Genomic DNA, 68343 nt, shown 5'->3' with positions numbered 1-68343 from the left:
CGGGCAAAACTAACCTAATATTTTTCCAATTTACCCTTGTCACCTCAAATATCAAAAGAAGCGACCGTTTTAGATTAATACCGCTTTAAGTTGCCCAGACCACATTAAGTGACAAAAATTTGTGTCCATGTGTGTTGGTTTTTTTTAAACTTTTTTTCTTTGCAAAATCAGGTACCGCTTGCTCGTCATCCGGGTAAAGTGATATATCAGATTAATCAATCAGCTTTGAAACTTTTGGATTTTCGACAAACTTAGAAGGTGGAAAGCTTGAGAGTATGGAAAAGCCTTAAATTATGGAAGGCTATTAAAAACCAAGATTCAACTAGCGCTCCCGGAAGCAAAATAAAAAAAAATGTTTCACTTTTTTTTTATCCCATTTTGCGAAGATTCTCTAGTCAACTATAGTTGGATCTCATCGTCTAATATTTTCGTCATTAAATTTTTCACTGCACTTGTTTTGTTTCAAAAGAACTTTGTTTTATACTTATCTTCTTTTTGATTTTGAAGGCTGAAAAGGCCAAGGAAGTTAGCCATTAGACTTTTTTGATTTTCGAAAAACTGGTGAAATTTTGTTCTATGATCCATTTTTGTCGGTTTTTTTTAAATTTTTTAAATCTGATGCTACAGCGTGTTATGAAATTTTAGGTTACATAGTTCGTTTGGCTGGATTCTGGATAGCGGGAAGTTTTTTTCGCTTTACTAATTTTCTCGAGATTTTTCTAGATTTTTGCTGTTTTCTATTTTTTTTCTGTTGAAAATTTTTGCTATTTTGGCTTACTTTGCTTCCAATCACACCAGTTCCTGATATAATTAGTTTTTAGTGTTCGTAAGTGAAGCGAAGTTCCGCTTCAACTCTGTCTGAAATAGGCGTGCTGAACATATGAGCTATTCTGGACTCATTTGTTCGTCATGCTTTACATCGTAATTTCACGCATTTAGCCATGCAATAGCTGGCAAAAATTTGTGATAAAATGAAAAATTCGCAATATGAGGAAAATGAGAATAGACTCAAGTTTGCATGGTTTTTTTTTTGTGACAGTACAACCATTTGCTGTGTGTCTGTCTTGTCTTATGCAAATTGTAGCGTCCTTAAAAATCCTGTTGCATACTTGAAGATTCTCTTATTGAAGTTAAACGTTATCAAGATTATACTCTAAGCATAACAGTCTAAGAGCAGAACGTATCATTTAGTTTCACCCAAAGAACGGAAGCCCTAGTTGAAGAAAAAAGTCTTTGGATTTCATCGGTAAGTTTTTATTCAAAATATTTCAGTGGATAATCTGTTTCAGAAATGCAATACCAAAAGGTTAATGGATATCAAGGTTTTACAATAATTTTTTGGCTAACAACGTTAAAATTTTTAGATAAAAGCTCAGAAGTCATTTCAACCAAAAAAAAAGCAGGTTTGCAAATGAACATTTTTGTTTTGAAAATATTAACGGGTTAAACATTATCGAAAATAGTTGCGATGAAAATAAGGAGACCTGAGCTTTCAACTCAGTCTAATGAATCGATCTCTTTTCCGTTTACTTAGCTGAAAAGACTCAGCTCACTGCCAGTTGCTTAGAGGTGGAAAAGTTTTGGTCTAGTGCAACATTGACTATTTTTTTGCTACATTGACTAAAAAACGCTTTTATGTTCATAGTTTCATTCAAGTGCAACAAAAATTTGGATGGTAATCGAATGTTTTGAAGGTTTTGTTGACTTTTTCAAGACATTTTATTTTCACAATTGATTTTGTAGCGTATATGACCATCCTGTAAGCATCTCTTGTTTCTTATGACCTGTTCAGCAGTGTAACAGATCAGTTTTATTGTTTCTCTTGATAGAAATCGAGTTCAACCTTTCGAAATCCATCCCTGGTAAGTTAATCTTAAAGTGCATGATTCCTTTTTGATCGCTTTTTTAAAAGAAAATTAAGCCTTTTGTTTTTCTAACGACTCGTATCTGTACTGTAATTTTATGAGTGATTTTTTTTAGTTTTGGGATTGAATTAAGAAGAAAAATATCCATCTATCCGTCCAACCTGTATCGTTTTGCCTCCACTCCTTTTTTTCCGGTATCTGCGTTCCCTATTTTTTTTATCACGGTTTGTGACCGGAGAATAGAAATCGAAAACAAAAGTATTTATTTTCAAATACCTTTTCTGAGCATTGTCATTGTTTGAATTTATACCGCTATTGAATTTCCAAGCTGTATTTGTTAAATTTGGTCTACGCACAAAAACTCTTCTGCTTTTTTTAAAAAAAAAACAATTTTTGGTTCTTTCTTCTCTAATCCAATATTGATTCGGCTGCTTGCCTCTATAAGAAAGAACTAAATATGCGTGTTTTCCAACCGGAATGTTTGGTTAATATTTTTAGACCACGTGCTTATGCAAAGTGTTCCTGATTTACCTCGTTTCGCTTTAGCACCGTTTTGACTTGTACTCTTTTTATCTTTGGTATACCTGCCGCCTGTTTTTACTCACACCGGTGGTAAGTTTGCATTTATTCTCCTCTATTTCAAACTAAGTTCAATGTCTGTTATTGCCAGCAAGTTTGCCGATTAAAAATACTAACTGCGAACTGCAGTTATTGCATATGTTATCAAATTCTTACGTTTTTTTTTTCATTCCTGCGTCATAGTGGTATTTTTTGAATATAACTGGAAGGGATCATCGAATTCGCAGTGTGATAAAAGGTAATGATGTGTGACTTCATTGTCCTGAAAATGCTTCAATCACATTCCTACGTTAAACTCAATTCATCCTGCTGGCTTTTCTCAGCCTTCGTAATGATTTGTTGTGCGGCTGAAAACTGAAAAAAGTCAATTGACGACAAATGAACCTTTAGATCTGTTTAATTTGCTCAATCGGCGAGACAAATACGTATGAAGGGCAATTAGACTAGCCCCAAAAGGCGGTACATTGCCGTCCTTATTTCACAATAGCGTCTACTTAGTGTTTTCAAGTTGTCACTGAGCACAGTCACTGCGCAGACAGGAAGGTAAGTTGACTTGGTGTTTTTTTATAATTAAAATATTGAGTTGCGTTTTTGTTTCCGACCACTCACAGAGTGGCAAGAAGCATTTTGTTGGGCTGGCTTTGCGCGGCATTAGGTATATCCAACAAAGATTTTAAGAATCTCATATTCAAGCACTTTAATTTTGATTCAGCTCTCAAAAAAATCTTTCTATTGCAAAATGTTTTCTCTCCGAAACCCGACTGTTGTTCTCAGTAATTTACGAGGAGATTGGTGAGTAAATGAGAAACCTTGTCGATCAAAAAGAAATTACTAATAATTTTACATCACTACACCATTTATGACCTAATTCTTAACATTTAATTTCAATTCCCTACCGAAGATAAGTTAAGATAAAAATGTTTTGTTCTGGGTATTATGTTCTTGTTTCTCAGTAAACGAATATCCTTGCTTAAAATTTTTGCGGTTATTTTTGCAAAATAAGTTAGTGTGCAAAATATGTTAGTTGATGCTGCTTGTTGTTCCTGTCACTCTCTAAGAGTGGAAGGGAACTATGGCCAAGGGAAGGAGTAGTTTTGAAATGTAATAATTCAGGTACCCCAAACCAAGATCGTATATTATTGTAAATAGTAATACAGCGTAATCAGCCGCCGCAATCAGATTCGAAAAAGGTTGGAAAAATCCGCGGTGTCGAGAAAAATTGAATTAAATTCTGGTTTTCAGAATAATTCACTGCAGTGAGTCGGATATACGTCACTGTATTTCACGCCAAAGCTTATCCTATAGCTGCTTTTAGCTATTATTTCTTATTTTTGAAGCCAAAATTCGTTTTTTTTCTGCAACTAAAAAAAGGCCGGTATTTGTCAAAAAAAGGTTTTCTTTCTTGACTCATTTTAATCAGCTCCGCTCAAGTTTTTTTTATCTGTCGGGCCATCGTTTGTCAGCTTGTTTTTTGTTTCTGCTTATTTTCCAAAGCAACGATTTTTTGTTTTAAACAGCTTCTTAATTGAGATTGGTTAAGTGACTTTTCAAATTTACAAACTCTGATTTTGAATAAGTAACTTTTGATTTATTTTGCTTAAATGGCTTAGGGTCATTTTTAGCTGCTTAGTCATAATATATGGCGTCTTTTGAGATCAGAAATAGGTTTTCATGCTTTTGAACGATCCAGGGAGGAGAATGGGCGTCTACACTTACTCCGAGTTTCACTTATTTGTTCAAAATTTTTAATGACTATAAATAAAGTTTTTTTTATTTATTTTCTTTTCGCCTCAGCAATGGCGTCTACGCAAGAATTGTCGGCTAGTTACCGCTTGGCAAATGATACTGAGTACCTATTTAACTCCGTTGATTGTTTTTTTTTTATTATTTGTCGAGACCAACGTAAGACATTTTTGTAGATGGGTTTTCTTTTTTTTTCAATTTTTTTTTTGAGTGGGTTCTATCTCATTTTCTACTAGCTTGTGTGCAATGCTAGCGTGCAATGCTATGCTTAGGTTGTATCGCAAGTTTTGCGCATCTCCGCTTCGTCTTTGTGTTAATTTTGAATTTCATTTATCAATTTTGTCTTATCTTCGTGCGGGCAAAGCTTGCTAAACCACATCACATCTCGCCTTAATCAACTGAAAAATTAGATCAAATAGCAAGTGTTTTTTTTGCTTTTCAAACTCAACACGAGAAATCGGCTACGTCAAATTAAAAACATTTGAGGATTTGTAGCGATTTTAGTGTTCAATGCTCCGCTGGTATTTGAAAGCGTTGATGTATGTATCTTTATGCTCTAATCACACCATCGTTTCTATAGATAATCTCCACTTGTGCTCATACAACTGTTGCATGCACCATCAAATTTGTTCTGGTAGAGAGATTTTCCCCCTCTCCGAGTGAGCACTAATATGCTGACTAGTGTGTATAAATGTATAGCCATTATTTCAGATTATAGTCTAATTTTCCCTCCTGTGCGATTACGCAATTTGAACTGTGAAAGCGAGAAAAGGGCGCTTAAAAAATGCTTTGCGTTTGTTTTTTTCACAAACGGCAATTTAGTTTATTATTTCATTATGGTTGCTCGGATTTATTTTAGTTCTTCTAACTTTAGCTCCTCTAAGCGCGGCGATATGTAGCTTGAAATAAATTGCGCAGTTTAACTATTTCATTTTGAAAGCTTCATTAATAAATCATTATTCGTTTCACCTTTAAAAAAAACTAATTTTTTTTCATAATTTTGGGTACCAACAAAAAGATCACTGGTATAAGCAGACAAAAAGAATAAATTTCAAACTGAATATTTAAAACTAAAAATGAATCATGAAAATAATAATTGCGCAATACTTGGATTCGTCCATTATTTTGCCGATTTTTTCCCTAAGGGATAAATTGTTTAAAATTAACTTGTTCCCTGGCAAGGAAGTTAGTGAAGTATTAGGACTGGTTGGTAAAATCAGTCAGCCGGACATAAGTCAATTTTCTAATTATTCCTCCAAGTCACAGGGGATAAAGGAAGACGGAAATATGGAAGTTAAAGTTAATGCCATTGTAGATGTTGCGTAAGGTAGATAGAAGTTCAAATCGGTTTTGGTCTGTGGCGATGGGCATTAACAAGAATACTCACGTCTCAGACGTCCCGACTTAATTTGCTCTGTGCTTTATGGACTGTCAATTTTGAAAATTTATTCCTGTCGCAATAATAATTTGATTGGAGGGTTCTGAACTTCCTCGAAAAATCAATTATCAAGTGCTGGGAATCAGACGTCGCCATTTTTCTTAAGGTTTTTCTGAATGCCGAGAAAAAAAAATTTCTTTAAAATTTAAGAAATCGGATCGAAACAATTGTAATATGATCAATCACCAACTCTATCGTACGTTTGTTTGTGGTACCTGATTTAGCGTGTAAAAACACCGTAGGCCAAATTTCTTGGCGAACCTCGGTCGGATAAAAGTGAAACTTGCACAATTGTTTGTTTCGAGGCGAGTTTTGAAAACACTGTTTTAAAGTGCTACATTAAATTTAAGTTAATTAATTTTGGCATAAATTTCTTAAAATTTAAGTAAAAACGTGCCAAAATTCCGTTTTGGTTTTTAAATGGCTTGCTAAAAAATTGCAGTGTTTCGGCACGAGTTAAGCCTCAAAATAGAATATTTTAATGTCTAAAGAGCTTTTACGAAATTTTTACGGTTGGTCGCTCAAAAATGAATGTTTTCAAGTCGAAAATGGTATCAAAGATGGGGGGGGGTCTTTTGGTGTCGTGTTGGTCAAATCCCCGAGGTGAGAGCGTTTCTCGAATCTCAATCTTCTGCAACTGGAAAACACGACGCGATGAATTATCCTGCTATTTAGATATATAATACCCTGAAGCAGTGTATTCAATTTTAACTAATAATCTGTTGTACTGCGCGGCGTGACAGATAGTGATGCACCTCCCTCAGTTCCGGGTCAAGTTTTCCAAAGAGCTCCTCCCTTTACGACAAAATACTGGCGCCCAGATATGTTTGTAAGATTACTCATTCTGAAAAGGTGCAACACTTGTTTTGAATTTTCTCAAAAATTTTACTAAAGAATAGAAATAGAGCTTTTCTAGGGTTCCGAGAGAGTTCAGAAAGTCAATATGAATTGCTCAAAAAAGTGGCACATTTTGTTCGAAACGCTTAGGGTTTCGAGATTTGTTTTGTCAAATCAATATTACCAAAAGTGATTGTTTCAAGATAATGCTTTCTCTCCGCTTGTCTCCTTAATCGGTCTATCTATCCATTAAATACTATCTCGACGCACGAAGCGGGTGTGGCTAAATCAACTTTTATTTAAGGGGAGGAGACTTTTTTGTTATTTTTGGACTAATCTTATGATTGAAGCCCTATTTGTTTGCAAACCTTGTGATAGTCCCTCCTTTTTACTACTGCTTCATCTGGTAAGAGTTTTTGCGTCAAATTGGAATCTAGCCGTTTGTTATTTCGCGGCTTTATAAATTTGAATAGATGATCAAATCTAATATCCATTGCATGTTAATTGTGGGCTCCTATGTAGCCCAACAAAGTTTAAAAAGGGTGTAGTCTCCCAAATTTTGAATAATGCACCATTTGTTTAAACCAAATTTGAAAAGCGTGCAGTCTACCAGATTTTGAATAGACATACAATTTTCTTAGAAGACAAATGTCCCGCGTTATGAAATTTCAACAGAAATTTGAATCCCAGACAAAATTTTCCGCAATTATTCTTGTTTCTTCAATCTTGTGATCTTTGAAGCTCCGATAGTTTGCGTTTGTTTGATCGTTCTGTTATTAATTTCTGTGTATCAAATAACCATAGTAATGTCTAAGCGAGACACAAGTTCCAAGAAACAATTTGAGTTTTAACATTTGGCTGAGCGGTGAAATCCTTCCTGCTTGACTCTGTTAACGCGTCTGATTGGCTGAATAGATTGTGATCTTTGCTACAGATTCTGCTTTTATGTCTCTTGGGTGGAAAGAATTATTTGACGTGGAAGCTCATCTGCATCAACTCCTCTAATCTTGAGTGCTGTTCTGAGTTTTCGTTTCTCAATGTTAGCTGGATCGGTAAATTACCTTTGATCAGTTATAATAGTGACCAGTTATAATAGTGATTCATGATTTTGAGGTCTCAGTCAAATTTTTCTGTTTGAGTTATGCACCCATCTTGAACTAGGATTTCTTTGTTTTTAATTGTCCAGAAGGTTTCCAGTTTTGTTACGAGCTCGAGAGCAATAATATTTACGATAGAATTACTCATGGATACCTTTGGCATAACCATCAATCGTGCAATCATTGTTTAGGCACGAGTAAATGGTTTGAGTCCTCTTTTAGTTTTATCCCTAAAATGTTACTCAAAGAAAATCATCCTGATCTAATTGCAAAGTTGCGTGCCCTTGTCGAACTAACCTCTCTTATTGAAAATTTTATCCAAAAAAAATGCGGTTGTTATCTAGTGTTACAATTATCTGGACAATTTTGTCTGGGAACCAAATGTCTCGTCGGGGAAATAAATGTTACACGTGCATTTAAGACACATTTTTCCAGACTCGGTCTCAGCGAGGGCTTGGAAATTTGAAACAGTTTCCCGGATACTAAATTTAGTGTTTTTTTTTGGAACAGGTTGATGTGGAACGGATTTTCAGACAATCTCAGCTGAAAAACAAATGTACAGTAAAAAAGTGTTTATACTATTTTCCATTCATTTGAATTTTAACATCGCATCGCAAGGATAGTTTTGATTTCAAGCTTTTTCGGATTAAAAGAAATGAGGCAGAAAAAAATGTTGTATAGATTGGAAATACTTGCTTCGGTTTGAAAGAAGAACATAACTAACTTGTCATTGGCACAACGGCACGAGGATAGAATGAGGCTGGCTTTGACATCCCTAACGATCCGTTCCCTTTCTCTTTCTACTGGGGTTCCCTACTCTCCTGATTATCTGGTTAAAATTCCAGTCCCGTCTTGACCGCCCGCTTGTCACACTTACCAAGCGCTATCGCCAACTCAACTCAAGACCAACTGACCATTTCAGCCCACCAACCGACCGACTGCCGGCGGCGAAATTTAAATATATCAAGACTTAACACGCTATATCCTATTTGGTGAGATATGCAGGGCACAACTGAAATTAAAATTATCTGTTCGAATCCGGAGAATTAGAAAATGTTCGCTGGTGCGTGCTTTGTTACTGTTCTCCCGTTTACGCTTCCCTTATTTTCCCACCGCCTTTTTTGTGACACTTTTTAGGCTCGTGTGATGAAAACATTATTGTTCATGTCTCATTTTCCCACTTTTCTAAAATTGAGCTGCTATTTTACTTTGCACTCCAACTTTGAGGGCATTTCTTTTTTTCTATTGTATTTGCATCTGAAGTTTTTTTTGTCTCTAAGGGCTGTTGAAAGGCTTAACTAATCTAAACGTGTTGCTTTTTTCTTCAGTTGTTTTTGGCTATTATTTGATTTTCAGAGACTCAAGTAACTGTATTTAATAATGTGCCCTGCTCGAGCTTTTTGTGAAATTAATCCTGAATAAATAAAAAGTTTGCTTTATTTTTTTTGCAATGAGCATTTAACCCTTACGATTCGATATCTTCTTCCAAATTTTGCACGTTTATAAATTACAAATAAATTACCCTTATAATTTTTGTTGCGTCCATTAGCTTTTCCTTCGAACGTTTTCCTAGTAATAGTATAATTACAAATTTTTCTGTCATTGTATATTATTTACTACTGTTTCATGTAATGATTCAATTAATTGAAAACTAGACAGTCTGAAAACAGTTTTGTATTCAATAATGGTTTCGTTGACTGAACCTCTTTCAAATTGGTTAGTATTTTTTGCTTGTCAATTTTCAAATTTTTCAGTACCATAAATTCCAAATCAGTTGCGACATTTACCCCAATTTTTTAATTGGTTGGCAGCTAGCCAATCGATTGATATTAATTATAATTTGGCGATGCCGTGAGTTTGGCATGTGTTGCTTTATAAACAGTTAAAAATCTGGGGATTAACATAATTTTCTCTCTGCAAAATTTTTGCAAACTTTTTCCCTTATTTTTCGTTAATCAAATATAAATTCGATTGTTAAGTAATTTAGTTGTAAATGTTTTTGAACTAAAATCATCTAATTTTATATAGAGCCGGATAATTTGGCAGTAATCAGGTGATGATCTAAGATTTTCTCGAGGAGCGGATTTTCAAAAAAGTTCGGATTTTTTAGAAAAATTTTTTGAAAAGATTGCCACAGATGCATTTTGACTAGGCTTTTTCAAATGCTTCTTATGAAGGTTTTGATAGAAAAACTCCGTTTTTTGGCTCGATATCTCATTCAATTTGGTTATGCTAAGACGCAGAGGATCCCCTAGAAAATTTTCATGAACGGTTAACCAAAAATGGGTGTCGTAAAATAATTTCGAAAGTTTTACATCAGTAAAATAAATAAATAAATGAGTGGTCGAGCACGAATTATTTTTGGACGCCCAGAAAAAGCAAGTATGAAAACTGGGTCCGCAATTTTTGTGAACTATTTTTTGAAGGCTTAAGGCATAGATTTTTTTTCTGCAGAGACCCATCTAAAATTAAAGGACGCAACTAGTTTACTTTACCTAACAACTTACTTCTTAACTCTTTTTTCATTTTTCTTTTTTATTATCAAGTCTTTTTTCTTTTTTGTTATTTAGTCTCAAAGTTGCATCACAAAAGAAAAAGAAACTGCTTATAAGTGACATAAGTGTTTAAAAGCACAATTTTTGTTTAAATATGAAAATTGCTCCAATTATATAGCAAAAAAATTAAATTGTTATTGTCCAAATGTTAAGTACCTTAAATATCAAATGAAATTCGGAATGCGCAATGAAGCATTGTTTAACTGAACGCGACGTTTTCATTTTGTCGAGCGTAATGTTAACGAAAGATTCTAAGCCAGCGTTTAAGAGAAGGCCAAGATAGATCTATATTTCGAAGTTTCATCGCTTCAATAACTCGCTTGAATCCAAGCTATGAAAACAGTTTCTAAATAAATCAAAAGTTTCATCCTTTTGATAGCTTGCTCAGAAAAACTTGAAATTTTTGCAAACTAATTCATACTATGAAAAAACTGAAATTTTTCGAAATCTCATCGCTTGAACATCTTGCTTCGAACAAGTTAAACTTTTCGCTAACTGATTCACTTGATGAATTTACAGGAAATGCAAAATTACTTGTAAAGTTTTTTGATTTGAATAATTTGCGTATAAAATTTTACTTGCTTGTCTGGTTTGCCTGCAAAAATTGAAAAAGCCTGCCTAGAAAAAACTCTTGCCGATTTGTTCTATGATTTCATCCGAATTATTTCAAGGTTTCATTGTTTGAATAGAGTGCTGAGATTAAATAATTTATAAATGACCGGAGATCATCGTTTCACTTGCTCCGAAAAACAAATTGTCTATATGAGCGAATCGATTGCAATACGATTTTCAAATCTCCAAGTTTCATTGATTGAGTAATTTTCCATGTTTCATAGCTTGCTGAGGGTAGCTTCAACTTATTGCGAATCGGTTCACAAAGAGTCAACTTGAGTTATTTGACCCAGATTTTCATCAGTTGAATGGCTTTCTGAGAAAATCAACTTCCTGCGAATCGATCCAGCGTATCAAATGGGTATCAAAACATAAAAATTTTAAAACCTTAGTCAGTTGAACGGTTTGCTCAGAAAAAAATTGATATTTGGATCAAGCTGAAGTACCATGAAAATTTTTAATATTGCATAGCTTGAATTGTAAGCCGACATGGGAAACTTAAAAAATCGCAAACTGTTTTACGATGTAGGTTGAATCAAATTGTTCAAGTGTCACTTTCTGAAGAATTTGCCGCTTGCCCAATACAGTCTGCTTTTTGCGCACCGAACGTTTCTTGGAGACAGGCTTGCCAGCATTTTTTCAAACTGCTCGGTTTATTAAGTGCGTGAAAATTTCAGCTTAGTCTAATCTTTCGTTAAAAGCACGTCACCAGAAATTACTCATTTGATTGAACTAATTGTGAAAAGTTTTGATCGACTCATGCGAAAAAGAATCATGTTGGAAAAATCTGAAATGATTGAAGGTTAATTTGAATTACTTTTTTTCAGCAAGATTTTTTTTAGCAGACCGAGTTTTTGAACGAATTGTGAAAAGTTTTGATCGACTCATGCGAAAAAGAATCATGGTAGAAAAATCTGAAATTATTGAAGGTTAATTTGAATGACTTTTTTTCAGCAAGATTTTTTTAGCAGACCGAGTTTTTAGCCGGATCAAAGCAATTCACAAGTCAGAACGCTAACTTCAACTGCAGCATTGGCAACTAGCTAGCCCTGGTTACTTTTTGGTTACATTTCGAACGAGTTGTTGCAGCTTACTCAGATTTCATTTAAAAAAAATAATGAAAAATCCTCGGCGCACGCCAAATCCTCTATGAGCGCAATAAAAAAGCCCTTTTATCTGGGAAATTGGCTTAAAAAAGCCAGGGTTAAGCTTATCTAAGTTAGCTTCAATAGTTTGCAAACCTTAAGTTCGCGAAATAATAAAATTATTAGGCTATCCAAAAAATTTCGGTAACTGCGAATTTTTTTCTGGCGTAATATTTACCGCAAAGTAAAATGTAAGTTTCACGAGCCTACTAGTTGGCCTATTTAGAGAAATTCAATCTCACTCTAATTGCCCTTTTATGTCTATCAATGAGTTATGCGTCAGTTGTATCCTGTTGATCGATAAAAGACCCAGTTTCCTTTTTCGCAGCTTAAGACCAGTTGATTTTCTTTACATTTCGAGCTTTAGCGACCGTTATGTAATAGTACGACTATTCTTTTCAACCTTTGTCGCAAATATTGGTACAACTTTTGTTGACACCTTTACGGCTTTTCAATTATTTTTTTTGTTTTTTTTCGACTCTATTTTTTTGAGACGCTTTGGATTTTTTTTCACTTTTTGTAAAAATGTTAGCCCAATGTCTGCAGCCTTCGAAATAGTCTGTGTGACGAAAAGGGGTGAAATTTGACCCATATTTTTGGATTTTTCTTCTATAACTAACTTCTCAAATCTGAGATTTTGGTCTCAATAGATACAACTGGCTGTGAAAGTTCCCCTCTACTTATTTTATTTGGGAAACGTCTTAAGTTTTGGGCAAAGTCAAATTTTTTAAATTACGCATTGCATAACGCATGAGTATACGAAATTTTAAAAAAGTTAAATCTTTTGAATCCAAGTTTTCGGATTTTGGAGGATCATTTTTGAGTAAAGTGTGACGGGTCTTCATAACCAATTTTTTTGACACAAAAAGGTATGGTTCTCGAAAACGTCAGTTCTTTTGTTACTGTTCTTTGAAAGTTTGACTTTTCGAAAATTACCCTGCCAATTTTCAGGTTAAGTTTTCTATCGATAACGGCAGTTTCGGAATTTTCTCTGCTTAAGCGGTCCTGGCATACTTTTTGCAGAAAAAAGTGATGGATTTCGGAAAGTCTTTTTTTTGAACTTTGACCGTTCTTTAGAAATTTTTTGACTTTTCTTCAAAACTACCGTATCAAATCTGAGATGAAGGTTTAATAGAAAGAACCGCCGGTTGCTAAATTTTATCCTGGAGAAGCGGCCGGCGAGTTCTTAATTTTTTGTATTAAAAATATTATGCCCCTTGGAAAATTCCAATATCTCACTCAGTATCTCCAAATTTTCACTCTTCTCACTTATTTTAAAGAGTAAAAAACTAAAGTTTTGGGCAATGTCCAATTTTTGATATTACACATTTCCTCCCGCATCAGTATAAGAAGAAAATATCAATTTTCTATCAGCTTTTGCTGGACCCTAAATATCTCTTATCGAGACATACGAAATTTTTAGGTCACCTAGTTTTTTTTCAACAATTTTTTTTTCGTTTTTTTTTCATGTCTGTTGTATCGCAAGTGGTGCAAATCTCCGCTTCGTCTCTGTGTACTCAATTAGGAGTGTTGAGTGCATCGAAACTAGAGTGAGCTCCAAGCGATTGCTGCATTATATGTAAGTTTAAGAAAATTGGTCATTTACACTAGCGATCAGCTTACTGTATTATTACCAACCATCTTTTTTTCTAACCTAACTCGCAAATAAAAGTGTTTACTTTGTAAATTTCTCTGTAACATTAGAAATTGCATAGCATCTGTTCTGTGCTTTATTTGTGGCTAGTGTTTGGTACCTATTAAGCGTCCGTGGCTGAGTGGTTAGTGGACCCTTAATCTTTAGGTTTCAGGTCCGAAATTCAGACCTAGTAGACCTAGCCGATTTTTTTTTACTAATTCGAGGCTTATTTATACTTTTTTCTTTTGCACTTTATAGAGCTGCTTTTTGTCGTGTTCTCGCTAGTGTTTGCGAAGCAAAGCTTCGCATCTGTGTTAAATTGATATGATACACTTGGTCTCATTAGGTTGACACTTATAATAAACAGCCCTTTTGTCCCCACCAAGCTGTGTAAAATGAAATGGACGCATTTAACCTTCATTTGACGTAATTTAATGAGAAAGAATTTAGTTCAAAAATATTTAGACACATTTTTTTGAATTTCTGTCAAAACGAAGGGTAGTTTAAATGAAGGCTGTCAAATTTGGCCTAGTGTAACCAGATTTGTCTCACATTTACCACATTATCATCGCGACTTATTGGGCCAATTAGCTTAGAGACCGCTTTTAGGTCAAATTTCTGCATCTTCTTTCTAATCTTCATCTCATCTAGCCTTTTCCCTAGTCTTTTTTCTGCTCCGATGGTGCCCTATTCATCTATTTGTTGAGCACACCGCCAGCATATTTCACAACTCTTGAGTTTTCCACCTTTTCTCGCCTATACTCACTAAGATAATAAATCTATTCCTCAACACGGTCCTTAACTATTTGAGATAATACCACTGAAGAGATGTGGTTATACTTTTTAAGTGGCTCAGTTCAGAGTTGTTAAAATCGTTTACCTCCGAATATGTTAGCAATTCAAATTGCGTTTCAAATCTTCTTTTTTATTTTAGGCTACTATCTGCAAACCATAGTGCCCAAACCGGCGCCCAATACTAATGTAACAGCTTGATAAGGACTTGGGAAGCATTGCACAACTTACAGGTGAAGACTGACTGTAGTAATGGCTTTATCCATGCAATCTGGGAATTGACGCGGTTGCGAGAAAGGCAGTGGCTCTTTCTAGTCTAGTGTAATAATACTAGTAGCTGAATTTGAGCGTGAACGGAGGCGGAGCAAGGACAAGACATCGTACAAAAACAGCAGCAGCAGCAATAGCAGCGTAGATGTTAAATTTGTAGCCTGATTACTTTGAAATTCGATTAGGCCGTAAAAAGTTTACGGATTTAATTAAATTTACAACGAGCCACCAAGTTGATTTTGGCCCAAAATTGTGAGCGCCGACTTAGCGTTTATCCTTTTTTGCCATTATTTGTTCCATTTTAGATTGATTTCTTTTCTTATTCGAACATCAAAGGCACAAAACAACCGCTCCTACACCGCTTATCCCCCTTGAAAAGCTCAACAACCACCGCCTTACGTAACTTCAACTATAACACAATAGTACCATATAAGCACAAACACTCATCGGGTAAAGCTGGTGTTGTTTCTAGATAAAGCACAATTTTCAATTCTGCTGCAGAATTATTTGTAACGTACTCTATTGTTTCCTATGCGTCACATATTGAGAAAAAAAATCAATGAAAAAGCTAATTATACTTCGTTTTGCCTTTTGTCAGTCAAACCTTTTATCAGTTTTGTGCTGATTTCAATGGATAAGCGTTCAAATAATTTTGTTTCTTAGCTTTGTACATCATTTTATTCGATCAGAAGAGTAATTCATTTCTATCCCCTGCTTCAAAAGCTGATTCATCTATTTCTTCTTCTGCTTAAGTTATTTTTAATGAAAATGGGCGAAAAGTCTTTGAGCCAACTGGGTTTAGTTTTATTCGCTTTCCTTATTGCGTGCACATCGTGTGTAAGTGCCGCTTCAAATGAATCTGCAGCTTCCGAAGAAAAGTGCGTAGCGAAAGGGGATGGGTGCAGCGAGGCTAAAGACGGCCTCATTTTATCCTGCTGGCGTCCGTTTAAGACATCGACAGCAGATTACGTAGCGAGGGGATTTGTCTACTTTTTCGCGCTCTGTTACATGTTCCTGGGAGTATCAATCGTGTCTGATCGATTCATGTCCGCTATTGAAATGATCACGAGTCAGGAGAAACAGGTCACAGTCACTCGGCCCAATGGCGAGAAAGCAGTCGTCACTGTCCAAATCTGGAACGAGACTGTTTCTAATTTGACTCTAATGGCGTTGGGGTCGAGTGCTCCTGAAATCATGTTGTCAGTCATCGAAATCATCAGTCGTAAATTCGAGTCAGGTGACCTTGGTCCAGGTACAATCGTAGGCTCGGCCGCTTTCAATCTGTTTTGCATCATTGCCATCTGCGTGTATGTGATTCCCGATGGCGAAGGACGAAGAATTGAACATTTGCGCGTGTTTGTTTGCACTGCTAGTTGGAGTGTGTTCGCTTATATCTGGATGTACATTATCATCGCAGTGATCAGTCCCAACGAAGTGGAAGTCTGGGAGGGCCTGGTGACATTTGCTTTCTTCCCTTTGCTAGTCCTAATAGCTTACATTACAGATAGGAAGATATTTTTCATGCGGTTCCTGGACAAAAAATACACTGCACATTATACGGGAGCTCAGGACATAAATATGAGTGAGCAAAATGGAGACGTTGAGATGCAAAAGCACAATGCGAACAACAACCACGACGGCAATCTATTGTCCAACCACGATGCTCATGTAGGCTTCAAAGGTTCCAAGATGAACCTGCAAGACTTGAGTTCGAGCGACCAGCACAAAAGAGAGTTCATGATGAAATTGGTCGAACTGAAAGAACAACACCCTGATCTAGACATGGATAAACTAGAACAGATGGCAGCCTACGAGGTTGTGCAGAATCAGCATAAAAGCAGAGCCTACTATCGAATCGCGGCAACGCGAAAAATGACAGGTGGTGGAAACGTGATCAAGAAGAATTTGGAAAAGAAAGCACATGAAAAGGACCTTACGGAGGTAATAGAAGAAGAGGAAAGTTTTGCCAAGGTCGTATTTGACCCCGAACACTACACAGTAATGGAAAACGTGGGATCATTTGAAGTTGGGGTGTACAGAATTGGAGAAGATTTAGACTTTTACACTTACGTTGATTTCGAAACCATCGACGGATCAGCCAACCAAGGTTCGGATTTCCACTACGCGGCCGGCACCCTTGTATTCAAACCGGACGAAACCCACAAAGAAGTAACCCTGCACATTGTAGACGACGACGTGTTTGAAGAAGACGAGCACTTCAGTGTGAAGTTGTCGAATGTCCGCAACGCCAAGTCCCCTCTAGCCGATAAAGTCCAAAATGACCCCTCAATCGATTGCCGACTAGGAGCAGTTGATGAATGCATGATCACAATTCTAGACGATGACCATTGCGGTGTGTTCTGTTTTGAAGAAGAAGAAATCTCCTGTCCCGAGAACTGTGGGGAGGTGAAAATTAAAATTGCCAGACACTCAGGTGCCAGAGGCAACATCCACGTGCCTTTTCTCACCATCGACGGAACCGCGAAGGGCGGCGGAGTTGATTTTGAAGACTCCTTTGGTGAGCTAGAGTTCACTAATGACCAAGCATCCGGATTCATTACCGTCAAAGTTATCGACGACGAAGAGTACGAGAAGCATGAACACTTCTTTGTCGAAATCGGAAATCCACGCCAAATAGCCAGACGAAGTTCGACGGGAACTGTCATTTACGAAGACGACTTTGAAAAAGACGAGTCCAAAATGACAGAAGAAGAGCTGATCGCGACTCAAGGGCGTGCAAAACTGGGTGCTATTACTAGACTCAAGGTCAACATTACTGAGAGTAAAGAGTTCACTGGAGCTGTTGATCGGCTACTGAAAAATACTAATATGGGCGAACTTCTAAGCACGTCTTCATGGACTGAACAATTCGTAGAAGCGATCTCAGTAAGTGCGGGAGGAGACGATGATGATGAAGGCGACGACGAGGAGGGAGGCGAAAACAGCCTTCCATCGTGCATGGATTACGTCATGCATTTCCTAACTGTCTTCTGGAAGATTCTGTTTGCATTTATTCCCCCTACCAATATCGCCGGTGGATGGGCATGCTTTGTTGTTTCTATTGGCGGCATCGGAGCTTTGACAGCTGTTATTGGTGACTTAGCGTCACATTTTGGCTGCACGGTTGGGCTTAAAGATGCTGTAACAGCTATTTCTTTTGTGGCTCTGGGAACCAGTGTCCCCGATACCTTCGCCAGTAAAACAGCCGCAGTCGGTGATAAAACTGCCGACGCTTCTATTGGTAATGTGACAGGAAGCAATGCAGTGAATGTTTTCCTGGGAATCGGAATCGCCTGGTCTGTGGCAGCTATATACCACGCCATCAAGGGAACCCCCGGAGGCTTCGCAGTAGAACCCGGAGCTCTTGGATTCTCGGTCACTCTATTTTGCATCTTAGCCTCTATTTGTATTGCCGCTTTGTTCTTCAGGAGGTTCAACTCCTCAATTGGCTTCGAGTTGGGAGGACCTAGGAAATCCAAAATCATTACCTCAATTTTATTTGTGGGCCTTTGGATAACTTATGTCGCAATGTCAGCAATGGTCGCCTATTGTGTTTTCGACCCTGGATTTTAGTCAGTGAGAATTGGAACCGCAGGTCAACTCGGATAACAAGAAAGCAACAGATTGTATCTGAGATGCAAATTTCCAAAAACAACTCATTTTATCATAATGCCTCACCGCCTCTGAGTTTTTGATACAGTTTTTGTAACTGATTTAATTGTCATTCGCTCCGAGATTTGATTGCGAATAGAGAAGTTTTGCGGTTGTAGTTTGTTCACTTGAAAATGTTGGTCGAATCGACTTTTATAAGCACAAAAAAAGACTCACCGATTAATCCTGGTTAACAAATGCAAAAAGCTGCTAGTCTTTAAATTATAATTTTTAAATTTATTTGTAAAATTTAAAAGAGCCTGGGGCTCCTGAAGTTACCATTTTAATGGTTTAAGTTTCGTAAATCGTTTAATATTTTCTCTATTTTGAATTTTTCAATGAATTTCTCTAAATTACGAATTCTAATTAATCTGGTCAGTATTTGCAAACTAGTTTATAATTTTTATTTTCTGTATATGACTTATATTTTTTCATTTGCCCTCTTCAGCGTAATTTATAATGACACCATTAATTTCATTAATTATTACTATAATTTAGGGCACACAAACTCAAGCTCTTTTTTATTTTTATGTTAATTAAATTAAATTAACCTTGCTCTCAATAGAAAAGAGAAAAATCTTTTTTACTGTGCCCCGAATTCTTCAAACTAAATTTTGGTTTCAACTTAAGCAGTTAACCACAGTCTAAGCTTGGCTCTTTTCCAGTCCCCGCATAGATATGGCATACTCCTACTACATCAATTCGTGGGCATGAAACAAGTACGATCAAAAAATCATATATTTTTCTTATCGCAATGATGTTTTTTGGAGGAAAGCCACCAATTACGGGGACTGGAATGATAGAAGGTAATGCTCCACGTAGCTGTAAGTAATATGATGCACTTAAATCTGAGTTCTGTGCAATGTAATCAGTGCAATAATGTAGTTTTGTGGTCCGTTTCTTGCAATGCTCCATTTATAATCTGCTCAATTCTAGATGCACTCACTTGTGTTTTATTGAAAGATACTGAAAAAAAGGATACTCGTTATTTAGTAGAATTATACAAATACAGAGATGTGAAATATGGCATTTATAGCGAAAGTCGCCAGCGAAATACTATGCAAAAAAGTATGCGTTCACTTCATTCAGGCAGGAACCCGAAAAATCTAAGAGATAAGTTGCGAGATGATTTCAGACGTGATCCAGCCGACTCAAAAAAGTTACAGTATACGTTAGTCGTTTCTGTTTTGTTCCAACCTCCAAACCTGAAATTTGGCTGTCTTCTACATGAAATCAAGCGCCACAAATAAAATTCAGATAATATCGAGTGAGGAATCAAATTAAAGACCCTTCAGACTCAAATCAAATCGCGATGAAAAATTCCAAAAATTGCTGTCTCTCAAAATTGCAGTTTGAAATAATTTATGGTTGTCATTTAAGGTTTTTTTTGTTAATACAGCATATTTTCAAGATACCAGAGTTTTGCAAAACTTGAAATATATCGCAGCGTTTTAGTCGTTCAAATGTGAGAAAATATATGAACACAGTTCAACCTAAAACAATTTATGATATCAGAAGACAAATTGTTTCGACACACTTAAACAAAAAAAACTATTTTATCAAAAAAAACAATTATATTATTTTCAAACTGGCTGTCAGACTATTCGTATTGCCACGACCCAAGTAATCTGCTCTTTTTCATCGTGAGGCGTCAATTCTTAATTGCCGCCTGTTACAAATTGTTGCCCTACCCTTTTCCATGCAGTGCAACTTGAATTTGAAATTTCGGATATACGTGAAATGGTTACAGTCGAATTAATTGCTTTGAATTTAAATAGGGACATCTGAAATGACAGGGAGTTTGTTTGAGTATAACTCTAAGCGATATGATTTTACAAGTATCACAGACTAAAAAAAAGAAGTGAAAGATGGCTACAATCTTCAAATTACCATCAAGAAGAATGTTTTCAAACAAGAAATTCAATCGTATCTGATTAAAATCATTTTGAGCTTGAAAAAAGAAAATCAATCGTATCTGATAAAAAATCATTTTTTTGTGATTTTCGTCATTATTTTTTTTTCTGGTGGCGCGCACTCTCTTTTCTCTATCTGAATCTTTAACTAAAAATAGTTTTCTAAGTCCTTTATTTGTTTTTTTTTTTGTTTATAATGGGTGAATATTTTTCAGATGGCTAGATAGAATTGGTCTGACGAAATTTAAGTCAGCATGCCCCCTTTAAATCAAAATCAGCCGACTCTAGCCAACCCAAATTTGACTGCAAACACTGTTTTCGATTCCAACTTTGAAACCGGATCCTCCAGTATCGAGGTCCGGACCATCATAATCCAAAGCCACGACGCCATCCGAGGACCCACTGTCTGCGGAGACATGGCAGCAGACTCTACCTTGATGCAGCTCCTGGGGGCGAAGATTCCCAAGCAAGGAGAAAAAGAGTACACGCCTATCAAAGATCAGAGAGTCTTTGTTAGTCAACATCCGCCCAGAGTTGTGCTGGACTTACTGCGAACTGTCGGGTTTAGAATTGTTGGGTTTTCAGGAGCCGACAGAGGCTATGCGTGGACTCTTGAAGGTTGAAAGTGGTGTCTCGCTTATAGGGAAGCTACCGAGTAGCATGCAACTAATGTTACAAATATCAGCAGTTACTTCAAATCGATTCAGTGGACGCTTTATTATAAATCGTTTTTTTAAATAATAAAAATAATAATAAAAGAATTTACAGATTTCAAAAATCTGAGGGGCTTCAAAAGCCCGTATAAGGTATACGTGTAACGAGAATGGTTCTTCTCGAGTAACGGCCAAGACTTAACAAAAAGCAATGTTTTTGTATGTGAGGCTAATGTCTGGAAATTTTATTATTCAATATGTCTTTTTGCTAGAAGCTTGAATTTTTTGTTCTGTCTACTCGTACTCGTACAGTCGAAACGATCTATTGCGTACGATGGAGTTTTTTTCTTGCGGATTTTGACTGCCGTAAAGAAAACTTGCCGGTGGTCAAATTAGGTATCATTTTACTTCCTGTCAGTATTGTTTCAGATTTTGAAGAGAAATTTAGAACAAATTCTGTATCGAGAAAAACTGGTCTGATATTTTTTGCTGTTCGGAGCCAAATTTAGCTAAGAGTGTAGACACTCTGCATCCGTTGGTTTTACAACATGAATAGTTAATTAATGTGCTTTAAAAACTTTTTATAATCTGCGGTCCCATCGGCTGCAGAATAATTTCCTCAAAAATATCTTCCTCAGTTTTTCGAAAATTTGATTTTTTAATTAGGGTTTTTCAAATTTTCATCTAATTTTGTGAAACATAACCTTAGTCGGAACAGTTTCTGCTACTTGCAAAGCAAGCGTCTACTCTTGTTGCTTTGAGCTTTTCTTTCTTTCATCCCATTTGTCATATTGCTAAATTGTGAAGAAATTGGTCACCAATTTCATATTCATATTTTACTCAATTTAATTGTCGGACCCCCCCCCCCGACAAAATAAGACAAATCTTTGACGGGTGTCTAAAAAGACTCCAACTAAACTTTTATACACAGACGAAGCTCCGCTTCGCATCACTTGCGATAGAAAAATATGTTCTTCTTGCACATAACCAGAATACATTGAAAGGATAGTAAAAAATGCTTAAATTATAGGCAAATTACTTGCTGTAGCCACCAAGCCGAAAAAGTAAGCAGAGAAACAAAAGTCAGTAAAGATTTTTTTGTTAAATCGAAATTTTTTTGTGTACAAAAAAAGTTAAAACCACGGACTTTTGTCTTAACAGGCATGTGCTTTTTCTCTTCGCCATAAGTTCGGGTTAACGCCTCAATCTTGATCTCACATAAACCAAGTGGTTAATGAAATGGTTCAAGATATTTTGTTAATTTAGTTATTCACCCGAAAAAAAAATTAACATCTCGATTTGATAACGCTTGCTAATTGCAAGTGTAACCATTCAGTTTTTTTTTTCCAAGTAAGTTGAAAATATCCCGGCATTTTTAACAGTTCTAAATAAAAAAAACTTAAGAGCCAACAAAAGGCAACCTGCATTACATTACTAAAACGCCAATTGTAATGTTTAAGACCAGGGGCGGATTTAGGGGGGGGGGGGGGGTTGGCGGACGCCTCCCCTCAGGTATTCGACCCCCTAACCGACCCAAAGGGTCCCCCTTTGTACCATTTTGAGATATCCATTTTTGGTGACGGAGCCTAAAAATTTTTTGAAGGCGCCTTCGGTGCCAATATATACTAATTTTGACCGGGGAGAGCGCGCCAAAAAAAACGCAATTTTTTGGTCAAAATTTTCCAAAAATTGCCTAAAAACGCTTTTTTTGGCCTGTCTTTCAACATTTTGCCTACGGCGCCGAAAATTTGACCGAAACAGGGTCTTTTTAGTGATTTGGAAGAGCTTGGAAAATCAATTTAGTCAACCTAAAAAAAGGTCGTCGACAAAATTTTTTGAAAATCCCCCCCCCCCCCCCCCCCCCCGAGAAAATCCTAGATCCGCCCCTGTTTAAGGCAGTTTTATGCTCGATTTTGACATGATATTAATTTTGAACACCCCGCAATAAAAAGCGACTTTTTGTTCAAAAATTCTTGGGTAATTTTTGACCCCCATCAAATTAAGTACTGCAGAGAACAGAGAACTTTAAAACTTTGTAACTTTGAGTACTGCAGAGAACTCTAAAAGTCTTTCAAAACTGGTACTTACTGTCGCTGGCTGGCAGCTAAAATTGCTCTCAAAAATTGATTGAACTTCCGGCTCCTAAGGAAAAGCAAGGGTGTAAATTTAGTTTATAGAATTAGGAAGTAGTATTTTAGAAATTCACCGCCGTAAGTAAAGCTGAAAAAATATTCAGAACCGTTTTCCTAAAAAAAGAGAGAGAAGTTGGAATAAGTTATAGGAACCCCAAGAATGACTCAAAGGAAATGTCTTCCTAGCATGAATATACCTTGCGTCACTAGCGTTCTAAGCGGACCTGAAATAAACCATATGTGGAATAAAACCATAGGCCATAGGTCAACTTCTTACTTGGAACTTCCTACGTGAATTAATTGGAACAACTGGAACTTAACTTTGTGAAACAACTTAACCCTGCAATCGCTATTTTCATCCTCGAATGGGAATTGGAGGCGAAGCACTCATCTTAGCGACCACTGTCAATGCTACTGTAAAACGACCAAAAGGGCTTGATTGAGGGTCTATTTTGAGGAACATTTCACGTCGATCCCTGAGTCATAGCAGTTTGTTTGTTAAGGCTGAGGTGTAATATGCAGAAGCACGATATGTATGGATCTAGGGGTGCAACCGAATGTTCGAACGTTCGTTCGAGGAAAAGCCTTCGAGTGCTTTCGTGATAGTTCGGTCCTATTTGAACTATCCAAGACTCACTACTTAGGCGAGGAACATTTTCTGCTTACCATTGTCGAGTACGCCGTCTGAGCGTGTTTTCAGCACTGCTGGAAATGTTGTTACCAAGAAAAGAGTAAGATTTACTGGAGATTTTGTGAACATGCAAACTTTTCTGCATGAGAATTGGAAACTTTCTCAGTTTTATATTGATCTTCAATTTTTTTTCTCAAGAGTACTGAAATTCTCAATGAAATACCGATTGTTTTTCGTTTCTCTTTATATGAAATGGTAATGTAGTACATTTGCGAGCCAAGTGTTTGGATATTAAATGGAGAGTATTCTTAGTTTGTCACATGAGCCCTTCATATTTTTCTCTCCCAAGTGATTCTTTTTGCAATAGGCAGCAAAAATTTGCCGATTTTTGATGAATTACTTCATTGAGTTCGATTGTTTTTGTTCACACATGTTTTCGTGATTTAATGAAATTTCACTGCATTTTGAACTGAACAAGTTACTATAGTGCTGAATTACAACAACCGGGTAGAATGAACTAAAACAGAATTTTGAAACTATTTTTTCTCAAATTCGGTTGTGGCCAAAAAATGATGAGGGCAGAAATTTTTTTGGAATTTCACTAGCTTTCTTAATGTGCATTTTTTTTCGCCAGATTTAAACCAAAATTAGACCCTTAAAACGGGACAATTAATTTGGTTCAAAATTAAAGAGGTAAACAGGGTCGATTGTAGTTGTTCTTACATCAATCGCCCATGTTTACCTCCTAAATTTGAACCAAATAATTGACCCTTTTAAGTGTGTAAATTTGGTTAAAATTTGGCAAAAAGTGCACTATGAGAAAGCTGGTAAAATTCCAAACAATTTTTGTCTACGTCATTTTTTTGGCCGAATTTAACAGAACTTGAGGAAAAACAGTTTCAAAATTCTGTTTTAGTTCATTTTAGCCGGTCGTTTTCATTCGGCACTATAGTAGCTTGTTCACTAGAAAATGCAGTGAAATTTCATTGAATCATGAAAAGATGCGATTAAAAAAACATGACCAGGCCAAACTGTGCACTGGATAGGCGCACAATTTTGTGTCTGTATGTTTGTGGATTCCAGAGACAAGTCTTTAAACATGTTCCAAAATGTAAGTGAAATATACTTACAAAATTTCCGCGGATTCCGCGTACAAATACTTAAAACGTAAATTTTGTAGGCACTTTAGTTTTGTTGAAAATTCCGCTTACAATTTGCAGATTCTGCTTGTAATTTGCGGATTCTACTTACAGTTGCGGATTCCGCTTACAATTTGCGGATTCCACTTAGAGTTGCGGACTCCACTACATCTTAAGTGTACTAAACCCATTTAATATTATTTGCTTATAGATTCCGCAAACTGTTCCGGATTCCGCAAATTTTGTTGCAGATTCCACAATCTTTGTTGCGGATTCAGCAAATTTGCCTGTTTTTGGAGCAATTTTGAGCAATACAGTGTTTTAGCTATTTGTCGGTGGAATCCAAAACAGCAAAGAAGAATAAAATGCAATGTTGCGGATTCCGCAACAATTCTGTTTTTGGCCTGTTTCGGCATCTGCTTAAAATTTACAAAATGCACTGTTTGGCCGCGTAATGAAACAATCGAACTCAATGAACTATATCATCAGACTTCGGTGAATTTTTGCTACCTACTGCAAAAAGAATACCTTCAATAACCCAAATTGTTGTGAAATGAGAGACGATTCATAAAAAACACGTTTTAAAAAGACCCTGTAGAAGTGTGAAAGTGATTTCATTTTAGGTCAATTTTCTTTTTCCAAGTCTTAATGAATACTGCGTACGTAATTCGGTTCTTTCTCCAAAAAATTCTGAAGTTTGGAAAGCTTCAAAAAAGTCAATTCCAGCTGTCTGTTGGCAATGTTGTTTACTACCAAACTCATGAATTGCCTTTTGAAATAGCTTTTTATTGTCATTTAAGATAAAGTTATTTGAAATGTTTTGTATTGCTTCAGAGAAAGAATGACTACTTGCTAACTACTCTCTATTGCACGCTAAATGCCAACAATCAAGCTCTGAATAACTGAGAAGTTTCTGCTGGCTATTTTATTAGAAGAGACACAATTTTCTTATGCTGGCATCAGTTTCAAACCTATCATACAAATGCAAGCTCTAAAGAGAATCGCGAGGACTCTCGGGTCCAGACCCTCGATGGGGGGACTGGCGATGAGTAGAATGACAGAGGAGGAACTGACGTCCCACCTGGCTCAGTGTCACTTCAACATAGTGTTGCCAGGACGCGTGAGGAAGCTGTACGATGTGCCTTCTACCGTCCCCAAACCTTATTACGTGGCCGGACGTCTAGATCACCGGAGGGGTTCGTTAGATTTTAGGCTCAAGTTAAATTCCTACCCCCCACGCTCTCTGTCATAAAGGGAATTCTTGCTCTAAGAGTACCTTCAGAAATTGAATCGTTGTCCGTACGGAGCTGATCTCCGACGCACTTGACTAGGAATAAGAGAAGACGGATGATGTCTATTGCGACTGTTTGCTAGTTGCGACTGTTTCCTTGTAGAAAACGCTTGCCATCGTTTAGCTCTTTAGCCTTTCATTTTTTTTAGCCTTTCACTGGTGCCGTGAAAATCACCTGATTACTTTGACCTTCAAGGCCCATAAAATTTTCGTCAATAATTTATGCTTGCTAGCTGCGACTGTTTGCTGGTAGAAAACGCTTGCCATCTTTAGCTCTTTAGCCTTTCATTTTTTTAGCCTTTCACTGGTGCCGTGAAAGTCACCTGATTAATTTGACCTTCAAGGCCCATAAAATTTTCGTCAATAATTTATGCTTGCTAGCTGCGACTGTTTGCTGGTAGAAAACGCTTGCCATCGTTTAGCTCTTTAGCCTTTCATTTTTTAGTCTTTCACTGGTGCCGTGAAAGTCACCTGATTACTTTGACCTTCAAGGCCCATAAAATTTTCGTCAATAATTTATGCTTGCTAGCTGCGACTGTTTGCTGGTAGAAAACGCTTGCCATCGTTTAGCTCTTTAGCCTTTCATTTTTTTAGCCTTTCACTGGTGCCGTGAAAGTCACCTGATTACTTTGACTTTCAAGGCCCATAAAATTTTCGTCAATAATTTATGCTTGCTAGCTGCGACTGTTTGCTGGTAGAAAACGCTTGCCATCGTTTAGCTCTTTAGCCTTTCATTTTTTAGTCTTTCACTGGTGCCGTGAAAGTCACCTGATTACTTTGACCTTCAAGGCCCATAAAATTTTCGTCAATAATTTATGCTTGCTAGTTGCAACTATTTGCTGGTAGAAAACGCTTGCCATCGTTAAGCTCTTTAGCCTTTCATTTTTTTAGCCTTTCACTGGTGCCGTGAAAGTCACCTGATTACTTTGACCTTCAAGGCCCATAAAATTTTCGTCAATTATTTATGCTTGCTAGCTGCGACTGTTTGCTGGTAGAAAACGCTTGCCATCGTTAAGCCCTTTAGCCTTTCATTTTTTTAGCCTTTCAATGGTGCCGTGAAAGTCACCTGATTACTTTGACCTTCAAGGCCCATAAAATTTTCGTCAATAATTCATGCTTGCTAGCTGCAACTGTTTGCTGGTAGAAAACGCTTGCCATCGTTTAGCTCTTTAGCCTTTCGTTTTTTTAGCCTTTCACTGGTGCCGTGAAAGTCACCTGATTACTTTGACCTTCAAGGCCCATAAAATTTTCGTCAATAATTTATGCTTGCTAGCTGCGACTGTTTGCTGGTAGAAAACGCTTGCCATCTTTAGCTCTTTAGCCTTTCATTTTTTTAGCCTTTCACTGGTGCCGTGAAAGTCACCTGATTAATTTGACCTTCAAGGCCCATAAAATTTTCGTCAATAATTTATGCTTGCTAGCTGCGACTGTTTGCTGGTAGAAAACGCTTGCCATCGTTTAGCTCTTTAGCCTTTCATTTTTTAGTCTTTCACTGGTGCCGTGAAAGTCACCTGATTACTTTGACCTTCAAGGCCCATAAAATTTTCGTCAATAATTTATGCTTGCTAGCTGCGACTGTTTGCTGGTAGAAAACGCTTGCCATCGTTTAGCTCTTTAGCCTTTCATTTTTTTAGCCTTTCACTGGTGCCGTGAAAGTCACCTGATTACTTTGACTTTCAAGGCCCATAAAATTTTCGTCAATAATTTATGCTTGCTAGCTGCGACTGTTTGCTGGTAGAAAACGCTTGCCATCGTTTAGCTCTTTAGCCTTTCATTTTTTAGTCTTTCACTGGTGCCGTGAAAGTCACCTGATTACTTTGACCTTCAAGGCCCATAAAATTTTCGTCAATAATTTATGCTTGCTAGTTGCAACTGTTTGCTGGTAGAAAACGCTTGCCATCGTTAAGCTCTTTAGCCTTTCATTTTTTTAGCCTTTCACTGGTGCCGTGAAAGTCACCTGATTACTTTGACCTTCAAGGCCCATAAAATTTTCGTCAATTATTTATGCTTGCTAGCTGCGACTGTTTGCTGGTAGAAAACGCTTGCCATCGTTAAGCCCTTTAGCCTTTCATTTTTTTAGCCTTTCAATGGTGCCGTGAAAGTCACCTGATTACTTTGACCTTCAAGGCCCATAAAATTTTCGTCAATAATTCATGCTTGCTAGCTGCAACTGTTTGCTGGTAGAAAACGCTTGCCATCGTTTAGCTCTTTAGCCTTTCGTTTTTTTAGCCTTTCACTGGTGCCGTGAAAGTCACCTGATTACTTTGACCTTCAAGGCCCATAAAATTTTCGTCAATAATTTATGCTTGCTAGCTGCGACTGTTTGCTGGTAGAAAACGCTTGCCATCGTTTAGCTCTTTAGCCTTTCATTTTTTAGTCTTTCACTGGTGCCGTGAAAGTCACCTGATTACTTTGACCTTCAAGGCCCATAAAATTTTCGTCAAAAATTTATGCTTGCTAGCTGCGACTATTTGCTGGTAGAAAACGCTTGCCATCGTTAAGCTCTTTAGCCTTTCATTTTTTTAGTCTTTCACTGGTGCCGTGAAAGTCACCTGATTACTTTGACCTTCAAGGCCCATAAAATTTTCGTCAATAATTTATGCTTGCTAGCTGCAACTGTTTGCTGGTAGAAAACGCTTGCCATCGTTAAGCTCTTTAGCCTTTCATTTTTTAAGTCTTTCACTGGTGCCGTGAAAGTCACCTGATTACTTTGACCTTCAAGGCCCATAAAATTTTTGTCAATAATTTATGCTTGCTAGCTGCGACTTTTTGCTGGCATAAAACGCTTGCCATTGTTTAGCTCTTTAGCTTTTCATGTTGCCGTGAAAGTCACCTGATTACTTTGAAGGCTCGAAAGTGTTGATCTCTTTGAGCTTTTGGGCTATCCCTGCCGTTTTTCTGGTTACCTGTCTTTATGCGCTGGCTTGATTTTGTGTCTTGTGTTTGTCTTTGCCCCTAAATCTTTGCTGTATTTCAAGTTTTAGTTTTGTAGATCTCGAACTTTGGTAGTTGACTATCAGTCTCATAGTTGACTATCTCAAAGTGTTTAGCCCTCGATGCTGGCGCGGGATCAGGAATTTGTCCTCCGACCAACATTCTGTATTGCGTATTTGCTGATTGGCGGTCTCCCTCGGTTCTTCTTGTCTGAAAATGCAGTTTGTTTTACGTAATCCTAAATCATGTTGTTTTATTCAATAGTAGTTGCCAAATTTGACAAAATTGTGTTCGACCGCCGTCCCAAGTAAATATCGAAAGTGGATACTTTTGTACAGCATGAGTGGTGGTTCCCAGTGTTGTTTTTAGTTCGGCATTATCCTGGGCTAACTATAAGGTTTGTTCTTGTGATCTGTTTTCATAACCCCCTACCTTAATTTTAGTGTCTGGATTAACCGTTCTACTTAACCGATGGTCATCCATTGTTTCGAAAAATCAATTTTGTTACCATCTTCGCAGTGCAGTTGAAATTTTCCGCTTGTACGTCTGCGCCTGATCGCTCCTAATATTACCCGCTACCCGTTATTCAGTAAGTAACTCTACATAAAGTTTATGCTTTTGTTACTAACTTTAATTAATGGGTAGGTAGAAAATCTATCCACTGCTTCTTAGATATATGCATCCTAATTTAGTTAGTCTGGCATTGGCCTCGCAAAATCTAGCGATTCCTCCTCGTTTCGTTCCACTAACTTGTCAAGATCAAAATAGTGTTTTCCCTAAAATTGGTTTCAAATTTTTATCGTGCTCTCTATATTCTTTTCAGTTCTGCCCTGCAGCTACTATCGACCTGTGTATTTGCGGAAACCATATATCTTTTGCTATTTCTAACATGACTTTCCTCCCAGGGTGGGTTAGGAGAAAGGTCTCGAGGTTTGTTTCCCTTAGTTGGCTAGGTACCACCACCGTCGATGCTCAAACCTTCGTCATTTACACTTAGACTGTTTCTAATGTTTTACAAATATTTGCCATAGGACCATTTGAGTGCCTGCTTATTTCTTTCTCTATCAAAATGTTTTGAAGGTCGGATGTTTTACTTTTTCTGGTTGCCGCCACTTCATCGGTGCCCTAACACTCTTTGCAGTTTTGCCTGTATAATGGCGTATCTCCCATCGTCAACGTTCCTTGGCTGTTTTTAATTGTTGGTGTTGTCTCTTCGTTTCTAACTATTGCCATTTGTTGTGCCTCCGCCATGTTCTGTGTGTCCACACTGCACTTGTTTGTACCCAGCAGCTCTATAGGTGTGAGGTCCATGTTGGCTGTATCGTTTGGCGGTTGCTCGTTTGCCGTCTGTGTAGCCGTGGATGCGGGAATGTTGATCGGGTCCGCGTCTTTAGTACTTTCACTAGTTTGGGCGTTCGTCACTTGTTTAGCCGTTGATTCCACAACATTGTCTGTTTCTGAGCTTGTTTTCGGACATATCTTTTTCTGCTACTGATTTGATGCTTGAATCCTTTTCGTCCAAGTCGAATACAGTTTTTTTGCTCAGTCCAGCCTCCCTATTTTTCTTAGTGTTCTTTTGAAGTGTTTCCTGTGGCCACTTCTCGTTTTTTACTCATATTGATGCACCATTTGGGTTTGTTATACTTGTTTCGTGTTCCTTCCAGCTATTGCTTGAACGGAAGTGTGTTTTTGAATAGCTTATGTTTGCTCTGGTAATGGGGTGGTTTATGTTTTGTGCGCCCCCCCCCCCCTTTCTGATGTGTTGGCCTCGCTTTCTTTTCTTTCCATTTCTTTCTTTTGCAGTCTTGCTACTTTGTCTTTCGATACTTCTCTGGCCAAATTCTGGCAGCCCCCTCGGGTACTGCGAACTTGGGTAATTTTTGGATTGTTTTTGTTTCATTGTTGTCCCTTCTTTTGTGGTTGGCTGCTCCTTTTCTGTACATTTTTCGTTTTTGATAACGAGAAAAGGCACTATCTTTTTTCTTTTTTTTTGTTTTGGTTGTGAACTTTTTCTGAAGAGTTGAAATTGAAAGCCGACATTGTTTGAAGCCGACTGATCTTTTGAAGCCGACTGATTGTTTGAAGCCGACTAGTTGTTTCATCTATCAGAAAAGCTTCATCTTTCAGAAAAGAAGACGTTGTTTCATCTTTCAGAAAAGTTTCATCTTTCAGAAAGAAGACGTTCGTATGTGTAGTGTTGTTTGGCGATTTCGCAGGAGTTTTTTGAACTGTAGATTTTTCAGACGGTTCTTCTGATCCTGTGCTGAGTGCCCCATGTCGTGAATGGAATTCGTGCTCTACGAGCATATTCAGGACTTGGATCGTTCTCCGTACGGAGCTATTTTCCGTCGTACTTGACTAGGAATAAGAGAAGGCGTATCAGGTCTTTTGCCCGTTTGCTAGTTCAAATCGTAGAAAATAAATGATGTTTTTTGCCTAAGGTCTTTACTTCTTCACTGGTGCCGTGAAGGGCATCTAATTTCTTCGGCCTTCAAGGCCGAACATAAAAATGTTCATCAAGAACTTAGGATATACAAAATATCTAAGGAGGAAATATTTGAGTAATATCTAAGGAGGAAATATTTGAGTAAATTGAGTTGCATGTCCGGTACTGCGACATTTTGCAACGAAAGACAACTCGCAAAAGTTCATGAAAAAGGCAACTTGCAAAAACAGACAATTCGTATACAACTCTGAAGACAATTAAAATTTCTTTAATTTAATTGTGAAACTAAAAAGCGGTAAAACATCAAAGCCTTCGAGGCGTTAAAAATTTCTTGATATAGAAGGTTCTACATGACAAAGTTGACTGAAAAAGCTTCCAGCTGCAAAATTAGATCTTTGTTTTGATAGTTTTAAGAGTTCTGATATCCTTTATTGCAATTGTTGATATTTTGACATATATAGGGCTTTTCTCTGGATTTGAACCGAATCAGGTAATTTTTGGTTAATCTTTGCTTCTTCCGGATTTGCTTAATGATTTTAGATACAATGGGGTGAGCATAATTCATTCCTAATTGAAATTCTCTGTGCCATCCTCCGACCGAATTGTTGGTTTTTTGATTTCCATTTATCGCATTGCAAAACTGATTCCATATAGCTGGTTTGAAATCTGGATTTTCGTAGACTTCCACATACATATTCCCCCACTCATTTTTTTCTCGAAATAACCGAGATATGAATGGAGCTGATCATTCTCAGTTGTTGTTGCGTAGAGAGCTTCTAGTGTCAATTTCAATGCGGATTCAGGAATGAGAGCCAGCGCAATAAATGATTTCACTTTCTTTCAAGTCTTTGTCTTTTTTATTCAACCGCCATTCCCAATTCTTGTATTTTTCGCCAGTTAGCCTGCGAAAAATGGGAAATTTACCTTTTTACAGACGCTGTGAGAATTTATAATTTGAAAGCAGAAATTGCTGCTTTTCCGAAACCAATAACATTTTCTGCTGACTCTATTAGTAGCTTAAGTTCATATAACACCCGAAATGCTTGTTGGTATTTTCGTTGAAACAGAAAGTAAGCAATTGGGAGGAAGCAGTTGTTTATAACAGCATGTACCGTTTATAATTGATAAAACAATGGTGGACAAATTTAATGTACCATCAGCGTGCTAATTTGGGTTACGCTCAAGAATGTTTAATTTTTAGTCAATGGTGAACACAAGAAGGCGGTTGCAATCCCCTGGCCCCGAGTCATTAGCCAAGATTTTCTCCCCTACTAGAGTTGTTTGATGTTCCATGGAAATTGCGATGTCTCGCTCGGTCTTTGGTGCAACTCCAAAGTCTCTTTGGCGTTGAATTGCTCTTGCAACCGACGCAACCTAAAAGACGATGCTCGTTAGGTTATGATAAATTGATCGGGATGTTCTTTCGTGTTTTACGCTTGTTGCATTACATTTTCAATGACATTTAAACATTTGGAAGATTTTTATTTACCCCAGAGGTTTTGCAAACAGTTCAGAGCATTTTTGAAATTAGTTGTCGAAGTTCGATTTGCGGACTTTCCGCCACAATTTTTAACCGATATGCACGTTACCGGTCATACTTTTATCCTTTTTGAACTGAATTGTTTGTAATTTCAAAATCAAAAATGCGAAAAAGTTGAGACACATTTAGAAATTTTATTTTTCAACTTCCCGTGCATGAGGCAACCGTAAATGTAAATCTTTCATTTTTTCTTCTCAAATAATTCATTTAGTGGGAATTCTTGTGATTTGGAAGGGTTTTTAGGCATCTCCAAGTTGTTAACCCGCTCTTTTCAATAAATCGAACTTAATTAAGTTTTTTATCAAGTTTCGTTTTCCGCGCTGACTTGTAATGAGTTGCAACATTTTTCGAATGTGTAAAAACAATTCGAAACAAAAATGATGACTTACCATTTGATGCAATCAAGATTTTGGACGCAATTTTTGGTGTTAAACGAGCAAAAAATACTCATAGCTGTCTCCAATAATTGTTTTGAATTAAGTTTAAAATTGATGCATATTTGGTGGGGGGATTACGGGTCTTAGTTCAGGTGGTGTCCCACTCTTCAACCCCACGATATTTAACTCCCTATGTTTACACCCCCTATATTATAACCCCGTAACAAGATAACCCCATAATAATTTAACCCCCTTTTAATGACGATAATTTGTTTCATATTGAGTCCTTTTTATAAGTACAGGAGTAGTCCAATTAAGTGTTTTAATTGAGGCCTGAAAAGCTAGTCGTAGTTCACTTGATCCCTCTAGCATCTCAAAAATAATTGCATTTCGATTAGTTAGAGAAATAATCCCTCACTCATGCGTTTAAAACGCAGATAACCTACATGGTGCTAATTGAAGGCAACAAAAGACGTTTGTGATTTTTATAGAAAATCATACTGCCTATTTCTTCAACCATTGTTATACCACTCTATGAGATCATATATAATGTTTGAAGCGTCTTTCCCTTTTACTTCGTCTTCGAAAACGCAAAAACAAGACAACTACAAATTGGAACTGCTCGAAGTACCAAACTCATAAATGCCGCGCAACAGCAATTACGGACGGAGAAAATTTTATTGAAACGAGGGGTGAACATAATCGCGATATTTCCACGAGCAAACCTGATGCTCGACTAGTTTTGAAAAACATCAAGGATCTGAGCCATAGTAATACCCCAACTGTCGCAGTCGCAACCGCCATTCAGCCCATCACAGACGACATTGCCACTCAACTAGCCCTACCAACCAACGAAAACTTAGTTCGCACCCCACAACGAGCGCGCAAGCAACGAGAAGAAGTGTTACCAGTCTCCCCAGCAACCAGAAGTTTCGAAATACCCGAACTGTTCAAAAATTTTATATTATTTGATAGTGCGCAAAATGATCACGAAGATTATTTTATTCGGCGACCCTGAAATGCTACGTGTGCTTGACTAATCTAACTTTGGTTGGCTGATGGAACTTTCAAAGTCATCCCGAAAATGTTTTATCAACTTTACTCTATACACGTTAGTATTTCAGGAAGAGCCCCCGCTTGCATATATGCGTTCCTGCCAAATAAAACAAAAAAAAAACGTACCACCGTTTCTTAGAAGCCCTAAAAATACTAGCCCCTGATAGTAGACCTGGAAAATTTTGCTGGATTTTGAGCTGGCTGCTATTCCAGCGTTTCAGAAAAATTTTCCCGAGTACAAGCTGTCGGGATGTTTCTTTCATCTTTCCCAAAGTTTTATGAGAAAAATCTTGGAGCTCGGATTGAAAAAAGATTACGAAAGAAACCACGAGTTCGCTTTAGCACTCAAAATGTTACCCGCACTGGCTTTTGAAAAAGAAGAAGAAATAGGAATTTTATACGATAAAATAGTGGAGGAATTTCAAATTGTTTGCGATCAAATCATAAAAGAGTCGGAAAAAATAGCAAAAGTTGACGAGATTTGTCTTTATTTTGGATCTAACTACATAAAAATTCTCGTCCCGAATCGAGAAGTCCTATTCCCCCTTTCATTATGGTTATGGAATCAAAGGGATGCGGCATCATCGGATTTGGCCAGAACAACAAATGCTGTAGAGGGCTGGAATTATGGCATACAGTCATACTTCAGTGGATTGCATCCCAGTATATGGAAAGTGATTGCAAATTTGCAAAAATACGCTTCCGTCCAAAAACTTAATTTCTACAACGCCTCGAGTGGGCACCAATTTACAAAAAAGAAAAAATACCGGGTGCTCAACGAAAAAATGCAGAATATTATGCATGTTTAACAAGAAAAAACAGATTTGCATTTCTTTCGCGCTATGGCGAACTTGAGTTAAACATTTGCTCTTTTGTTCTTTGTATATATTTTCAATTCAAAACTGTTTGTCAATTTTTTTTGAGAAAAGACGTCTCCTGGCAGCTTCAAAAACGCATTGACTTGACTCGCATTTGAAAAGCAATTTAATCCCGGAACAAATGCTCTTTTGGATGGGACGCTAGGTTGGGACTAGGGGCTGGCAAACCGTTTAGACATTGTGTTGTATGCCGACAATTCAAAACAAATGACAAAGTTTAGTGGGTTCGAAAAAATAGTCAAGTTTTTTGAAAATGATCGGTGTTTCAATTTAAAATGGTCCGCTTAGATCAGCTTTTGGGTCACAACCAGTTCTCATTTCATATTTCATTTAAATTCAGCCAATTAATCTTCTATTGGCAGAAAATGTTTCAAGATCAAGTTCAGTTTTGGAAAAATCTAATCAGTTTTGGTAACTAATTTGAATCATTTCGGTCGGATTCGTTTTCAAGTTCATATCAAGTTTTCAAGCTCATATCAAAGTTCATATTTCTGTTCAAATATAAAACGCATTTAGCAGCGTGCAAGTTAATTCATTTTGTTTCGCAAAATTTTTCGCAATTAAAGCTTTGATGTTTACCGACGCTATGGTTTCGAATCCCTTTCAAGTAAGTTTCACTTGGATTCTAACAATTGGAATTAAAAAGGTGTTAAATTTTACTGGGGTTATCTAATTTCGGGGTTATATGAGAGGGGGTTAAGAAAAAGGGGGTTGAGAAACAAGGGGTGATAAGCTTGGGAACCAGTTCAGGTAGGGGTATCCCTTAAGGTTTTGGTAGGATAATTCTTGAAGGAATTAGGAATTAAGGGATTATCTTACGAGGTTATATTGCGAGTTATCGCGTTCTGCGAATTGTCGTAATTGCTAATCTATACGACTTGTTTTTCTGCGATTTGCTTTTTCCTGCGAGTTGTCGTGTTACGTACATGTCCGAACGGATAATACCCTACGGCTCTTTTCCATTTTCCCCCTCATCTCAATTTTTTTTCCATTTTTTTTGGATATCTTACGTGTTATTATGGCTGAATGCGTGATTTTACCAATGTACGGTATGAAGAACAAATTTGTTCACAATAGTTAGTTGGTTCACCATGCAAAATTGTTCAAAATGGTTCACCATGGAATGAAAAAGAGTCCACCCTCCTCGCGAAAAATTGCACCAGGTGAAATAGACGAAGTTGGGAACCCCAAAGCGGCTTGAAATCTCTCAGTTGAGGATGTTAACTTGATGCGCATTTTTATTTGCACACCAGCGGAATTTGAAGACCTTGTATTAAAAATAGCAAATCAACATTTTCCAATCAAAGTTGAGCATTGTAGTTGAACTGTTGTATTCAATTTTTGAGTTAAGTTGACCATTTTAAAAATTCTGTTATCATATTCTTTCCGCTGACTTAATGCGTATTCGTTGCTAATATGAAAATTAAATGTATAATTTAACTCATTTTATGAAAATGATGAAAACGCAGCGAATGAATATTTTCCCCTTCAAGTTTCTTGCTAACATGTAAGGGCGGATTAAAGGGGGAGGCGGACGCCCCCCCCCCTCCCCCCTCAGGGATTCGACCCCCTGCCGACCCAAAGGGTCCCCCTTTGATACTTTTTCAGAAATCCATTTTTGGCCGACCGACCCTAAAATTTCTCTAAAGGCGCCTTTGGCGCCAATATATACTAAGTTTGAGGGCGAGCGCGCGCCAAAAAAAAACGCGATTTTTTTGTCAAAATTTTTCAAAAAGTGCCCAAAAACTGCTTATTTGACTGTTTTTTCAAAAATTTCCCTGCGGCGCAGAAAAATTTTCGATTTTTTTTTTTTCGAAAATCCGCCCCTCCCCCCTGGAGAAAATCTTAGATCCGCCCCTGCTAACATCGATGCTTTTTGTAGGACCCAATTATCTTATTTGTAGCATGGTATCTGTTTAGGTGTGAACAGAGAGGTGCATTTGAGTGAGGCTGGTCTGGATGGGATGAGGGAAGCTGGCGTAGTGGCCAGACATGTGCTGCAGTTAGTGGCCAACAGTATCTGTGAGGGAATATCATGCGAGGAGATAGATCTGCTAGTGTACAATGAGGCCATCAAGTGTGGCGCATATCCGTCCCCCTTAGCATACAAGGTACCTTTCGATAGTTGAGGATTAGTTTGCACTGTCTCAGCTTATAAAAGATGGATTACCACTCATTTTTCGGCAGCAGGTATTAAGCAGAGCAAAAACTTCCGTACACTAATTTACGCTGTTAATTTCACGGTTTTTTTAAAAGCTCGAAGCTATTTTGTTGAAAAAAAAATTAACCACGGGCAGATTTGGGGGTGGGGGGAACTTTCTACTGTTTTGAGATATCCATTTTTGGCTGACGATCGCGCCGAAAAAATGCGATTTTTTGGTAAATATTTTTTAAAAAGGGCCTGACGAATTTAGGAGAGCTTTTGCCTGCGAATTTAGGAGAGCTTTGGTAGAGCTCGGAAAATCATTTTGGTCGAGCTAAAAAAAATCCGCTCAAAGGAAAAAGAAAAAGAGCCGTTGTTTTTTTTTAAAGTTGCGGGGGTGAAAGTCGAATGCGTGCCGGAAATTCGAATGCGGGGATGATAGCAAATCTTTACCTGTGAATTTCGTTTGCAATAATGTCCGATTATGTAAACGGCTTTTTTCTTCAATTTTCAATTTTTCAGTGAGTTTTAATTAACCTGACTCATTAGTCATTAGAGGGCTATGAGAGGAAACAAGGAAACAACGACCGAGAGGCGGCGTGTCTTGATGATGTAATTAATGGATCAAGTAAACATCCTCCCTCCCGCGTATTCATAGGTTCCAAAAAAAAAATCAGTCCCATAGGTTCCAAAATAAAAAAGCAGTCGCATAAGTTCCAAATCTTTTCAATTGATCAAAAGACTAAATTAGCCGAGTCTCGGTTTAAGGTCGCCGCTTCGCGGCGATAACCGGCTCTAAATTTCGTATAGAGTCCTACCCTTTGGTGGCAAGCTCGCAACACGTTGGCTCAAATTTCAACCAATCAGAATTCAAGAAGATAAATTTTGGAACTTATGCGACTGATTTTTTATTTTGGAACCTATGAACATTGGAACCTATGGGAATTCACCCTCCCTCCCCTCCCCACCCAAATAGACCAAATTCAGATCCTCCACCCGAGCGTTCAATTTAAACTAAATTTGCTTAGCACTACGTGTAAAGTGAAATGTTCTTTTCTGATTGGCTGAAAATTCGAACCCTCACCCAAGTTAACAGCCTCCCCCCTAAACGGATTTGGGGGAAGGGGAGGAGGAAGGATGTTAACTTTGGAGGAGGAAGTATGTTAACTTTGGAGGAGGAAGGATGTTAACTTGGTCTTGGTTTGGTCCTAAATAATTGCCGTATATTTGGGTTTTGGCTGAAAAAGGGGGGGTTTTGTTTCCTTTTATCAGGCTGGTAAAGCAGAAACAAATAAATGTAAGAAAGTAAAAAGTGTGAAACGAAAGCAAAATTCATCTCCGGCGGGATTCGAACCCGCGACCTCTGGATTAGAAGTCCAGCGCGCTATCCACTGCGCTACGGAGACTTGAGAGAAGTGTATTTAGCTGTTATTATGAACTAGTGCAGATCTTGTGCTAACCTTAATAAAACGATCTCTGTAAGAAGTAATGTTGATTGATATAATAAAACCTGCATGTTTAGTTTAGTTTAGCTAACAACAAATAGCAAACAGGCATGCGATTAAGCCAACAACCACTTAGCACAGGTGATGCTCGACTAGTTTTGAAAAACATCAAGGATCTGAGCCATAATAATACCCCAACTGTCGCAGTCGCAACCGCCATTCAGCCCATCACAGACGACATTGCCACTCAACTAGCCCTACCAACCAACGAAAACTTAGTTCGCACCCCACAACGAGCGCGCAAGCAACGAGAAGAAGTGTTACCAGTCTCCCCAGCAACCAGAAGTTTCGAAATACCCGAACTGTTCAAAAATTTTATATTATTTGATAGTGCGCAAAATGATCACGAAGATAATTTTATTCGGCGACCCTGAAATGCTACGTGTGCTTGACTAATCTAACTTTTGGTTGGCTGATGGAACTTTCAAAGTCATCCCGAAAATGTTTTATCAACTTTACTCTATACACATTAGTATTTCAGGAATAGCCCCCGCTTGCATATATGCGTTCCTGCCAAATAAAACAAAAAAAAACGTACCACCGTTTCTTAGAAGCCCTAAAAATACTAGCCCCTGATAGTAGACCTGGAAAAATTTTGCTGGATTTTGAGCAGGCTGCTATTCCAGCGTTTCAGAAAAATTTTCCCGAGTACAAGCTGTCGGGATGTTTCTTTCATCTTTCCCAAAGTTTTATGAGAAAAATCTTGGAGCTCGGATTGAAAAAAGATTACGAAAGAAACCACGAGTTCGCTTTAGCACTCAAAATGTTAGCCGCACTGGCTTTTGAAAAAGAAGAAGAAATAGGAATTTTATACGATAAAATAGTGGAGGAAATTCAAATTGTTTGCGATCAAATCATAAAAGAGTCGGAAAAAATAGCAAAAGTTGACGAGATTTGCCTTTATTTTGGATCTAACTACATAAAAATTCTCGTCCGCAATCGAGAAGTCCTATTCCCCCTTTCATTATGGAATCAAAGGGATGCGGCATCATCGGATTTGGCCAGAACAACAAATGCTGTAGAGGGCTGGAATTATGGCATACAGTCATACTTCAGTGGATGGCATCCCAGTATATGGAAAGTTATTGCAAATTTGCAAAAAGACGCTTCCGTCCAAAAACTTAACGCCTCGAGTGGGCACCAATTTACAAAAAAGAAAAAATACCGGGTGCTCAACGAAAAAATGCAGAATATTATGCATGTTTAACAAGAAAAAACAGATTTGCATTTCTTTCGCGCTATGGCGAACTTGAGTTAAACATTTGCTGTTTGTCAATTTTTTTTGAGAAAAGACGTCTCCTGGCAGCTTCCCGGAGACGTAACAAAACGCATTGACTTGACTCGCATTTGAAAAATGCTGTCTCTAGCAATTTAATCCCGGAACAATTGCTCTTTTGGATGGGACGCTAGGTTGGGACTAGGGGCTGGCAAACCGTTTAGACATTGTGTTGTATGCCGACAATTCAAAACAAATGACAAAGTTTAGTGGGTTTGAAAAAATAGTCAAGTTTTTTGAAAATGATCGGTGTTTCAATTTAAAATGGTCCGCTTAGATCAGCTTTTGGGTCACAACCAGTTCTCATTTCATATTTCATTTAAATTCAGCCAATTAATCTTCTATTGGCAGAAAATGTTTCAAGATCAAGTTCAGTTTTGGAAAAATCTAATCAGTTTTGGTAACTAATTTGAATCATTTCGGTCGGATTCGTTTTCAAGTTCATATCAAGTTTTCAAGCTCATATCAAAGTTCATATTTCTGTTCAAATTTAAAACGCATTTAGCAGCGTGCAAGTTAATTCATTTTGTTTCGCAAAATTTTTCGCAATTAAAGCTTTGATGTTTACCGACGCTATGGTTCCGAATCCCTTTCAAGTAAGTTTCACTTGGATTCTAACAATTGGAATTAAAAAGGTGTTAAATTTTACTGGTGTTATCTAATTTCGGGGTTATATGAGAGGGGGTTAAGAAAAAGGGGATTGAGAAACAAGGGGTGATAAGCTTGGGAACCAGTTCAGGTAGGGGTATCCCTTAAGGTTTTGGTAGGATAATTCTTGAAGGAATTAGGAATTAAGGGATTATCTTACGAGGTTATATTGCGAGTTATCGCGTTCTGCGAATTGTCGTAATTGCTAATCTATACGACTTGTTTTTCTGCGATTTGCTTTTTCCTGCGAGTTGTCGTGTTACGTACATGTCCGAACAGATAATACCCTACGGCTCTTTTCCATTTTCCCCCTCATCTCAATTTTTTTTCCATTTTTTTTGGTTATCTTACGTGTTATTATGGCTGAATGCGTGATTTTACCAATGTACGGTATGAAGAACAAATTTGTTCACAATAGTTAGTTGGTTCACCATGCAAAATTTTTCAAAATGGTTCACCATGGAATGAAAAAGAGTCCACCCTCGTCGCGAAAAATTGCACCAGGTGAAATAGACGAAGTTGGGAACCCCAAAGCGGCTTGAAATCTCTCAGTTGAGGATGTTAACTTGATGCGCATTTTTATTTGCACACCAGCGGAATTTGAAGACCTTGTATTAAAAATAGCAAATCAACATTTTCCAATCAAAGTTGAGCATTGTAGTTGAACTGTTGTATTCAATTTTTGAGTTAAGTTGACCATTTTAAAAATTCTGTTATCATATTCTTTCCGCTGACTTAATGCGTATTCGTTGCTAATATGAAAATTAAATGTATAATTTAACTCATTTTATGAAAATGATGAAAACGCAGCGAATGAATATTTTCCCCTTCAAGTTTCTTGCTAACATCCAAAGGCGGATTAAAGGGGGGGGCGGACGCCCCCCCTCCCCCCTCAGGGATTCGACCCCCTGCCGACCCAAAGGGTCCCCCCTTTGATACTTTTTCAGAAATCCATTTTTGGCCGACCGACCCTAAAATTTTTCTAAAGGCGCCTTTGGCGCCAATATATACTAAGTTTGAGGGCGAGCGCGCGCCAAAAAAAAACGCGATTTTTTTGTCAAAATTTTTCAAAAAGTGCCCAAAAACTGCTTATTTGACGGTTTTTTCAAAAATTTCCCTGCGGCGCAGAAAAATTTTCGATTTTTTTTTTTTTTTTGAAAATCCGCCCCTCCCCCCTGGAGAAAATCCTAGATCCGTCCCTGCTAACATCGATGCTTTTTGTAGGACCCAATTATCATATTTGTAGCATGGTATCTGTTTAGGTGTGAACAGGGAGGTGCATTTGAGTGAGGCTGGTCTGGATGGGATGAGGGAAGCTGGAGGAGTGGCCAGACATGTGCTGCAGTTAGTGGCCAACAGTATCTGTGAGGGATTATCATGTGAGGAGATAGATCTGCTAGTGTACAATGAGGCCATCAAGTGTGGCGCATATCCGTCCCCCCTAGCATACAAGGTACCTTTTCATAGTTGAGGATTAGTTTGCACTGTCTCAGCTTATAAAAGATGGATTACCACTCATTTTTCGACAGCAGGTATTAAGCAGAGCAAAAACTTCCGAACACTAATTTACGCTGTTAATTTCACGGTTTTTTTAAAAGCTCGAAGCTATTTTGTTGAAAAAAAAATTAACCACGGGCAGATTTGGGGGTGGGGGGAACTTTCTACTGTTTTGAGATATCCATTTTTGGCTGACGGTCGCGCCGAAAAAACGCGATTTTTTGGTAAATATTTTTTAAAAAGGGCCTGACGAATTTAGGAGAGCTTTTGCCTGCGAATTTAGGAGAGCTCGGAAAATCATTTTGGTCGAGCTAAAAAAAATCCGCTCAAAGGAAAAAGAAAAAGAGCCGTTGTTTTTTTTTAAAGTTGCGGGGGTGAAAGTCGAATGCGTGCCGGAAATTCGAATGCGGGGATGATAGCAAATCTTTACCTGTGAATTTCGTTTGCAATAATGTCCGATTATGTAAACGGCTTTTTCCTTCAATTTTCAATTTTTCAGTGAGTTTTAATTAACCTGACTCAGTAGTCATTAGAGGGCTATGAGAGGAAACAAGGAAACAACGACCGAGAGGCGGCGTGTCTTGATGTAATTAATGGATCAAGTAAACATCCTCCCTCCCGCGTATTCATAGGTGCCAAAATAAAAAATCAGTCCCATAGGTTCCAAAATAAAAAAGCAGTCGCATAAGTTCCAAATCTTTTCAATTGATCAAAAGACTAAATTAGCCGACCCTTTGGTGGCAAGCTCGCAACACGTTGGCGCGGCTGCGGCGGTCACTATTCTGCAGCTTGAGTTTATGCTGGTTGAACAGTAAACAATCAATCCATAAATTCGTTGGCTCAAATTTCAACCAATCAGAATTCAAGAAGATAAATTTTGGAACTTATGCGACTGATTTTTTATTTTGGAACCTATGAACATTGGAACCTATGGGAATTCACCCTCCCTCCCCTCCCCACCCAAATAGACCAAATTCAGATCCTCCACCCGAGCGTTCAATTTAAACTAAATTTGCTTAGCACTACGTGTAAAGTGAAATGTTCTTTTCTGATTGGCTGAAAATTCGAACCCTCACCCAAGTTAACAGCCTCCCCCCTAAACGGATTGGGGGGAAGGGGAGGAGGAAGGATGTTAACTTTGGAGGAGGAAGGATGTTAACTTTGGAGGAGGAAGGATGTTAACTTGGTCTTGGTTTGGTCCTAAATAATTGCCGTATATTTGGGTTTTGGCTGTAAAAGGGGGGGGGTTGTTTCCTTTTATCAGGCTGGTAAAGCAGAAACAAATAAATGTAAGAAAGTAAAAAGTGTGAAACGAAAGCAAAATTCATCTCCGGCGGGATTCGAACCCGCGACCTCTGGATTAGAAGTCCAGCGCGCTATCCACTGCGCTACGGAGACTTGAGAGAAGTGTATTTAGCTGTTATTATGAACTAGTGCAGATCTTGTGCTAACCTTGATAAAACGATCTCTGTAAGAAGTAATGTTGATTGATATAATAAAACCTGCATGTTTAGTTTAGTTTAGCTAACAACAAATAGCAAACAGGCATGCGATTAAGCCAACAACCACTTAGCACAGGTATGGTTAAGTTCGGGGCACATGAAAAGTGCGTACCCACGGAGCCGCATAACCGTATGGTTGCTACTATGATAAAGTGGTCCCTTGGGAATAAGACACATAGGGCTGAAATGTTAACTAATAATGATTTCGCCATTCAGAAAGATGTCGCAGTATATTTTAAAACAAATTTTATGTTTCTTTGTTTCGTAAAACCTTCCGTCTCAGCATTTTAAGTTGGAAAATTCAAAAAAATTGCCAAAATCGAATTTTGATGATAAATAAGCCAATCCAATTATGGGCTCTTTTTCCTTTTTCCCCCCACCTGCAAATTTTTATATTTGAAATTACTGTTCACTTTGTCCGATTGTCTTGAAATTTGACATGCAGACTAGCTAGGTTACGAGAAACATATTTGGTCTTCATAATTAACCTTGTAAAACCACTCGTTAGACCATAAAATTCATGTTTGAGTGAGGTGGGGGGGGGGGGGGGGGGGGGGTAACATCAGGCATTTAGCCGTAATAACACGTAAAACAAACAACAAACATAAACCGTAAAACAATGATTTCACGGTTTTCTCAGCTAAGTTTTGTTTGTTCTAACCGCTTCCTTTTTGAATCTTCTAAACTTAAATTTATCTTAATTGAATTATTACATTGTGGTCTGGTAAAAGGTCGGTCTGGTAAAAGACCTAGCCCCGCAAAAAGGGTAGACAGCGAGTTCCATGCGTGCCGCTTAGCATGCGCAAATGAAATAATTTCTTAATTTGATGCGACACGCATTAATTTGAGTTTCAGTTGCAAATTTGAAAAATTAAACTTCATTCTGGATGCGCTACCCGTCGGATGCTATTTCCAGCTTTGACAATTTTTTTTCCAGCCGATTTTGAAAAAATGTGTGGTAAGAACATTCTGTGCTACTTGCAAAAGAAACCGACTATGTTTGCTCTAATCTCCCCAACTGTTGAAAATTGAGCATCAACGGATTAACATGGCATCAGACAACTGCAAAGAACCCCTCTCTTTCACATTAAAACTGTAATTGAACCGGTTTTTTTTTCATTTCAGGGTTTCCCTAAATCTTGCTGCACGTCAATTAACAACATAGTCTGCCATGGAATTCCAGACGATACTCGATTACGTAACTCTGACATAATCAACGTTGATGTCACTCTTTTTGTGGACGGATACCATGGCGATACTTCACGAACATTTGTGGTTGGCGAAGTTTTGGACCAATCAGGGCGCGACTTGGTGTCCGTGTGTGAACAAATCATGCTGAAGGGAATTGAATCGTGCACACCAGGAAACACAGTATTTGATGTTCAAAAATCCTTTCAAAGCGAGCTGGATGTGTTTTTGGCTAAGAATCCGGATTGTAAATTTGTTTTTGACTCTAACTTTTGTTCGCATGGAATCGGGTCTGAATTTCATGCCGCTCCTAATTTGCACACGAAGTTGGGCTCGGGGGATACTGGACACACTTTCGTGGAAGGACAGACTTTGACGATTGAGCCGATTTTGATGGAATGTGATTCGCCAGTGACTATTCTGGAGGATGGCTGGACGTGCACTTCTACTGTTCCCCTGGCCAGAAGTGCCCAGTTCGAACATACAGTTTTGATCACTAAGAACGGACCAGAAATACTCACTTAGTTTTGACTGTCTCGATTTGATTCGAAACGCGTTTTCTTATGTTTATAAAAATATAAAAATATTTTTCCTATCTTATGCTTAAGAAAAGATTTTCTCAACACTTGTTTTGACGAGTACCCAGTTTGACGGAACATTATAAGTCGATGCCCAGTTCAAACAGATTATCTTGATTACACAACGGAGCGTAGTGTATTTTTACGAAGAGTTTTTTCTAACCTAAGTCGCAATTAAAAAGGCTCATTTGGTGGCACTTTTGGTATATTTAAATTTAATCATATTTAAGCTTGTTTAATTTAATGGCATATGTTGCTGCTGTAATTTTGGCTCATGTTAGATTCTGTGTTAAAAAAAATTGTATCATGAAAATGGGTTCTTTACGGCTATATCCTATCCACTCCCCCCCCCCCCCCCCCCACCACCCAAAAGGATAAAAAATAAAATTGAAATTTTTTCCTACAAAGTTGGACTGAGTTTCCTTAAAAAGCAGGGCTGATTCCCGAGCGTTAAATCAAGCTCGAAACTGGCAAAAAATGCAAAATAAATGACAATTAAAAACGCATTTAGCATCTTTTTCTGAAATTTATGCTCAGAAAATTGGCCAAAAAGTTAGTTTGAGGCTCAATTGAGTAAAAATGGTTCGTTTTTACCAATCCCGTAATAATATAGTGCATTTCCTAAAAAAAACTGTAAAATGTGTAGGATTTTTTGTTTTCCGTTTTTTTTTTGCGATGTTGTGGAAAATTTTAGCACTTTTCGCAAAAATTTCAAGTTTTGTCAAAACTGTACTGTTTTACTGATTTGCAGCAAAAAACTACTGTGCCGAAAAAATGGTACAAATAGAAAAACTGTGCTCGCATAAATTTTTATTCTCGTTTCATTTTATCTCATGTTCTACGGCCTTCGAAAGCTTAAGTAGGGGGGTTTTCGGCCTATTCGTTTTGATTTTTTTTTCATTTCCTCAAATATTAAAGGCTCAAAACTGAGATTAAGATTTCAATCAACAGAACAAGTTATGGGGATCTCCCATTCTCAAGCGTATATTCCCTAAATTTCGAATAAAAACGTTACGGCCTCAAACAAGCCCATTTATGAAGTTCTGTTTAATTTTACCCAAACATTTTGACTATTCACAAAAACTACCCTACCAAATTGGAGATTAAGGGTTCAACCGAAAAAAAATATCATTATGCGAATTTTACCGGCATAAGAGGCTATGCCCTAAAACTAACATGCTGATTCTGAGGTTGATAGCTCATTACAACTAACATGGTGCTTAGAGTTTCCCTACGTTGTCTGTTTTACCTTGTCTTTTTTCTAGAAAACTTGATATGGTTTTGGAAAAATCGTTTTTACCTTTCCACGGTAAAGTTTTAGAATAATTGACCGGTTTCGCGAATGTTTTCACTTTTTTCGAAAACTTCCTAGCCAAATATGAGATAGACTTCAATTGAAAGAGGGTATAGTAGTTTTGTCTTTCCTCTAAGCGGTTTAATCCCTACTTAAGAAGATAAACATTAGGGTTTATTATAAAGTCCATTTTTGAAACTTTGAAAATTACATTTTTCCGTATCACCACAACATTTTATTTAAAAATATTAGAACAGGGAGAATCAGCATTAGCTGGGCCACTAGGTAACTTCCAAGTGAACTTGGCGCGGATGCAAAGATGGAAGACTCTAATCAACAGGTCGCATATTCATATCCAAATCATTTAATTAACTTTGAATTTTTCTGGTCGAATCTTTGCTGCATAACAGAGGCAGTTTGATAGAAATTTAGCTACTTTATACGTGGTTAGAGTTAGTAAAATTACAATCGGTCGTAGAGCAGATGTAAAAAGGTGATACTCTTAATATCAAACAAAAATTCAAGGTGTAATTTTAATATTTTTTTAAATTTCACTTTGTTTTGCCTGTGTAGAGCTTTTTTTTGCGTTTCCCTCACTTGAGTTTGCGAAGCGCAATTTCGCTTCTGTAAAAATCATATAACTCTCTGCGAAACTTTTTGGTAAATGACAGCCATGAAAGCCCACGTGCGCTACCCATTAAAGTAGTTGATAAGCAACAGCTATAAATTGCATGGAGAGATTTTGTGAGAAAATCGAGACATCCAGTGAGCACAAATTTCGAGATGCAATGTAAGCTATTGCTTATCGGGTATCGAGTTTTTTCTTTACTAATTGTTGTTCATAAATAAAAATAATAAAACACGCATTTTTTCTTTTTTCTTTGTATTTAAAGTAGATGATGGTGTTTCTCATCATGGGGAACCGAATGATGGACTATTTGAAACCGGTTCCCCCCTTTTTCACTCTAAACAACTTAACACCCTACAATTTCACTCCCTACTTTTTATTGCCTTAGCAATATAACATCGCTACGTTTTAAAACAATTTCTATGACTTAACACCGTTTTAATCCAAAATGAAAAGAAAACTTACTTCAAAGGGGATTTCGGTAACCATCAAAGAATTAAACGAGAGAAATTTTTGCCATTTATAGCCAGAAAAATTTGCGCTACTTAATTCGCGTAAGTTTTGAATAGAAATGACCTTGCAAATGATTTCAATGAAACGTTTCAAACCAAAATGAAATGGCCTTGCCAATATTTTCAATGAATCATTCCAAAATGAACCAAAAACAAGCAATAGTTCAATGAACTTCAAAAGCCCGCAAATAATTAGACGTCCTTTGACTAATATGGCCTGATTTTCTAGACATTTTTAGCCGGTATAGAAATTAAAAAATGGTTTAACCAATGCCAAAAGCCTTAAAATCATTATTTTTAGAATCATTCTCGAACTTAAACTTATGACCTGATCGATTTGTCAGCTTTTTTTGAACTGTTGGCACACAAACGCAAAGCTAAAGGGTTTGCCAGCCCGTTGTCCCAACCTAGCATCCCGAAAATAAGGGCGATTGTCTTGGGAGTAAATTGCTAAGGCACGAGTCATGTTCTTGCGTTTAGTTACGTTTCCGGGAGTCTGCAAGGAAACGTCTTTTCAAAAAAAGCTGACATAAATTTCAGTAGGATTAAAATTTGAATTTTAATAATACGAAAGAATAAACAAAAATGAAATAAATTTACAATGGTTTAGCACAAACTAGATAACGCTCTGAAAAAGTACAGATCAGTTTTGTCTTCGTAAACGGACATTATGTTTTGTACTCTTTCATTTAAAACTCGATACTTTTTCTTTTTTGTGAATTTATGGCCACTCGATGCATCAAAAAAGTTGAGTTTTTGTACGGAAGCGTCTTTTTGCAGGCTACCCACTACTTTCCACATATTTGGGTGGGCTCCGCTGAAATATGATTGAATCCCGAAATGCCATCCCTCGACAGCATTTGTTGATCGAGCAATCCCCATCACGGCCGCATCTCGCTGGTTCCAAAGGGAGGGTGGGAATGAAACCTCACGGTTTGGCACCAAGCTTTTTATATAAGTAGAGCCGAAGTACAGACACAAATCGTCAATTTTCTCTATTTTCTCGGGTTCTAAGCAATTTCTGTCGCATACATTTTGAATTTCTTGAACAATCATGTCATAGGAATCGCCGATCTTTACGTTTTTCTCAAATGCCAGGGATGGCAGCATTTTTAAAGCCAGTGCTAAATCGTGATTTGTTTCGTAGGTAACTTTCTGGCCCAATTCATTAATTTTTCTCATGTAACTCCGGGAGAGATGAAAAAAACAACCCGATAAATGTGCTTCGGGGAATGTTTTTTGGAAGGACTGAAGAGCAGCTTGCTCAAAATCTAACAAAATTTTTTCAGGCCGGCAGTTGGGTGCTAAATCAGTTAACGCCTGCAGGAAGCGATTGTAGGTTTTTTCGGTTTTGTTAGGGAGGAAGGCGTAAATGCAAGCTGGCGCAATGCCAGATACACTAACATGAATTGAATAAAGCTGATAGAACATTTTTGGGGTAATTTTGAAAGTTCCATCGGCTAACCAGAAAGATGACTTCTCCAGAACTCTCAGCATTTCGGGGTCGCCGCACAAAATGATTCGCTCATGATCATTTGATCCACTGTCATACCGGATAAAATTTTCAAAAATTTCAGGGATCTCGAAATTTCGCGCAACGGGGATGGGCGGCATATTTACATCTAGCTGCTTACGAGTGCGAGCAGCCGTTCGGATCAGCTTGTCTTTACTTGGGAGAGCAAACTGAGTAGCCAAATCGTTGGTAATTGGCAAAACCGCACTGGCAACTGCAACAGTCGGGGTAAATCTCTCGCTGAGATCTTCTATATGCTTTATGACATTTCGGGCCTCCGATTTTCCCGCTGAAATGTCGTGATTATGCTCTCCACGCGTCTCGATTAATTCGTTATTTTCAGTAATAACAGTTGCTCGACATTTATGTGTTTGATATTTTGAGCAAATCCAGTTTATTGTAAACTTATTTTTCCGCTTGAAATAAAATTCATGGCCGGACGCTATAAGAATTGGCTTGTTTTTAGATGAAACTGTGAACTCGAAAGAAGACTCAATCATAATGTGTTTATTGTGTTTGCGTTTGTTTATCACGTTTAATTTTTGTCAGAATTTTTACGGCAAATTGTTTTGAATTAGCACAAGCAGCTTTTTTAGTAATCATAAAGATTTAGCGAAAAGTCTAATTGAAAATAAATTACAAACCTGTAGATAAGAGTCTTAAGTAAATTGGGAAGCCTCCTTTTAGCATGTATAACTAAGATAAACCAAGTTTTTCATTATGGTGCGCGTGTTAATTGCAGGGTTAACTTTGGTGTGATAAGAGTTAAGATAAGGAATTCATAAAGCATCAATTTTAATAGTGAAGTGACTAGGTGTTAAAATGTACTGTGTTAAACTGGAAAATATGAGTTATATTGTTGTCGATTTAAATTGTTTAGTAGTGAAATGACTAAGTTTTAAAATGTACGGTGTTAAATTGTATGTCATTAAGATGTAGGACACCTTTGAAACCAACTAGGGTCGTTAGAAGATCCCATTTGTCTAATTGTTTTTCATAAAATTCAATTCAAAAGCAGTAGAAAATGAATTAAAGTTTTGCTGATACAATTTGCGCAGATTTAAAACCAGGATTCTTGTATCAGGGCGAAACCTGGAATGTTTTGGCTGCTTTTAAAGGACTAAAGCGTAGTCTGTGCTTTGAGAAATGACGGAGGTTTCAAAAAAGAAGAAAGTTTCTATCGATTTTTTTTTGAAAACCAGCCGACACGCTACGTAAAGTACAAAATGGTATAATTCACATTTAGCTTTGTAAATAATAGATGAAATAGCATAGCGCGATACATATCGCGCGATAAGTATCCCAAGTTGGCTGAATTGGTAACCTTAAAACCCCCCTAACCTGGCAGAGATTGATCTCTGTTGAAACATGTTTTCAATAAATTTGAGCTGAGGGCAGCATTACTTTAAAAATTATTTTAAAATTTTCCGTCAAAAGCGGCTAGTTGTAAAGTCGAAATTAATCTGGATAAAAAACGGATCTACTTAACAATCGTCCTTTCTATGGTATCTACTAAAGCCTTTTCAATAAAAAACGGATATAACTTAACATAAAAAAACGGATCTAATAAACGGAAAACAGGATAAAAAACGGATCTACTTAACCATCGCCCTTTCTATCGTATCTACTACCAGAGCACAAATGTTGATTCATTTTCTTCGAAGCTAGATCAAATAAATTTTTTCTTTCGCCTTTCGAAGAAAAATTCCCCAGACCAACTTTTTAACCAGCAGTATTCGACGGATTTTTTCATATCATTCGGAAGACATTGTTTTCGTGAGCTCAAACCAACAAGATATTTCAACAGTGATCATTCTTTGCCCTGATACGAGCAGTCTTGTTTTTGTGCTTTTGCTCCCATTCAATATTCGGTATCCTTGAAGTGTAGCTTTTCTCTTAATGCGTCTTCGATCTGCTGATTTTGCAACCGGTCAATTTTAATGGCCTGTATATAGCTGCTTTTGCCTGAAATTGCTTTTCCATTGTTCGGTCTTTTCCTTATTGGGTACACAACTAAGATAGAGCACATTAATTTGAAATTTGAACTAAGTTAAATTGAGTCTGAGTAGCAAAATACATCAGATCCCTCTCTGTCATTAATCAAAGCTATTTGGATCAAATTCTAGTTGACGTGGAGAACACATATTTCATCACCAAATTGAAGTTACGGGTTTAAAGGCAGCATTCAGCTGTTACCAAATGAAAAGAAAATTGCAAAATGGAAACAAGACTGCTCGTACCAGGGCGAAGCCCTGAATGTTGCGACAGCTTTTTAATGTTTATAGAGCAGTAATAACATTTAAGAAATTGAATGAAATAAAACAAAATGAAATTTTTTTTTCTAAAATTTGATTTTTTTAAATGAAAATCATCCCCCACACGCCATATTAAGTACAAAAGGATATATTTTGCTCCTTGTAACATATCAATTATGGCAAACAAGCTTCTTTCAACCAATTTGGAACGATTTCTAAGACGGATTAACTCTCCGCTTACGCGTTAATAGCGCGAAATATATCGCGCGTTAATTGTCCCAAATTGGCCAAAATGACAATCTTTAAACCCCCGTAACTTTACGAAAAATGATCACAGGTGAAATATCTTTTCAAATTTAAGCTCAGGACAACAATACTTTTCGAATGATATGAAAAAAAATCCGTCAAAAATGGCTAGAAAAAAAAACCCACCCCGAGCACAAATATTCCGTTACTTTCGTATCGAAAGTCGGAACAATAAGATAGATGGTCATTTTAACGAATTCAGAAACGCATGCATGCAAAAATGAGAACGACTCATCTTCTTTTCCCCCCACAAGATACAAACATCCGTTTCACAGTTTTAGGAGAAATTGTGTTTGTTATTAATTAGTTAAGCAACACGCCAATTTTCTTTTTTATTGGTGGAACCAGTTCTAAAGTAGTATTTATAAACGGTGGCGTCCCTCATGCTTGAAGGACCGAATGCTTGAAATTAGTTTAAGCTTACTTTCAGCCAATCAGAATCGAGTATTCAAAATCTCAAAGTAAGAAAATAAATCCAGGCCATTGGTGTTAATACTGACAGATTAGATAATAAGCAGATGAGTTTTCAAGACTGAAAAATTCGTATAAACTTAAACTCATAAATCTTGATGTTTATCTAAATGGTACTGCGGTCGTAACCCGCAATTTGTAATATTTTTGATTATTTTCCACTGATTTAAAACATTGTCTGTTAATATTGACTTTGATTTTGTGAGAAAGGCATTTGGCCAATAGTAACGCTTAGCGATTTTGATTGATTGAAACTTTTCAAGCATTCGGTCCTTCAAGCATGAGAACCCTCCCCTATTTATATTATTGATAAATTATCACTATAAAATATTACTAGCTAACCAATCATATTCCATCTCTAACATTGACACTTATTTGTAAGTGCTGAAACTACTTGTAGTTTCAGCACCAGAACAATTTGAATAAAACTTTGAATACAGTTGTTCTCCTTCTGGATAAACTCCAAGAACTAACTCGCATACACTAGATTTATTGAGACTAGGAGATATAAGAGTAAGATTAAGATCGGTATTAGTCTAAGAAGTTTCACAAATCTATCCGACCGAAAATAAAATAGCGTGACGAGCAGACGGTGTACCTTATCTGAAATTACTCTATGAGTTAGGTCATAAATCATTGGAGTAAGTTAGCAAAAGTTAGAACTGTGTTTATATTGCAAGTGGGTAAAATTGGAAGAGCTTTGGAAACTATATAGCACGCTTCTTCTAACGTTTCCTCACCACAATAGACAAAAGTTGAAAGCTTATAAAACAACGTGTGGTGGAGAAACAGTAGATCGCTAAGCAAATCTGAGATTTTACTGAAAAGGGTTTCAAAAAAAGCATTGTTAATTTTTTCAGATCAAGTAATTTTTCTTTTGCACAAGTACCCCATACCCTCAAATTAATTTCCATGTTGTCGACAGGCTTTGCAGAAAGTAGTTTGGATTGTTAGATCAAAAATGATAAACACTAAAAAAGAGTCTGAGGGGGCCCGTTAGCCCCTAAATACGCCATGCCAGTACAAAAGAAGTGTTACAAAAATGTTACGGTTTTCCAAAGCTCGAGGCAGAAGATTTTTAAGACAGGACTTCATTGAGTTTTTGAAAACTTGAGCCCGCAACAGTTCTTGATAAAATAAAAAAAACATCAGTGCACACATTCATTCATTAAATCTTAAGCTTAAATTCATTACAGTATCCGTGATGGCTTTTGCCAAAGTTAATTTTTAGTTGCTTAGCCATGGGTTAATTACGGGTTATCTGATTGGTGTGCATATCGGACCTAAGTTCCGACCAAAAAAAAAATAACGTTTTTGACATCGTCACGTACAAATGGAGGCTTTAAGAATTAGTCAGATAATCAGATAGTCGAGCAAAGTCTTTTAAAATTATACAGTTCCTTGTCAATGTGAAGAGTATTTTGCATCCTTTTTCTTGTTTCGTCAAAGAAAACTCAAACCGGGTTTCTCAACCAAGAAATGTTTTTTTTTGCATTTCTGAAATGAAAAAAAAAGATCTTATTATCTTTAAATTGATCTTATTATCTACTTTGGCACAATGTTACATGTATTTTAGGGCATGGCGACAATTAGCAGCGGTAAAAGCTTTGATCCGATCAAAAGAAATTAGATGACAGGGTTAATGTAAAGAACAAAGAAGCTATAATCCAAATTGAATGAAATGTCCTCAAATTGCTTGAAAATTTGGGTATTTCCCATTAAATTCTAGCCTCCCCTGCTTAGTAAAAAAACTATATCCCCCTCCAAACCTTCTCCATTATAGACCCCCCCCCCCACCTTTCCTAGTATAGCCCTCCCCAAGGTTCCTAATTATACTAATAGGCAGATCAAATAATAATTTTCACATTTGCTTACACATTTGCATCAATAATGTGTTTGTGGATTTGACCAATGTTTCTCATTATTTCTTCGAACACTTCCAGTATTTTGTTTTTGCAGATATAAAATCAACAAGGTGAGGTCAAGGCGAGGTCTAGGTGAGGCAGCTGATAAAAAAGTCGATTGATAAAAAAGTTGATAAAAAGAAATCGATTTTTCAGTTGATAAAAAAGAAATCATCGATGTAAATCACTTATTATCATAATTGAAATGTTTCCCTTACAATAAATTTCAGTATATATAGTAGTATTAATCAGTACGAATAGTGTTAATGTAATTGGAACGTTCGGGGGGCTATAATGAGAAAGGCAAAGATTTGGGCTGTGATTTATTGGGGGAGGGGGGCTATAATGGGAAAGACCCGAGAATAAGGTTCAAGGAGTTCAACTAATCTGGCTTGACTTTTTTCGTAATTTGCCACCTTGGCGGCATTTTCTCCGGCAATTATTCTTGCCAATTTATTCTCCCACGGACTCTGTTCTTTTCTCAATTATTGGATAAGTTTGTGAATGATAGGGTGAGCACAACCCATTCCCATCTCGAAGGCCCTATGCCATCCCTCCACCAAATTGTTGGTTTTATATCTTCAATTTTTTGCGTTTTTGAACTGGTTCCAGAGTAAAATAGGGAACTGTCTAACTCCTCTGCGTCCTCGAAGGATAATTTCAACTCGAATTGATTCAAAATTACCGGAAAATTCAGAGCACAAAGCAATCATGCCGACTTCAAAATCTAGCTAAGCATCCTTTTATAGTCACTTCTTTGAATACCTTCCGTTTCGAGGCTAATATCCCCAGAGTTTTCCACGTAAATGATCCTCAGAGGCTCCAATGTTTTTTTTTCTTTCTGTTTGACAGCACGTTTAACCCTGAACTTTCACAGTTTTATAACAGGCCCAGAAACTTTTTTTGAACCCACCTAAAAAAAACACCCCCAGTCTTTAGAAAAATTAGCTTGTTTGATGGGTTATAATTTTTAATGTTTTAAAACAAACTAAATTAAAAAATTGCTTATTTTGAAAGTTCAAGTTCACGCACGTGTCAAATTTTTTAAACATTTCACCCACTTTTTTACTTCTTCTTCGCATGGAAAATGTTCGTGACTATGTTCTGCAGAAGTGCTGACAGATCGCCAGCTGGATTTATCAGTTATTTGTTGTGGCGGTTTAGATTTCCATGTGTGATGATTTCTAAGAAGAAATTGAAACGAACGATAGGAAACGAAGATTTTAGATGCTACTAGCGTTTAATTACTCTTTTTTTTTTACTGTTAATTCTTTTCAATTTGTTATTTAGTTCAAAACTGGCGCTAAACTGAAAAGTTTGATTACTCGTTGGGTTTTAATCCCGCACAACCACCGCAAAATATTTTGCTCAACTCGCATCGTTTTTTGATCCCCCCAATTAGCAGTTAATCGTGCTGCTAACTGTCGCCTCACGGTATTTTAGGTGAGCATAATTATAAGTTTTGTTGTTTGTAGGCTGTAGATCATCGTGGTTCATTTTGACTTCAATGGGATTTCAACCACTGGAAAGAGAGTGAGGTCAAGCATATAACTGTTTGAGCAAGAGCATCCTATGTTTTTGCCCTTCCTCGTTTTATTGTCTATGATCATCTTTAGAGGCAAACAGAGTGTGTCCTTCGAGAGTTTTCGTCCTTAAAACTTATAAGATTTTTTGGTAGCAACCTAAAACGCGTTATGCTATTGATTTGCCGACATTTTTTCTGAATGTGTTTTTTGAGTTCGGAAAGTATAATTCACACAATCGGCCTGCCTAATTTATGTTGCGTGCTTGCCAGTCCGGCTCTTTTCCAGTCCCCCTTTAAATTCAATTTTGAAAGCTTATTTAACGTTGTCATAATGCAATGAAATTTGGCGTGGTGAACAAATCGACAACTGTGAACAGATTTGTTCTTCATACTTTACATCGTAACATCACGCATTTAGCCATAATAATACGTGAAACAAAAATAAAACTCGGTATTTTGAAAGGGGGGAACTGGAAAAGAGCCGCCAGTCCCAAGACGCTCACCTCATGCCAAAGGCAGAAATAAGAGCAAATCAGTCAATTAAACTTTTAAATTTGCAGAACAAGATATCTACTACGACAAAATCTGCACAAACATATTTGTCCCATCTCAAAAATTGATGAAGTAATTATTTTTGAATACAACTCTTTCAACCATCCTTCTTCTCTCAAGTTTCTGCTCTACTTGAGTAGTGCTCTATCTAAGTACGTATCAACGCAGGTAAGCATTCAAGTAAAAAAGTTCAAAAAAATTCTGCGCGGTTTTTTTGAGTATGCAGATAGTTTGCGTAACATCGCTTTATCGATACATAAATAAAGCCTTGTTTTTAACAATTTTATACATTTGTTTTATACTCTTTCCATTTCTTATTATATATCATTGCTCGGTAAACATCGAGTTCATTTTGAACAAATCAGTTGTAAGCATCAAATAGAAATCAATCAAAATTTCTTACAAGAAAAACTTTTGAAGCTGTGTTTTTCAGCTCAACTTTTCTTTTTAGATAATTATTGTTCCGACTTTCGATACGAAAGTAACGGAATATTTGTGCTCGGGGTGGGTTTTTTTTTTCTTCAGACAAATTTCGACGTTTTAACTAGCCGTTTTTGACGGAATTTTTTATATCATTCGAAAAGTATTGTTGTCCTGAGCTTAAATTTGAAAAGATATTTCACCTGTGATCATTTTTTGTAAAGTTATGAGGGTTTAAAGATTGCCATTTTGACCAATTTGGGACAATTAACGCGCGATATAATTGGCGCTCTTAACGCGTAAGCGGAGATTTAATCCGTCCTACAAATCGTTCCATATTGGTTGAACGAAGCTTATTTGCCATAATTGATTTGTTACAAGGAATGAAATCTATCTTTTTGTACTTCAAATGGCGTGTGGGGGGATGATTTTCACGAAAAATTTCAAATTTGAAAAAAAAAATTCATTTTATTTTATTTCATTTAAATTTTTATGTTGTTCTTACTGCTGCTCCATAAACCTTAAAAGGCAGTCGGAACATTCAGGGCTTCGCCCTGATACGAGCAGTCTTGTTTGTTTTACATCTCAAAAAAAATTCATGTTACGAAGTGAAATATGGCACACTAGTGATAGAAAACCAGCCAACCACAATTCACAAAAAAGCCAAAATCTCAAAAAACTAACAAAATCCTGGAGATCAGAATAAGGTTTAGCCGATTAGGAAAAAGCAGATGCAGCATTGCTGCTGGTATATAAAGCCTGAGTACAAGTTTGAGACACAGACTGACAATAAAATTCTGTGCAGAGACTGGCGCTAAACGCTCCTACCATCAAGTCCCCGGGAGTTAGTAAAAACTTTGTAAATTTTTGCATTCGGTTTTTGGCCCAAACGCTTAAGCGAATGGAGACTCGTTACAGTTTTAACAAATTCTGATTGGTAGCAACTTTTCTACGAGTTGTTCTTTTTGTCATTTAAATAGCTACCGCGTTCGCAAAAAAAAATTGAAATAAAATGACCTCACTAATGCTTTATTTGTCTGATCTTCAGAAATAAGTTCCGAACTTTGAAGAAATTTCGAGTATTTGAGCTCGGCGTGGTTTTGGTTTTGTTTTTTAAGTAGTGAGCGAATTATAAAGAAGCAGTTTGTGTGCCTGTTGCATTTTGGACCTGTGGCTATTTATTGCAGAGTTATCGGTGTTTGATTATTGCCATCTTGGCCCATTCAGATGTGTACCGCGACGACTCGCAAGAAAAGACAACTCGCGACAAAAGACAACTTGCAAAATTTAAAGAAAACGCCAACTCGCGAGTTTTTAAAGCTATCTGGAAACTTCATATTCTCGGTTTAAGGTCGCCGGTGGGCGTGCCAAGCGCGCATCCCCTTTGCGGCGATAATGGGCTCTAAATTTTGTATAAAGTCCTACGTTGGTGCGACTGCGGGGGTGAGTATATTGCGAATTGTCTTTTAATGCGAGTTGTCTTTTATTGCGAGTTGTTTTTTCTTGCGAGTTGTCGCACTACGATTTAGATGATAACTTACCGCTTAGTGTAGGTGGTGATTTATTGGGCTCAAAATTTTTTTCCAATAGATTCATATAAAATAAGCACAGTTGGCCGAGTGGCCTAAGCTAACGCCGATTATATAGGTTAACAGTTGACGTAGGTTCGAGTCCCCCACCTGCCCATGTATTAATATACTAAAAACGAGGGTTACATCCTATTTTAACTGTTTTTTGGTTCTAATTCGGTTCAGCCTTGATTAAGACTGACCGCCAAAAAGAGCAATTTGTCTCGAAGACCTTACCGACCGGTTCTTGTGGCTAGCTTGCGCCGATTTGTACCAAAAACGGACAGATGATAAAAATGTTATATGATGTTCAGATCAATAGAAATAATGCCGAAATTAATTTATTGACCGAGTTATTTGCCGAGAAATATCTCTTATTAATTTAACGAATTTGGATCAGTTTTGGAGATTAGCGAGCATATTTTGGCGCCCCACAAGGGACACCGAGGTCTTCTCTTTACAACACGAGCTTCACCGAGGGACACAAGGGACTACGAGATTCTTTACTTTGGACGTTCCTGGAATCGGAACCACGTCATCGCCTTGTGCCAGAACCCAAGCCAGAGATAGCTGGGCAGTTGTTCACCCTTTCTTGGAAGCTATTTCCTCAATTTTACCCACAAGTTGCAAATTAGCTTCGATTGTCTGCTTCTGAAATCTTGGATTCAGTAATCTCCTGTCAGTGGGATTCAAATCCTCGCGTTTCTTTACAGTTCCAGCTAGCATCCCTCTTCCAAGTGGCGAATAGGCCACAATTCCGTTTCCCAATTCTCTGCAAGTGGGAACAATTTCATCCTCAACATAACCTTGACCAAAGAGACCACTCAAGTTAAAAATGCAAGAAACAATGAATTGGAAACAACTATTAAAAATTATTTTTGTCAACACATTGGCTCGAGTGGGTTTTCGCTAGTATCCGAAATTGCCCAATTTGTAATTAACGCAATAGCCCTCGAAGCAGTCTATCTACTTGCCGTTGAAATTTTCCAATTGCTTGCATGCATAATAAGCAGCAATTAAAATGCGGAAGGCACTTACTCCTTTTTCTGGCAAGTTGTATGGCTGATATTTTACACACAGCATGCGCTCTTCGAGTCGTATTAGCCGATGCTTCACTTAGCCCAACAGATTTGATCTTCCCTTCTGCAATTAGTTCTTTCATAACTTTCATGCTATCTTCAATCGCAACTGAAGTATCGATTCGGTGCAAGTAAAAAAAATATCTCTATAAGTGCCCAGACGTTGCAGAGGTTCTTCGCCCGTCCATCGAATATATCCAGCAGGTGAGCTTGTCAACAGACAGGCGACAGAGCAGACAGGCGAAAGAGCAGACTGTTGGAAGAGGGGCCTGTTCCGGTGCCCTGATTGTGGACTTTTGAGCTGTGTTTTCTCGACACCCGAAGTTTTGGATTTTTTCCCGGTGTCGCCAATCTCCAATTAAAAATTGTAAGACGTTTCCAAAACTTTTAAAACTCTCCACTCGTGCTTTAAATTTATATACGATGTCAAATATGCTTGAAATTTTCCCGCAAGCTAGCCCCCGGTAATTTTCTCGATACCCCAAATTTTTGGACAGTTCCGTTGAACTGAAATATCTTACAGTCGGTACATAGACAAACTGACTTGACATTTTTCTCGATACCAAAATTTTTTGAATATTTGTGAACGGAATATTAATCCATGAAATCGGAAAATTGACAAGAGATAATGGACTAGTTTTTTGGATTGGTTTATGACTCGAACCTGCTGACCAAAATTTTCTGAAAAATTTAGTGAAAAAAGTAAAAAATTGCCAAAAAATCCTCAAAACGTCTTCAGAATTCTGCGAAACTGTGCTGTAAGATGAAACCAACCCTATGTTAAGTGATCTGGTAGCAAAATATCAGGCAAATTAAGTTGAGTTTTTTCATCCTCAGGTTTCTTCCGCGTGTGTTGTTGGAACTTAACCAGTTTGCCTGATCCCCCACCCACCATTGGTGAAACTGAAAGCCAGTTCGCTTCGAGTAAAACAAAGCCGTTTCAGCCCGTCCAATTATTGACTTCGTTGCGTGACAGTAAAGTTAAGTGGTCAGGTACGGTGATATTAAGTGAGTTAAGTTGAATTATTTCATCCTCAGGTTTACTCCGTGTGTGTTGTTGGAGTTCAACCGACCTACTTAATTTTCCAACCCCATTGGTACTTAAGCGTAACGAAGCCGTCGCATAGGTCCCCTAAGTGTATGGTATTCATTCTAGGAGCTAGTTCTTTGGATCACGCGCTCCGAAAACTTCCCGCTCCGTCCCAGAAGCGCGTCAAAGATACTTGCTTTACAAAGCCAGGTTTAAGTTTGAACTTTAACGCTAGGGACTCTCAGAAAACAATACAGTACTACCTTCATCACTACTTGTCGCACCGTAACGACCTTGTAATTTGGCACGACGCCATTAATAACTCGATAAGTAGGCACCGCAGTAACAATAACCGTAAGCTGAGTAGTGAGCAACTTGTCAATTTGTTATTAAGGTATAGGACAAACATTTGTGCAATCGTATACTGTAGACGGAACGGAACCGAGGATACAGAGGAAAGCTTAGGTTCAACAGGTATTCTCGTTCTGAACGTCGTTAAAGACTTTATCTCTAAGCGTAAGGCTAAGGACCAGGTACTAATTGAGAAGTACAAAGAGCTTCACGAGCCTCCTTCCCTTGAGTTAAAGACTCTCCTCCTTCTAAGGCGTTATAGCGCCAATCTTAACGTCCTTAAGACACGTAAGAAGCGGAACCGCTTACCCGTCAAAGCTCGGAAAGCTATAAGAAATAGGCTTCAGGCAGAAGCTTTGAGACGTCAAGTTCCCCCGTCTTGTAAGCTAATGTTGATTTACTAATGCAAATTTAATTACGTACCAAAACAGTATCTCATTTTATTGATTGTTTTCTAAAAGTGAGCATCCGTAGAATATTGTCAATTTGTGAAAAACATGGACGAAAAATTCCAAAGTAAGATACGCAAGTTATTCGAAATCCGTCTAATTCTAGAAAGTGAGCTGCTTAAAGGTCACTCATTAGTACTTGAGTACATTGAGAATAACAGTCGCTCTACAAAAATTGATAATGCTGCTTACAAATGTAAAATTGCGTTGGAAAAAGCTGTCGACGTCAATGAGCAATTAATTAGGTTAGCGGGAAAAACGGAAAACCCTGAAAAAATTATTGCTCAGCAAGACCTTTGGCTTAAGAAAGTAACCGAAATGAACGATAAAGTAATGCATCAAGCTCAGAGTTACAAGATGAGCCTTGAACCTTTGTCATTTCCAGCAGCCGGCATTACAGGGAGCAAGGGATCTTTACAGCAAACTAGGTCTGAGACATCCTCACGCTCGCACAAAACAAGAGATTCAGAAGCACGAGTATCTGAAAACAGGTCTAAGGTCTCTAATAAGTCTAAGGATAGTAGAAAGCTTGACTCACATAAGTCTGATAAATCTGCTTCCACTCGTCATACGTCGACTGTTCGCACTATGTCATCAAGTGAGAAACGGCATGAACTAGCTTTAGTAAAACGACGCCATAAGGAACTGGAAAGGCAGTATCAAGTGTCTTTAAGACTTAAAGAGCAAGAGAACCGTCTTAAGTCCGAACAAAGTCAGCTGGAACTAGAGCAATTGGCTGAAAGTCATAAAAAGCAACTAATTGAAATGGAATTGAAAGCGTTTGAACTTGAGGACAGTTCATCTGAGGTTAGCGAGAAGTTAGCGGAAAGTAACTTGACAGGAGTAAGTCAACCTATTTCAAAAGTAGCAACCGATCGAACTAATGATTGGGTAGACTCTGTTAGTTCACAGGCACCTCCTGACGTTGTTAGCGCGCCAGGTTTGCAGGCCTTCACTCCTGTACCCATTTCGTCAGGACCGACGACTTCCGCCATCCTCGCTCATGCAATTCACACCAGTAATAGTTATAACCATGAGCACACAGCATTGAGTGACCCTGGAATCCATAGTTATGGACGTCAGGCTATGCCTCGATTTGGCAGTGCAAGCCTTTTGCCATTGCAAGCTTCTGTTCCATTCCCAGTTAACAATATGCATTCTAGTGCACACGTGTTACCACCACCGTCTGCTGTTCCTTTACAGACCATGAGTTCAAACATAACTAATGGTAGTTTTGCCATCGCGCAACCGGAATCATTACCTGTCCCAATGTTATCGGCACAACCCGGTTCTGGTTTTGTTTCTTTGTCACCTGCATTTGCTGGTGGTGGCTTCTCATTTTCTGGAGTAAACACAACGCCGGTTTTCTTTTCGGCTCCTAATTGCCATGCAGCGCCAGTCCAGACACATTCCCTTTGTTCCGCATACTGTGTCACCTAATCTCAACGATTACTACACAAGTGATGCAAACTTATGGCGATTGGCAGCTACAAATCCAATCGTTACGCCTGCTCAGTGTTGTAATGCTGGAAATATTTTTTCTAATGTGACAACTGTTGTCCCATCGTGTAACACTGCCGCTCCGTATACTAGTGGTGGGACTGTGTATTTTAATACTCCCCCAGTTCATCCACAACATGTTCCGCATTTTGTGAATCATACTAATACTGGTTATCAGCCAGTCAACGAAGACTACGCACCGTCTTCCGCATATTTGAACCAAGGTTGTTCATCGGATTGACCTCTCTCCACTCGTGAATTGGCGGAATTATTGATGCAATGCCGCAAAGATCATCTTCCTGAATGGAAATTAGCCCAGTTTGACGGCAACCTGTTAAACTGGCACGAATGGTTTGGTCAGTTTAAGTCCACCGATGATTCCGCTGTTCTCACCGATGATACGAAACTGACATACTTAAAAACGCTCGTCACAGGCAAAGCAAAAACCGCAATTGCGGAGTTTAGTTATAGTGGCGTTATGTACAAAGATGCACTGGCCACCTTGCAACGGAAGTTTGGGCAACCACATGCCATTGTTGGTGCGCATCTTGATAAGCTGAATACTTTTCCTCCACTTAGGATGCAAAATTCAAAAAATGTCATTAGTTTCTCCTCTGCCATATCTGGCCTCGTAGCAGTTTTCAAATCATTGTCTTTCAATGATGATCTAAAGAGTGTTAACTTGTTAAACCAAGCTGTTAGTAAACTTCCGCCTAACCTCAAGGAGGCTTGGTCAATGCATACTGTAAGACATAATTGGCAGCGACCAACACTCTTAGATTTTAACAACTGGTTGAAAGAAAAGGCCGAGGGGCATGAAAGATTACGTTTACTCAACTCTAAGGCAAAAAACGAGGAACCAGTTAAACCAAAACCAACCAAAGTTTTTGCAGCCATTAGCCAGGTAACTAGTAAGGCTCAGGATAAGTGTAAGTTTCCGCCGTGCGTTTTGTGTAAGGGTAGTCATGCATTGTGGAATTGTGCTGTTTTAAGGAAAAGAATGCTACTCAGCGAGCAAAATACGTAGCTGAACAGAAACTTTGCTTCTCTTGCCTCAATGGCAATCATAGTTTCCGGCAATGTTCTAGAGCGAAAAAGTTCCCGAAGCCAGAGTGTGATAGCACACATAATGTCTTGCTCCATGGAGCCGAAAGAATAATTCCTCGGAAGGAAAATTCAAATGTCTCGAATAAGGCTGGAACAAACAAATCCAAGGAGTATACAAACACTTCCACTCATGCCGCTGTTAGTGATGTACATGACATTGAATCTTCCAAAAGGTTGTTGCCAATTGCAACACTTGGTGTATCCTCGGATGTAACCAGTCTCCTGACGTTGGTTCTTTGTGATAATGCATCGACTCACTCCTGGGTGTCTTCGTCACTCGTAAACCGTCTCGGCTTAGTAGGGGAGCCCGTTAACTTGTCAATTAGTGGCTTCAATTCAACCACCATTGTTGAGACTCAGAGGGTCAAGTTTACAGTTTCCTCCGAGCCGAATAATAGTGATTTCGTATTTTCTCTCTGTGCATATGTTAAAGACAATATTCGGATTGGTTCCGAATTAATCAATATTGCTGATTTGCAGAATAAATATCCACAATTAGCACCTATCAAGCCCTCTCAATATACGTATGAATACGTTGAAGTTATTATCGGACAAGACTACTACCACGCCGTTAGACCCATTGAGTTCATCTTGGGAGATGATAAAAACTCACCGTGTTCCGTTCGTCTACCGATAGGTTGGGTCATAAGTGGTCCGTTGCCGCCGTCCGTTAATTCTACTTCTTCGTGTTTCAAGTGTGTTGTTGAAGATTCTTCTCTGACCGACCAGATAAAATCCTGGTACGAATTGGAATCTTATGGTGCTTTCAAACAAGTCGATGCCCGTTCCGCCGCGGATAAACATGCTTTATCCATCCTTAATTCTGAAACCGTTCACAATGGCGAAAGATACATTGTGCCTATGCTTTGGATTGATAGTAATGTCAGTCTACCAAACAAATTTTACTCGTCACTCGCCCAATTTAAAACATCGGAGAGAAGGTTAAGTAAAGACCCTGAGCTGCGCGAAAGATACGCAGAAACAATTAGAGAGGACATTAGGAAAGGCTATGTCGTTACCGTCGAACCGCATGATCCACGTAAGCGTTCCGATCGCGAGTGGTATCTCCCGCACCATCCGGTCGTTAATCCGAATAAGCCGGGTAAGGTGCGCCGAGTCCTTAATGGGGCTTCTAAGTTTCACGGCACATCCTTAAATAAGTCCTTATTGGTGGGTCCGGACGTACTCCAAAAATTAATTTTGTACTTTTGCGATTCCGTCAACACAAGTACGCAGTCTCCGCGGATATAGAGGGTATGTTCCTCCAGGTAGGAGTCCTTGCTCGTGATCAAATTTCGCTCCGTTTTTTGTGGCGGGAGGATACCACTTCCAATGTGGTAGTTCATCAGTACACTCGCCATATATTCGGCGCATGGGATTCGCCTACGTGCGCCAATTTCGCGTTGCGAAAAACAGCAACCGATAATATGTCCACATACCCTGAGGCCACCTCAGTCGTAAATGAAAAATTTTACATGGACGATTACTTGGATTCATTCAAGAACGTTACCCATGCAATTAAAATTAGTCGCGATTTGGTTTCCTTAATAAAATTGGGAGGATTTAATTTGACTAAATTTGTCAGTAATGCTGATGAAATCACTTCAGCAATGAACCCCGCGGAATCCGAAACCTCGTCTTCAACCATCAAGGAAATATGTAACGGTGCCGAACAATCATCACACGTCTTAGGTCTTATGTGGAACCATGTGAAAGACACATTGGTTGTTAGCAGAGGCGTGGATCGTCCTCTCGATAAAGCAATGTGTCTTTCACATGGTCCCACTTAAAAAGACGCAAATTTATCATTTTGTTCATCGTTTTTTTCCTATTTTTCATGGAATGTTTCCTCTTTGTGGGTGTAAGACAACAATTGATTTTTTAATTGGCATGTTTTGAAGTTTTGTTTTTGAAACTCGGTCAAGGTCTAAAGCAATGAAAACAGTGTCTTAAAAGGTTGTCGATAAGTCAAAAAGGAATCCCAAGAATAGTAAAACTTTAAAAAATTGAATATAAGACTGAGCAATTGCTTGAACAAAGATTTTAATCGGATGGCCTAATGCCAATTTCTATAACCACCCCTTCAATGCTTGCAAAAATTTCAATTGGTTGCTTACGAAAACTCAAGTTGTTTCAACATACAGTTCAGAAAATTAGTTTTAGCTTCCAAACAAGGATTTAATGACGTTTTTGGAAGTTTGACGCGACTTTTGCTATGTGCCTAGCTTCGCCGGACTTCTTCGGGTTCCCAACCGATTGGTGTGGTAAATAGAAAAAATTGGGTTGCTCTAGATTTGTGAAAATGACCGTTTTGACATGTAGTTTCTCAGTTTTCCTAGCAAGTGATTTTCTAACAAATTTTAAAAATTTAGAGGCTCTTTTCTGAGCTCAAACATTTTGCGACAGCAAAATAGATATTTGGTTCTTACAAAAACACCAAAAATCAAAACTCTCAAGCATGAACAACCAATCTAACATTAAAACGTTCCGAATGGCTATTGTTTGAAAATTGGCAGTCACAGAGGGACCCGAAACCCCAATGAACGCGACGGCAAAATTGTTTGGTAGGAATACATTCTTCCATAGTAAGTTCTGGTAGTCTATAGTTCGATAATGGGAAATACTGAACACCATGGCTTTAAGTAATTTATATCGCTCTTCTTCATGTTTTTGACAATTTTGTTCAGTGTTGGTTGCTCGCTGTTGCGTAATGTTTTTTGTTCTTATCGTCAAATTTTGTGCAGCTATGTCAAATTTAAACGGACCAGTGATGTCACATCGTAGCAAATTTGGTATAGTTTATTTAGGAGAATAATATTATACAGACAGGTAAACAATAAACCGCATGTACAAATCAAACCCACCAAGGATCATGCAAAAAGCTATGCAGCTTATCGAGGCATGACCCTAAAAAAACCTATAACAGAAGTTGCGAGATAGTATCCTTGACTTGATGATTCAAAAAAATAAATCTAGAAGATCTCTATTATCTTTAAAAAACAATGAAAGCAATTTTTTGAAATACCCATTTAGTTGATGCTCAGTTAATTGGTTTAGGTTGTCTGGTATCAGCTCGTTTGATTTCAAAGAATTATAACACTTAAGAGACACATTTTTCCATGAACGTTGCATTACTTGTGTTCTAGTTTTCATGCTTGGTAAAGTTTTTGCCACAGAGGCCCGAGTAACCCGACGATTATTCAGAGATTCCAAATTAAAAGTTTCAAGGGGAGTTTTACCACGAAGTTGATTAAAAGTTTCTTTGAATATTTGTCTGAAATTTAAGTCAAAAACGGTGTCAATCTCTAACGAATGTAGGATATATGAGGCATGCTCAAATTTTCTCTTGAAACAAATAGTTTTAAAAATACGTTTTGGCATCACAAATATTTTTTCTACTAGGCTTTTTGATGTTGCACCAAATGCAATTAAACTGTAGGAAATGAGTGGCTTTGCATAGCAGTTATAAAATTTAACCAGCACATTTTTCGAGAAATAGTTTCTACCCTTGAATAGTAAACCGTTAAATTTAGCTAATTTACCACAAACATTATTAATGTGACATTCAAATTTGAGTCTGTTGTCCATTTGAATTCCTAAATACCTAAAATCAGAAACCTCGGCGAGTACATTACTACCAAAAGAAAATTTTTCATTTAAGTTGTTCCGTCCAAACTTCATTATTTTGCAGTTCTTTTGATTTATGAGCAGTTTGTTATTATTGCACCAATTACATATTTTATTTAATTCTGTCTGGAACTTCGTTTTGGATGCAAATTTTTGAGCATCAACTACCGTTGTATCATCTGCAAATTAGCTTAATGTTGCTGGCCGACGGCATATCATTTATGTATAAAAGGAACAGAAATGGCCCCAAAACTGAACCTTGAGGATTACCTTTTGTACATTCTAGCATATTCGAGACGGATTGATTCCCTCTGAACCCATATTGATAAAATTTGTCAAGCAAAATTTTCCGATCAACTGTATCAAATGCTTTTTTCAAATCAATAAAGCAGGAGTAACCAAATTTTTTATTATCAATTGATTCACGAAAAAAGTCAGTAAAACTTGATAGCAAAAATAATGTTTTAACCTCTCCTAATGTCTCCATCACTGAGGAGCCAGCAAGTCTCAGCTCCAAGAAGAACACGAACAAGATTTTCTCCAAGTTCCAAATTACTGATGCGGCTGAAATGATGAACTTTGAATAAATATTGTTTAATTGTTTGATTTGAATGTAGTGGAAAATGGGATCAAAAGTTTTCGTTAAGAAAGCGTGCACATACGCTCCACATCTCCAACATTGCATAAACACTGAATTGACCACCA

At 37.7% G+C, this 68343-nt stretch overlaps 2 protein-coding genes and 2 non-coding genes across 13 annotated transcripts in view; 2 read left to right on the top strand and 2 right to left on the bottom strand.

Annotated features, from left to right (window-relative positions):
- LOC134848497 (sodium/calcium exchanger 1-like) overlaps positions 1–19165 on the top strand; it is a 49922-nt gene extending 30757 nt beyond the window's left edge. For 4 of the 9 annotated variants that reach the window (XM_063865974.1, XM_063866033.1, XM_063865991.1 and 1 more), the window contains exon 2: positions 14442–19165. In XM_063865974.1, the coding sequence (XP_063722044.1) occupies positions 15332–18142 (2811 nt within the window). In that variant the 5' untranslated portion in view covers positions 14442–15331 and the 3' untranslated portion in view covers positions 18143–19165. The other 5 variants (XM_063866025.1, XM_063866018.1, XM_063865982.1 and 2 more) reach the window with 5 other exon arrangements.
- Positions 19166–25526: 6361 nt separating this feature from the next.
- On the top strand, positions 25527–45520 carry LOC134857000 (methionine aminopeptidase 1D, mitochondrial-like). Of its 2 annotated transcripts, none has more exons than XM_063873319.1 (3): positions 25527–25884; positions 42045–42235; positions 44907–45520. In XM_063873319.1, exons 1-3 carry the CDS (start codon positions 25671–25673, stop codon positions 45492–45494), a joined length of 993 nt encoding a protein of 330 aa, XP_063729389.1. In that variant the 5' UTR covers positions 25527–25670; the 3' UTR covers positions 45495–45520. The 2 variants fall into 2 exon arrangements, with proteins under 2 accessions (XP_063729389.1, XP_063729390.1); XM_063873320.1 differs by lacking the exon at positions 42045–42235 and adding an exon at positions 37131–37321.
- Positions 38687–38759, bottom strand: Trnar-ucu (transfer RNA arginine (anticodon UCU)). Its single transcript has one exon. It is a non-coding gene; the product is annotated as a tRNA-Arg (tRNA).
- Trnar-ucu (transfer RNA arginine (anticodon UCU)) lies at positions 43605–43677 on the bottom strand. The gene has a single exon. It is a non-coding gene; the product is annotated as a tRNA-Arg (tRNA).
- Positions 45521–68343: the final 22823 nt, after the last annotated feature.

This window comes from Symsagittifera roscoffensis, chromosome 1 (assembly GCF_963678635.1).
Source record: "Symsagittifera roscoffensis chromosome 1, txSymRosc1.1, whole genome shotgun sequence".
In the NCBI taxonomy this organism is placed as follows: domain Eukaryota; kingdom Metazoa; phylum Xenacoelomorpha; order Acoela; family Convolutidae; genus Symsagittifera; species Symsagittifera roscoffensis.
The sequence above is the reverse complement of the archived record's forward strand: the minus strand, read 5'-3'. Positions and strand labels throughout refer to the sequence as shown.

Excerpts from the sequence above, each read along its gene's own strand:
- LOC134857000 (XM_063873319.1), top strand. The coding sequence starts at position 25,671 with ATGCAAGCTCTAAAGAGAATCGCGAGGACTCTCGGGTCCAGACCCTCG. Across the intron at positions 25,885-42,044 it reads ACGTCTAGATCACCGGAGGG|GTGTGAACAGGGAGGTGCAT; the intron begins GTTCGTTAGATT and ends GTATCTGTTTAG. Across the intron at positions 42,236-44,906 it reads CGTCCCCCCTAGCATACAAG|GGTTTCCCTAAATCTTGCTG; the intron begins GTACCTTTTCAT and ends TTTTCATTTCAG.